This window comes from Herpailurus yagouaroundi, unplaced genomic scaffold (genome assembly GCF_014898765.1).
Source record: "Herpailurus yagouaroundi ecotype Mexico unplaced genomic scaffold, PumYag 77, whole genome shotgun sequence".
Classification (NCBI taxonomy): domain Eukaryota; kingdom Metazoa; phylum Chordata; class Mammalia; order Carnivora; family Felidae; genus Herpailurus; species Herpailurus yagouaroundi.
This window is the reverse complement of record NW_024412388.1, coordinates 55,787,886-55,851,935: the sequence shown is the minus strand read 5'-3', so window position 1 is coordinate 55,851,935 and position 64,050 is coordinate 55,787,886. Positions and strand designations below refer to the sequence as shown.

General features: G+C 39.4%; 1 protein-coding gene across 1 annotated transcript; it reads left to right on the top strand.

Annotated features, from left to right (window-relative positions):
• The first annotated feature begins 3,760 nt into the window (after positions 1-3,760).
• On the top strand, positions 3,761-55,115 carry SLC35D1 (solute carrier family 35 member D1). The gene is made up of 12 exons (XM_040470582.1): positions 3,761-4,388; positions 5,195-5,228; positions 5,326-5,412; positions 6,118-6,185; positions 7,792-7,863; positions 8,499-8,567; positions 10,738-10,840; positions 14,411-14,503; positions 31,083-31,150; positions 32,265-32,343; positions 35,815-35,897; positions 49,931-55,115. Exons 1-12 carry the CDS (start codon positions 4,186-4,188, stop codon positions 50,037-50,039), a joined length of 1,068 nt encoding a protein of 355 aa, XP_040326516.1. The 5' UTR covers positions 3,761-4,185; the 3' UTR covers positions 50,040-55,115.
• Positions 55,116-64,050: the final 8,935 nt, after the last annotated feature.

Genomic DNA, 64,050 nt, shown 5'->3' with positions numbered 1-64,050 from the left:
CCTCCCTCCCACCCCCCATCAACCCTCAGTTTGTTCTCAGTTTTTAAGAGTCTCTTATGCTTTGGCTCTCTCCCACTCTAACCTCTTTTTTTTTTTTTTCCTTCCCCTCCCCCATGGGTTTCTGTTAAGTTTCTCAGGATCCACCTAAGAGTGAACACATACGGTATCTGTCTTTCTCTGTATGGCTTATTTCACTTAACATAACACTCTCCACTTCCATCCACGTTGCTACAAAGGGCCATATTTCATTCTTTCTCATTGCCACGTAGTACTCCATTGTGTATATAAACCACAATTTTTTTTATCCATTCATCAGTTGATGGACATTTAGGCTCTTTCCATAATTTCGCTATTGTTGAAAGTGCTGCTATAAACATTGGGGTACAAGTGCCCCTATGCATCAGCACTCCTGTAGCCCTTGGGTCAATTCCTAGCAGTGCTGCTTCTGGGTCATAGGGTAGGCCTACTTTTAATTTTTTGAGGAACCTCCACACTGTTTTCCAGAGTGGCTGCACCAGTTTGCATTCCCACCAACAGTGCAAGAGGGTTCCCGTTTCTCCACATCCTCTCCAGCATCTATAGTCTCCTAATTTGTTCATTTTGGCCACTCTCATGAGGTGATATCTCAGTGTGGTTTTGATTTGTATTTCCCTGATGAGGAGCGACGTTGAGCATCTTTTCATGTGCCTGTTGGCCATCCAGACGTCTTCTTTAGAGAAGTGTCTATTCATGTTTTCTGCCCATTTCTTCACTGGATTATTTGTTTTTCGGGTGTGGAGTTTGGTGAGCTCTTTATAGATTTTGGATACTAGCCCTTTGTCTGATATGTCATTTGCAAATATCTTCCCATTCCGTTGGTTGCCTTTTAGTTTTGTTGGTTGTTTCCTTTGTTGTGCAGAAGCTTTTTATCTTCATGAGGTCCCAATAGTTCATTTTTGCTTTTAATTCCCTTGCCTTTGGGGATGTGTCAAGTAAGAAATTGCTACGGCTGAGGTCAGAGAGGTCTTTTCCTGCTTTCTCCTCTAGGGTTTTGATGGTTTTCTGTCTCACATTCAGGTCCTTTATCCATTTTGAGTTTATTTTTGTGAATGGTGTGAGAAAGTGGTCTAGTTTCAACCTTCTGCATGTTGTTGTCCAGTTCTCCCAGCACCATTTGTTAAAGAGACCGTCTTTTTTCCATTGGAGATTCTTTCCTGCTTTGTCAAAGATTAGTTGGCCATACTTTTGTGGGTCTAGTTCTGGGGTTTCTATTCTATTCCATTGGTCTATGGGTCTGTTTTTGTGCCAATACCATGCTGTCCTGATGATTATAGCTTTGTAGTAGAGGCTAAAGTCTGGGATTGGGATGCCTCCTGCTTTGGTCTTCTTCAAAATTGCTTTGGCTATTCGGGGTAGAATTTCTTTACTAACACAGAAAGATCCTTAAAAATACTAAGTGAAAACAGAGTTTGCATAATAATAGTATTAATGATAACAAGAGTAATTATTATTATAAACACTTGTGAAGTATGTACTATATTCTAAGTATTTTACCTTCGTTACACATTTCTCACCAAAACCCCATGAGGTGGGTGCTAAGTGAAATCCTCATTTTATGAATAAGGAAACTGAGCACAGTATTGTCAAGTAATTTGCCCAAGGTCACAAAATTAGTGTCAGAGACCGTGTCTGGCTTGAGGATCAGTGCTCTTACCTGGTTCTGTTCTATGTATGTTAAAAAATGTATTAAATATGCGTGTGTAAATATACACCTGTGTGTATGGATATGGATGTGTATACATACATCCGTGTACATGTATATATTCATATGTGAACAGAACATGGCACTTAATACAACCTCTAAACTGTTAGCAGTTGCTTTCTTTAAAGAGTGGGTAGGGGAGGAAGAGGGGAAGATACTTTTTATGTAATACAAGTCTATTTTGCTTGTTTGCTTTTGTTATGAGGAATATTATTTTTATAGCATTTCTTTCACAGAGGATAGTTCCCAAAATAAAACTTTCTAGTTATTTTTCTTCTGCTGCTAGCAATTAAGGAAGAAATCTGGCCATTTTTCCTTATTGTTAAAAAGTTATTAATTTAGCAAAAACATTTAAACGGTGCTAGGTATCCCACCTGTCCTTGTCCTTAGGGAGTTCACTGTGTACTGGAACAGACTGACATATAAACACGTAATTCCAGAGCCTGTATAATGGGGATGTACAAAGATGGGGTGCGAGGGGCACAAAAGGAGAGATATCAATTCTATGGAGGTAGTGGAGGGACAGTGTGAAGGAAGGTACCCAAAGAGGCAGTAATGCTTTGGCTAAATACTAAAGGAAAAGTAAGAGTTCTTCAGGAGACTGGGGAGAGGAGAGAGAGAGAAAGCAACCCAGATGGAAAGAATAATGGGAGCAAAGACACAGAAACAGGAACCCACATTTTTCTTCACGGAACTGGCCATAATTTAATTTAGTTGCAGCTTAGGGAGGGAAATGTGAGGAGTGCCTCTGGAGATGTGGGCAGAAACCACATCCCTTAAGTCCTTGTGGGCCATGTTAAGAACTTCATTCTGGGCACCAGTGTTTCAGAATATTCAAAAAACAAAGGAGTTCATAGAATAACTCAAAAGATATGGATCAAAAGATATACACAAAATGGAATATTATGCAGCATTTAAAAGGAAGGAAATTCTGACACATGCTACAAGTAGATAAACCTTGAAAGCATTATGCTAAGAGAAATATCAGACACAAAATGACAAATACTGTATAATTCCACTTACAGGAGGTACTTAGAAGAGTCAGATTCATAAAGACAGAAAGAATAGTGGTCACTAGAGGTTGAGGTGAGGAGGAATGGGAAAGACTGTTTAGTGGTTACATAATTTCAGTTAGCGATGATGAAGAAGTTCTGGAGATGGGTAGTGGTGAGAGTTGCACATTAATGTGAATGTACTTAGTGCCACTGAATTGTACACCCAGTGGTAAAATGATGAATTTTATACTAAGCATATTTTACCATAACAATAAAACAGGTTGAGATGGTAAATTTTATGTGTATTTCATCACAAGTTAAAAGTAAGGGCTAAAAGAAATAAAAAAGATAGATGAAATATATAGAAAAATAATTCAAAGTTCTTTTTCTGACATTAATATTAGATATGTCATTTCTTTGTTGAAGCTGATAGTAATGATTTGTTTCAGTTATGTAATAATTGACTGCCACTTACTGAAAACTAGCTCTGCACTAGCTTAACATCCATAGAGATAGGGAGATGCCAGACCAAAGAGGTCAATTAATTGGCACACAGCTAGTGACAGGGCATTTGTAGGAATCCCAGAATTGGAACGCACCTCCCAAACCCTTACTCTTGTCATCAACGCATAAGCTGCTTGATTATCTTACTACTTTTTTGGATATGTCTACATTTTTCTTAAACAAATTTTCCTTTGATCTGCAAAGAAAGTATTGTTTGGTGTTTCTGAGTTCAGAAAATGTAAGAAGCCCGAGGGAATGCAGAATGAAATGCTTGGTGTTTACTTTTATCCACGTGTGATACTTTTGAAGGGCTTTGACCTTCTGCAGGAGAGACCAAAAGAACAAGGTCTAGACGCGCACACCTTGAGAATAAGTCAGCCAGCCACCTGTTACCGAGGGGAGGATGGTCCGTACTTTTGTTGCGGCTGTTATCTGGAGAATACGGCTTCCAGTCCCCCTGCCTCCAGCCTCCCCAGCTGTAGGTACGCGGCCGCTGATAGACCCAGCGCAGGCTCGCGCGCAGGCGCCGGGCGGCCGCGGCGTTCGGTGAATTTGCTTTGCCGCCTGGCGCTCAGGTGTCCCCGAGTGGTTGCTCTTTGGCTTCCTTTCCTTCTTTGCCCGGGACTGAGGGTCGCCGCCGCCCCTTCTCCAGGCCCTCTCCAACCCCTACCCAGACCAATCCTGGCGCGGCCCCTACCCTCTGACCCCGCGTTGCACAATGCCCGAGCCCAGTCCCCAAGGGTGTGAAACCCAGCGTTCCTGCCCCTGGGCGGGGACGGGCGGCTACCGTGCGGGGAGCCGAGGCGGCGAGCGCGCAGCCGACACAGCCCGCAGACCAGGGCCCCGCGAGTCCCTCGGGAACTACAGCCACAGGCCCCCCGCGCCGCTCGGCCCTGCCGCCGGGCCCGCCCGCCGCTCCTCTCACAGGCCGCCGCCGCCGCAGCCATGGCGGAAGTTCATAGACGTCAGCATGCCCGGGTTAAAGGAGAAGCCCCCGCGAAATCCTCCACACACAGACATGAGGAGGAGTTGGGGATGGCGTCGGCCGAAACGCTGACGGTGTTCCTGAAGCTGCTGGCCGCCGGCTTTTACGGCGTGAGCTCCTTCCTGATCGTGGTGGTCAACAAAAGCGTGCTCACCAATTACAGGTAGGGCCGAGGCGGCGGCCGAGGCCGTGGGGAGGAGCGCGCGGCTGCGGCGGGGCGCCGGCTCCTTGGACTTAACGCTGCCAAAGTTGAAGCTGAACAAAGTTGGGCGGGCGCCGGAGAGGGCTGGCGGCGGACGCGCGGCCCGGGCGGCGGGTCCCGCTTGGCGCATGGGCCGGGGTGCGGGTCCCGCTCTGGGCGCGGGGCCCCGGACGGCCCGGCGCGCGTACCCGCCGCGGTGGGAAAGCGCCCGCCGTGCCTACTGTGCAGCGCCCAGGAGACCTTGCCCTGCGGAGTAACGGAGCGGAGTTGCTTCGTGACTTTTGGCTCCCGTTGCATGCCAGGCTGGGAGCCGAGTGAGGGATGCCTTCCCTTCCCGGCATCCTGGGCCGGGGTCCGGGGCTTCAGGGTTCCTCGAGTTTGCTGACAGCCTCTGGGGACGTGCGCATCCTCAAGCTCTTTTAAGACGATTCTGACGCTGTCACTGGGACTCTGAGGCAGAAGCAGCATTTTTGTTTTAAAGATGTGAAACCGTTGAAGACACCTATGCCTGTCTTCTTCACCGCTTGAAAAATCTGTTGGAGGCAGCTGACTGAAATTGTGGAATCGGACAAGATGAGACAAGTGGCCGCCCGAGGCTACAGAATCAGGGGTGTTGCCTGACAACCAGCAGGGATTTTTCTCAGATTTTCATTTGGATAAAAGGCAGATGTTGGTGTTTGTATCAAAATGCATTTAAATTGAATCGACAGAGCTACGTTTGGGTTTTCCTGACCCCGTATTTTTCTCTCTCTCTACCTTTTTTGTAGATTTCCCTCCTCACTATGTGTTGGACTTGGCCAGGTTAGTTGGAATCTTCAGCATTACGTGGTTTATGTCGTTCGAACTTCTGTGTGTGTCTTTATATGTAGAACAGTGAATCTGTGTTCTCTGTTTACAGATGGTGGCCACAGTGGCAGTTCTCTGGGTGGGAAAGGCGCTCAGAGTAGTCAAGTTTCCTGACCTTGACAGAAATGTACCTCGAAAGGTAAAATAGTAATAATAGCAATAATAATGATAATGATAATGATAATACTAGTGCTTTTTGCTGAAAAGAAGTCCCTATATATTTTTGTCAGTGCTCCGCCTATTTAAAAATTGCAGTCTTGAAATTGCCCAGAGTGGGTATAGTGAAGGTAAGAGTAAATTTAGTAATATGTGTTTTAAAAAGGCCTACACACTCTGTAAAATTAAGGGAAAAAAGCCCCCCGAGATCTTGTGTTGTTTTAATCGATGAGCACTTATTGGGAGGACAGCTGTTTTGCATTTTCTACATCCATCTAATCCAGCCAGTGTATCCTGCATTCGTTGTTCTTTGGGTTTGTTTTCTTATTTTTCTGTCTGCCTATGCTTAACTCCATGTGAAGATGAAATGCCTTTCCTTTTTCTGCCATGGGCTAATCCATTATATTTTAAAGCAGGTGATGTTACTGTCTCCTATGCTTTGATCATATTCATATTTCTGTTTTCTTTTTCCTTCTCCATTCTTCCCTCTCTCTGCCACAGTAGTGCTGTTTATCCAGGAATAATGTTTTTTGGGTGCTTCACGGGGGCCAAAAATGTGTGTGAGTTCTAATCTTATGTTTTAAGTGGAAAGATTTTGATCATATAAACAAAACTGTTTCTGTTTGAAAGGACCTTGTTTTAGCTATCTTTATTATTGAGTTTTGTTATCCCTTTTTAAATTTTCTAGACGTTTCCACTACCTCTACTATATTTTGGGAACCAAATCACGGGACTGTTCAGCACAAAGAAACTGAAGTATGGATAACTTTATTTTACTAGTGAGGTTAATATAATGTATTCTTAAAACTGTGCTTGAATGTCAAATATTTAACACATTGTTTTTGATTTTGGAAGAAAATGAAAGGACCGGAAAGCTTCTGTTAGTAAATAATGAAGATTACACCAAAAAGATTTTAGTTTAAATTCTTTAAGTTTGAATAGAAAGAGTTTTATTTGCTTTGGGGTTTTTTTCCCTCCTCACTTTGCTAATAGAAGTCTTAAAATGTTATAAAATGCTGTGATGGGAGGTTTTCATTATTTTTCCAGACCTATATAGTAGTGGAGAGTATATGTTAGGCTTCTGGGGTTTCAATTCTTTAATACAATTTATAAATATCATATTTTAAGCAAATTCTGCAGGCAAAATCAGAGGGTGGTATGAGAACTTTTGTAGTGTTTCTTTTAATATGAAGTAGTTAAAATAACATCAGATGGAACTCTGATACAAATATTGGACCCATCGCCATATCACTGTAGAAGCAGCGTATTCACTTCTAGAAAAAAGCAGTAGTTCGCTGCTCTACAACAAAACTGTTTAATTATCCTCTAACCTCCCAATTCTTGGCTTCTCCACTTGAGGAGTATAGTATGTATTGGGTGTATGTGATACTAAAATTATACACATAGGGAAGCCGTTTAACAGAAATCCGTGGTTTCACTACTTCCACTTAAGGTAAACCTTTGGCATAGTAGATGATTGTAAAACAATGGGGAGATCTCTGAGGATGAGAGACAAAGCGTTTTTCATTTCTTCTTTCTCCAGACCCAAGAAACCTGACAGAATAACCATGATGGTATCTCTGGGAGAGGGTTCATGGAAGTTAGATTTCTCATGGGTGGGGCATCCTTTTCCATCTTCATTATCCACTTGGAAAGAAATGCAGACATGCTACAAAGTGCTGCTTCTATAGAATTTGCTCTTCTTCATCCATTGTCATCCATCTATCCATCCTCAGCCTATTTTTTATTGCCAGCTAAGTATAAGGCACTTTGGAGTGAGATGAGATATATTCAGAAATAATTATATCACAAGAGGATATGTGTTTGACTAGTGCAAGCAAAATACCGTGGTAATTTAGAGGAAGACCAAAGTATTTCCACAAAAGGACAATCAAGGAATGTTTCATGTGGGTAGATGATCATAGATGCTTTTTGGAGGGTTGGACGTGTTAAGGGGAATGGAGTGGGTGGGAAGTAAGGTCAGTCTAGTAAAAAAGGAAGACTAACATGGTTACTTTTAAGGGTATTTGTATAAAAGTATATTGAGATAAAATGGCTATTATTAGTCTTTGATAATAGATACATGATCTCTACCATTGTTTATAGTTAGCTTGGTATTTCTCACTTCTAGTAGTTTTATAAAAGCAATTCTTTCAGCTTTCAAATAAGAATCCTAGAAAGAAATAAAGGTTTAATTACAGATTAATCAATGTGGAATGGAATTAACCAGCATAATGGAAGGAAGAGATTAACATTATTTTAAGATATTTGGGGAGTCTTAGTTAAAAAAGTAAATTGTTAAACTTTATTTTACCTAATCATATTTTTTTCCTTTTTTTTTTTTTTTTTTTTTTTTTTGCAGCTTGCCAATGTTTACAGTTCTGAGAAGGTTCTCCATCCTGTTTACAATGTTTGCTGAAGGAGTTTTACTCAAGTGAGCTAATTTCTAATATATGTAGTCTTTAACAAACTGTTAATTATCTTGAAAAGGGGCCCAGCATATGTGAAATAGTAAAATTATTTGTCTTGTTTCAACTTTATCTTTTGAGAAGTTTAAGCAACTTTCTTCCTTTGCTATAGGAATTGATAGTTTATGGGAGCAGTAGTTGGGAAGATTATGAATTGTAGTAGTTGGAATCTGTCTGAACATGAGATATACTTCTAAGAATTCCTATACTTACTGTTGCCACTGGGTGAAGCTGGGTCAGAAACATCAGTATAGGTTTTAAATAGTGTTCATGTCTTGGCTACTTTTACCACAAGTGCGTGTGACCTTTTTCTACTTAAAGAAATTCTGATTTACAAAAATGCAAACTCAATAATGGTAAATATAAGAATCAAAATATGAATACACTTTTTTGTATAACTTTTTGCTTCATGTAAAGGGGTTCTTTGAAATATCCAGTTTCTTGGAAGCATTTAAAATATGATTGTTTATAGCTTTTTTTAAAGAAAACACACACACACACATATATATATATATATTTTTTTTTTGCCTGTGTTGCAGATTGAGTCTTTGTGAATAACTAAAGGCACATGTATGTGTTTTTTAATTGTTTTATTTTGTAGGAAGTCTTTTTCTTGGGGTATTAAGATGACCGTATTTGCAATGATTATTGGAGCCTTTGTAGCTGCCAGGTAAGAATGTATTAAGAACATATTGGAAATTATCAATAATTATTAATAATAATCAATTACCAGTAAAGAGATTTTTTTATAGGCTAAATAAGAATCATGTCTTTGAAAACATCCAAAAGACTCTTCAGAGAGTTCAATCTTTTTGGCTGTATTAAGGTCAAGGCTGGCAAAATCTGATTCTTCTACTTATTGAGCACATACCATATGCCATGTTTGGCATTTTACACATATTATTTATGCATTCTTTACAGCAACTCTGAAAGCTATGGGTATAATTTTCCTATTTTTAGTTGAAGAAACTGAAACCTGAGTTCAGTAACTTGGTCAAGGTTACACAGCTAGTAAATGGCAGAGCCGGAATTTGAAATTGTGCCTGACTCCAGACCCTGTGTGCTTTTATAAATCATGTGGTATTCGTTTACTTTGCATAGTGCTAAAGAAAATAGTGTCTTAGAAAAGGCAGATGATAATGAATTATTTGCCTTGTGGAATAATAAAGAATAGAATTTCTTTATTTGTCCTCACTTAAGATATATCACAAATGCCGTAACTTAGACATTCTGTTAAATTACTGAAGCTTTTTCCATTGTTCTTAAGTTTAAGTTTTAAAATGCAGGAAGAGGAGCACCTAGGTCACTCAGTCATTTCAGGTCATGATCTCATAGTTCTCTGCTCCTACCCTGTGTGCACATATGCTCTCTCTCTTTCTCAAAAATAAATTAATTTATTAACTAATTAATATTTAAAATGTAGGGTGAAAATGTATGCCCAAAGACTCAGAAAATTAAAATTATAGCTAGAGGCCTTCTACATTTTACTTAGCCCAAGGCATACATACTTGGGGTTGCTAATGACACAAATTCTGCCCAGCATACATTTTCCATCTGGGAATTCAGTGCGCTTCTTGGATTAGCTCATTTACCTTCATCATCCCTGTGGTATAGGCAGGAGGAAATATTAAAGTCAGATTCTATTCTACCCTAAATTTCCAAGTGAAATTGCATTCCTTTTTTTTTTTCTTTTAAGATAGAATAGTTACTAGAATTTTATTATATAGCTAACTATTTTTCCCTTTAGGTGATATTGCCTCCTTGAAGAAAAATTGTATATGAGCCTTTAACCTTTCTTTTTAGAGATGCCCTGCTAGTCTTTGAAGCATTTCCTTGAAGCTGGTGGGGCCCCAAACAGAGTCAAACAACAGGAGTTCCTCAGGGCCAACCCTGGCCTGCAGATTTGGACCAGCCTTATCTAATCAGAACCTTTTACTTGGGAAACAGATTGGGTGGAAGGGAGTCTGAATTTAAAAGGCTGTCAGGCTGTTTGGAAAAGGGACTGTACATGGGCTAGTTCTGCCTAAAATAGCAGTGGCATAGAGCTCCTTAGAAGTCTCATTCCATGTACTAGTTAGCTATAAATATATACTAGTTTTGCACAATCACAGAATGTGGAATGTGGGGCCGCTATTTTAGCTAGGGTGCTAACATTTAATGAAGACATACTCTTCTTAGATTTTCATTATTCTGTTCAGTTTACTAAGTTCTTATCTTATGCCTGGTGGTCAACTAAATAATAGAAAATTTTAATTTCCCTAATCCTGCTAGTTATACCTGGTAGGCTTTTAAAGCAGTCATTTAAGTATTTGAGTTCCTACTATGTGCTTAGACACTGTTGTAGCTTGATCTCAGAACTAGCTATAATCTATACCTCAGATATTCCACCCAGTGACCCAACCACTTGTACAGCCTGCCTTTTGTGTGAATGAATCCTTGGAAAAGTGACATGTTAACAGCTTCATCTTTTTGGTTTCCTTGTCTTTGAAATTGAGTTCCAGTGCCTTCTTCCTGCTTCAGATGTATCATAATGGTGAATTTGGTTACTTGGTCTTCTCTGACTTTGATTTCAGAGCAGTGTGCTATTAACTGATATGATTGATTAATTACTAATGATTATGTTTAGGTGTTAGTATGTCTCATTTCTGAAGACTTCCCTATTGAGTATGAAATTGCAAACTATAACCAGGAATCAAGAAATACTAATAGCTGGTAAAATGCCTAATGTTCACTTACCTAGATAAGAATATGTTCTTCCATATATTGTACTTCAGACCTACTAAAAATTACATGCATGTTCTTTAAATGTAAGTTATTAAAGTGTTGCTTGTGTTTTACAGCTCTGACTTGGCATTTGACCTGGAAGGATATGTTTTCATTCTGATAAATGATGTCCTGACAGCAGCAAATGGTGCATATGTAAAACAGAAATTAGATTCAAAAGTAGGTAGCAATCTACATCTTTAAGAGATGTTTACTGTTGTTAGGAGTGGTAATGTCAATTTGTCAGGAAAAAAGCAGAAAATAAAGAAATACTTAGGAGAGAGGGGAAAGACCTAGGGATCTCTGAAGGTAAAATATCTGTGTGTTGCTGCTCACATAAAAAACTTTATTTTTCAGTTATTAATTAGCAATTAGATTTTATTCTTATTCCTTTTCTGGAAAGGATTGGGTGAATATTGACTTTGAGAGAGGGAAATAATTAAGGGTGTTCATTGGAGAAAAGTGTCATAAATGTTCATGGCTGTGAACTGGACAAGAAGGAAATATCTGGAAGACCTTAAGCAGATTTGAGGAGTGAGTGTTGAAAGGAGCTGCAGAACAAGAATGGACTTTGCATATTTGTCCCACAAATAATGGGAAAGCATTTGGGGAGCATTAGTATCATTCTCTCTCAAGAGCAATGCTGGATTCCTTGGCCTAGATCTCGTACACATGAATGTTACATACCCAGCTCTTTTAACTTGCAGCATGCTTTAAAGATATTTTTTGTTGGTCTGTTATACACTTTGAATATATATATACTAAATTTTATTTTTAGGTCAAGCCATAAAGCAGAGAATTTGAGTCACATTGCTTTTACTACATTATGGTATAAGTTCACATTATTGTAAGAAGAAGCTATGTGGAACTCAGCTGTATACATCATAGGGTTGTTATTGAAGGAATTGCCCTTTTTATCATGATGTATCCCCTCTAAGAACCCACATGAGATACTGTCACTATAGTTTTTTCTCAACAGTGGTACATTTTTTATCTCATATTTAAATCTTGTATTTCCCTACCCATGTTTTCTCTTCTAAGTCAGATGACCTTATCTGCTTAGTTTTTAGTCTGCCCTATTATATGTACAATATTTCTGAAACTCCTTCAGACCATTTTTTGGAGTTCAGATTGTAAGTAATCAGTAGTAGTATTAGTGTCAGTTTGTATTGTCTTGGCAGGGGGCTTTGCCTTCTTCAGAAAGAGCCATGGAATGAATGTCCTAGTAGTTTTCATTATTCTCAGAGATTGTTTATTTTGAAGGTCTTTGAAGAATAGGGACAATGTGAATTGTTTCCAACAATTTTTTCTTAAGTATACCTTTTATGTCTTATTCTTCATTTATTTGTCTTGATGACTTTGTATGATGATTGTATTTTAGTGGAAGCTACTACTATTAAATAATTTTTATCTTTTTGAAATAAAGAAAAGGGAACAGTTAGAGATTTAGTTTTACTCTTTTTTTCTCAGCCCATTTGCTGCTTTGGAAAATATGTACCAGTAATAACATTCCATTTGTCCATCAGCCTCAGCTGTCTAAAACCGTACTGACCAATAGAATTTTCTGTGTTGATAGAAATATTCTCTATCTCTACTGTCCATTAACTGTAGCTACCAGCCACATGTGGCTGTTGAGGTACAACTGAGAAACTGAATTAGTAGTTTAAATATAATTAAATTGAAATAGCTTCATATGGCTAGTAACTACTGTATTGGACAGCACAATCTAGAGTATATTCTAGAACCTGGACAAAAGCAAAGAGAGTTTCTGCTATTTCATTCCCATGAGAGTCCTTCATTTCCTCCCTTAAAAATGACTTAGGACTCATTTGTATTAGAACTTTTAAGCATATTGATCTGCTTTTCGTACCTCATGGATTGGGAGCAACATACTAGAAGATGGAATTCTAGTTAGAGGCAGAGAGGCAGTGGTATAAAAGGTCAGCTAACAACAAAAGAAAGAAACAGGAAAACTATAAAAGATAGAAGTACTCAAAAACAGGGTGATTAAACAGCATTAAGGAAATCACAACATCATATAAGGACCCAATACAGTAATGCATGTTTATGATGATGCCCTCAATTGAATTTTAGTCAATGTACTATGTTTAAGAAGGCAGGGAAGAAGATATTCAAGACAATTAAAAAGAATTTGGTATTTGTCCGTTATCTGGGTAGGGTGTGCGTGTGTGTGTGTGTGGCATCCTTACTTACCAGGTCACACTCATGTCTCTGGCTGACTGGGTATCTGTTGTTAAAGGTTGTTTGTTCTATGGCTTTTTTTTTTTTTTTTTCTGCCTTAGAAATGAGGCACATCTTTTCATTGATGCTTTTGGTGGCCATAGAAATCAGTTATATGGTTTATCTGAGAGGCAGTATGGCCACACTGAGATGCTGTTAATAAATCAGAAGTTTTATTACCTGTAATTTCAGGAATGCTTAAATCATGGTCCTTTGAGCATGAGTCACGTGACATTAAGATTTAGTGCTGCATTTCAGACCTGAATGCAACTATTGAGTTTAAAACATTTCTAACTTTAAAGAAATCACAAATAATACATATTAGAAATAGTAGAAAGTATAATAGAAGTGGTAGAAAATGTAGATAAGCAAGAGGAAGAAAAGATAAATCTCACCCCTAATTCTACCATCAAGTGAGAAGCGCAGTTTTGGAGGATAAGAGTAGTATTTGCATGTGTATGTACATGTTTAACTGTGTAAAATTTTAAATAAAAGAGCAATAATATATAATGTTTTCTAGTCTGTTTTTCACTTAGTGCAGTTTCATGAACATGTTTACTTATCAATCAGTATTATTTAACATTTTTAGTGGTCGCATAATATTTCATTGTTTGGTTGTATCTAATCAACTGGTTTTCTGTTGTTGAGTATTTGTTTCCAGTTTTCTAAAGCTCCTTTTGAGAAGGTAGTTTGACTTTTTACATTGTTCAGTGATCTTTCATCACAGAAGTTAGGCAGATATCATGCCTCCATCCTCACTACTTCATCTCCATCTTGCCTTTACCCTCCTCCCCCCGCCCCAAACTCTGGCCTGCTTCTTCAGGTGACTGCTTCCAGCTGAATGTCTTAGAAGTGTGTGAATGAAAAGTGGACCCAGAGTTCTCATAGGCTCCCTGTGCTTGAAGGTGTATTGGCCCAGTAGCTGAGGGCACAGCAAATCATACTTTTGGGAGTTGTAGATAGAATAATCTTAATCTTCATTGTATTTCACACATCCATTTTCAGAAATACTTCACTGTCAAGTTATGTCTGTCTGTGTTGGTCTAGGTGTGAGTATGTGTGTCGGTATCTGCCCCCCTGTCTCTTTTAAATGGCATTTTGCTGTGGTTCTAAAAGCTCAAGACTGACTTGATGACTTTTGATTCAGTTCTGGAAAGGGAAGGGCTTCAGGACTGTGTTTATATAGAGAGTGGTGTGTATATTCAAAATAAACTTTCCCCTGCTTGCTGTTTTGTGGTAGCCAGTTGAAGTTATTTTTATTTCCCTGGTTTTAAGCACTCAAAGGATTTATTTCAAATAAATTAAAAATCTTGTAGGTTTGATTTTTTTTTTTTTTCTTGCTTTTGAAAGCTTAGGTTATTAACGTTTGCAAAACTTAACGACTTGGCTGGTTTGCTGTCTATATGTTGGGGGAGGGTGTGTGTGTGTGATGGTAGTGGAATTCTATATAGAGTTTTGTATATCTGTCTTCTAGAACCAAATGAAACACCTAATTATTTACTATTCTAGGAGCTGGGAAAATATGGTCTGCTCTATTACAATGCACTGTTCATGATTCTGCCCACTCTGGCCATTGCATATTTTACAGGAGATGCGCAAAAGGTAGGAATTTCTAATTATGATTTAATGGCTTATGTTCTTGAATTTTATTATTATTTGTGGCCACAAGATACACTGTGGGGTTGTTAAAAAGTAATGTGCTTATTGAATGACCAAAAACAGAGTTTATTTTTTAGCTTGCTAATGTCATGCTAACCTTTTTTCTTGGCATGAGTATTGGATGGTACTAAAATGGCTCAAAATAGCTTTGACTGTTAACATAAAAATAGTGAATGCTAACTAGTGTCCTTCTTACGTGTCAGAAGGATAGCGGAAGGGAATTTTCACATTTCTACTAAACTACAAAATAAGAATAGAGGCAGACTATCCTTGAGAAACAAAAAATCCTAAACTAGTAGAATTCTTCAAATCTAAACAAAATATTTGGCATTTCTAAGAAGCTCTCTGTTTTGTTGTACAATTGTCATGCTGGTTTAAATCCCACGCTGGGTTTTTTCCTTAGGAGATATTTAGCATTATGTGGTAACAGCTACCCATAGTAGAGTAGCAAAATAAATCCACATAAGAATATTTCTTTAAAACAAACCCCTATTCATAGGAAAAAAATTGATACCATTTTGTTAGAATTTACAAAATTTTGCAGACTAAATGGAAACCTAGAATTTTGCCAAGATTTCTATAACAAGATTTCTTTTAATGATTCCCCTGGCTAGTAGTTTCCTCAGAATAAATGTATTGGTTATTTACTCTAATGACGGTGACAAGTCTCACAAATCAGTGGGAGCCAAAATAAAGAAAAGGTTTTGAAAGTAGTTAGACTATTAAAAAATTGTTCTTCAGTCAAAGGTAGAAGACCTTATAAAGCTTATAAAGGCCCTTTGTTTTATTCATCAAGAATGCTTTTAAAAAAACAGCATAGATCATCTTGAACATGTATAAATGTTTTAATGAACTGTGACCTGGCTGCTAGCAGGCCTAAAAATGACTCCAAAGTAGGAAATGGAGCTGGTGATCTGACTAATAAAGAGTGCTGAGGAAGTATTTTGTGGCTATGGAAAAAGTGGGAAGAGAAACTAACATTTATTGAGTCCCTATTATGTGTTAGTTACTTTACATATGTAATACAATGCAGTCCCCAGAACAGTTCTAGAAAGTTTGAATTATCTCTGTTGTACCAATGTGGAAATAAGGGCTCAGAGAGACTAAGTAACTTGCCCAATGTTACACTGTTGGTGGATAGAGTTAGGGTTTAAACCCAGGCCTGAACTCCAAAGGCCATGGTCTTTCCGCAGTATTCTCTCTCCCTCTAGGAGACTTTGACAGAAATACCTCTTACACTTTAGCTTGGGGGCAAGAATGTAAGGTAAAGTAACCAGGCATGACAGCACAGATGGATCCAAATCTTGAGGTCAGTCTGTACATGAGAAAGTTGGAAGAATTAATGTGGTTAGGTATTCTATAGACTTGGCAAAATGGAATTCTCATTAATTTGAGACTTTGACTAGTAGCTTGTAGTTACTTGAAAAAATTGACCAAAGGAGATATTTATTCATTCCAGAGTGATGATCATTTAAATAGAAGTTATTGGCCAGGTTGTAACATAATTCATGCATATTTGAAAGTTCAGTAACAGTCAACTTGCAATGTTTCTATATGATTGAGAATGTTTACTCATAGTGAAAAAAGTTGCTTTGCTAACTATATTAGAATGAAATTTAGAATTTCATCTTACTGTTTTTTTCTTTTTTATGCAAAGGAGTAGAATTTGAGTAATCTTTTTGTTATTTCCAACAAAAGTGCCAGGCAAAGGTCAAGAAAGGTTTATTTTGGAAGAAATGTTTTTTTAAGAATGACAGAGTTCACCTGAATACTTTCAAGTTAGGGTGATAAACTAATGGAAGCTGAATTTTATTGCTCTGTAATCACACCCTATCAGCGTTTTGTGTTTCACATAAATGTTTGTTCTCACTCTTACTATTAATTAATATTATTCTTTAAAAACATTTTTTTTTAATGTTTGTTTATTTTTGAGAGAGAGAGAAAGAGTGTGAGTGGGAGAGGGGCAGAAAGAGAGAGAGACACACACAGAATCCGAAGCAGGCTCCAGGCTCTGAGCTGTCAGCACAGAGCCCAACGCGGAGCTTGAACCCCAAGCCATGAGATCATGACCTGAGCCGAAGTCGGATGTTTAACCAAATGAACCACCAAGGCGCCCCAGTATTATTCTTATAATATGTTTACTGGGGTGTAGATGGACACACTGGCTGGCAGTCTTAGAATCTCCTGCTCTTTTTCTTAACATTCTCTCCTTCACATGTTCTCCATTTAACATTCTCAAATAGTTAAGTGTTACTGTGTGTCTCATGGTGTTAGGCTCAGGTGATAAGGAAAAAAGATGAATTAGGTGTTTTTCTTGCTTTTGAGGACCATACAGTTGTCTTGGGGAGTAGACCCGCCAACATCAGAGCAATAAACTGTTCTAGGTTCTGTGGGAGAAGTGTTTTGGGGGCATCTTGGGATGTAAAATGGAAGTGGGTCAATTCTGTCTCCTTGTTGGGGACAAAGTGCCTCATGGAGCTTTGCCTACAAACAAAGTAAAAATATAAGTGACATGAGTAGTGAGTGTTCTCTTAGTAGGTTATGAATTACATTTGAAACTTAGGAAGTAAGAATTCTGTTTGACTCTATGCCTAAATTACTTGTGTGCTTATGAGACAAGTCACTGCAATTTCATTTTAAGTTCAATTCAGATAAGTATGTCTGAGCATCTTCATTGGGAATATGTGAGAAATATGCCTTAGTCCTTGCTACACAAAGAAGACACTGGCATGCTACAGAGATGGAATAAGATCTGGCACCGAAGTGCGTGCTTGTCAGTCATACCATAAATATTTAGGTTAGGAAGAAATTGGTGTGGATTGAATATCAGGATTGGCTTTTTAGAAGAGATGGGGCTTGGTTTTCTTACCCACTAAATGCAACAAATAAGGCTAACCTGTTCTGGGAGTTGCTGTTAGAGATATAACTTGGAGAGGTGGTTGAGGGGTTTGGTTTTATTCACCAGCGCAGAAACAATGTCCAGAAGGCACCCACAGACAACCTGATGCATCCAGGAGGCCCATAGTGTTCTGTAAGAGGTTGCAGTTTTATTTGCTGCATTGGAAGATTCAGTTTTATAGTAGTCAGTAGGCTGTACATCTGAAGTCCTGGCAAAAAGGTTTCATATTTCAGAGGGCATATGTAGCATGATTTCAGATAAGAGTTTTCTAGTAAGTTGGGTTCATTTTCAGTATGTATCTTTAGACTTGTGCTTTTCCTTCACAGTATACATAGACATTCATTTATGTGCCTGTTTTTTTTTTAAGAGTGGACACTTTTTTGTGGACCAGCTTATTTTTTTTCTAAGTTTATTTATTTTGAGGGAAAGAGAGAGAGCAGGACAGAGAGAGAGAGAGAATATCCCAAAAAGGCTCCGTGCCATCAGCACAGAACCCGATGCAGGGCTTGAACTCACTAAGTGTGAGATCATGACCTGAGATGAATCAAAAGTCAGATGCTTAACCAGCTGAGCCACCCAGGTGCCTTGGAACAGTTTATCTTTAAATAAAGCTGTTCCCATATTAACAATTTGAGGCTACTTCTGGCCTTTAGGAAGATTTTGCCTATAATGTATGATGCCTTGTACCTGACAGGATGCTTCTATGTAAATAATTTTCCTCAATCCTCATTATATACTTGTGAGGTAGGTTATTACTTGATTTATAGAGGTTAAGAACATAATTAAGGTTCCATAGTGGCAGAGTTCAGAACTAGAATCTGTCTGACTCCAGAAAGATCTCTTACTGTTTGTCTGGCTACATCTCTCAGAGCCATTTCTGCCTCTCTGACTTATAGGTTTACCCCTGTTTGGGACTTCCATGCAGGGCTTTCTCACAGAACAAGCTATTGAATGTGAGAAATGCCTTCAGAGTAATATTGGAAGTGAAGTTTCTGAAGCTTGGCCTTATCATTACTTAATCTTTTACAAGTAATCATATTTCTTTCATTCAACAAATATTTACTGAGTGTTTACTCAGATGCTGTTCTAAATTTAAAAAAAGAAAAAAAAAGGACCTGTCCCTGCTTAAAGGAGCTTGCAACGCAATGGGTGAGATCAACTAAACATAAATTGTATAATAAGAACTACAAGGAGAAATAGAACAAGGAGGAGAGTGATTGGGGAAGTGCTGCTTGGGATAAGGTGGTTACAGAAAGCATCTTTCTCAGTTTCATTTGAGCAGGGATTGAACTGAATGGACTGAGGCCAGTTTGCGTGGCACTTTCGAAGGAGTCCTCTAGTTGGAGGTAAGAGCAGGTTCTACGTGCTGAGGTGGAAGTAGGAGGGCCTATAGCTTCTTTACAAGAAGCATTTTCTGAGTAAATGACTACCAGGATAATCAAGGTGGGTCTTGAAAGATGTGGAGGAAGAGAAACAAGGTACATTCCGGGTGGAACAAACATCATGAGCACAGGCATAGCTGCAGGGACCAGCCTCTTCAGTATGCTCAGGCTTTGGCAGTCAAAGACATTGGAGGCCTTCGAAGAGACCTTAGAGAGCATCCAGTTCAAGCCTCTTCTTTCACTGTTGAGGAAGCTGGGGCCCAAAGAGGGCCTAGGACTAGAATCCTGATTTCCTGACTATTACTAGTACTCTCGCTTTTCCCCACCACGTCACACCCTTCCAAGTTGGGACAAGTGCTACATACAAGAATTTGAAATTTACTCTGCAGATATGACAAGTCCCTAAAAGTTTATGACATAAGGGATAGAATGGAGAGAATTTAGGGCAGAATGCAGAAGCAACATCCAGTTCTGTCCTTGACCACTGTCTGATTTTGGACAGGGCCCTTCTGCTCCCCTACCCTGCTTTGTGAAGTGTAAACTGAGTAGGTTGTATCAACTGAGTTGGTTAGTTCTCTAGGTAGGGCCCTTTCCTGGGCTGAGACAGAATTTCTGAGGAGCAGAAGGTATGCCAGTGTGGAGACTAGGCTGCTGTTCTGATGGTTGGCATGAGCCCAGCTGCTCCCTGACTCCTGAATACCAATGCTTATAAACTTGCTCTTATCCGTTGGACGCCTGGCTTTCTTGACCCAGAGCCATTTTGCATGGCAGCTTTGTATGTATTCTATGAAAAGACCAACAAGATAAATTGTTAAAACACAGTATAAAACTGAATATGGTATGCTACATTTTGAATAAGAAAAAAGGAAAATAGTATATATACGTTGTATTCACTTATTTAAGTAATGAAACTCTGGAAGAATATGCATAAGACTAATAAAGTAACCACCAATTCGTGTGTGAGTGTGTGTGTGAGAACAGAATAAGTATAGAACAGGAATGGGAGGGAGACTTCTCACTATTTATCTTTTTATATTTTTTTGATTGTAGAGCCATGTGAATGTATCTTAAATTACATTTTGTAAAAGGAACAGTAAGAAAAGGATAAAGTTTTTCTATAAATAATGACTATCCTATGATGAATCCTAAAGTTTAAAATAACTGGGGGTGGTGGGACAAATTAATTTGTTCTCATTATTCAGGGTTGCAGACTGTTGACCCAGCATGCAAATTAAAGCAAGATCAGATCCAAATTATTTTTTTTTTTCAAAATCTCACTGTTAACTTTAGAAGGCAAAGGAAAGAAAAGTTCCCTGTGTTAGGACAGGAATCCAGTAAGAGGGCTCTGAAAGGTCAGCTCCCCAGGGAGGCAGGAGTTCTACAGAGCAGTTGATAGGGCTGACACAGTCGTTAAGCAAGAATTGAAGGCCAAGGAAGAAAAAATCTAAATTACCATAAAAATTGAAAGGCGGGATCCAATTGAACAACGTAACCTAGTGAGCACATAATGCAAATCCTTGGAAGCTTTCTGAGAAACAAAACGTGTGTGTGAATGTGTTTGTGTGTGTGTGTGTGTAATTTTTTAAAAAAGTTTATTCAGGTTCTCAAAGTCCTGGCTGTACCAGAAACCAAGGAACCAATATAGTCAACATTTGGTTTTTTAAAACATGGCTTCTAATTTTAAAACATTCTCTTTCTTAAAAAACGATGTTTACAAAAGCCAGCTCACTGTTAATAAAAGATATCTAGTTAACATAGATAAAGGTAGATAAAGTATCAGTTGACTAATTGCTTTCCAAAATGTCAGTTAGGATAGACTGTGTTTAAACTTGTTAGTTGTTGCCTCCAGAAGGGAATGTCTGCAGCACAAAGCCAGTGATTCACAGTCACAGGAGCTGGAGCCTGGCTTTCTGACAGCACACCCTGCTAGGTGTTCTCATGTAGGGAAGGAGGAACAGACCCCTTGCTGTAGATCTCACAAGGCTGGTACTGTAGGCACTGGTACATTGTATAATGTCTTCATTATACCACTGGTTAAAATTACATGGCTCAGGGGCGCCTGGGTGGCGCAGTCGGTTAAGCGTCCTACTTCAGCCAGGTCACGATCTCGCGGTCCGTGAGTTCGAGCCCCGCGTCGGGCTCTGGGCTGATGGCTCAGAGCCTGGAGCCTGTTTCCGATTCTGTGTCTCCCTCTCTCTCTGCCCCTCCCCCGTTCATGCTCTGTCTCTCTCTGTCCCAAAAATAAATAAACGTTGAAAAAAAAATGTTAAAAAAAAATAAAAAAAAAATTACATGGCTCAGATGAGTTTTACAGGAAAAGTGGAGGTGTCTCTTTTTGCTGACTAAATAATGAAGAATTTTAGGCTGTTGGTTTAGTCCAGAGTTATTAATCTTTTCTGGGTCACTCTAGACCATACAGGCTGATTTCTCAAACCCTGAGTTATTCTTTCCACATACACATGTCCTTTCTGCTTTCTGGGCATTGGCATCCTCATACCAAACAGGTGGGTTGATCAGTTATTCTTCAGTTATGAATGACTAGATCTTTCTCTTTGCCATATATGTTGTTTGACAAACAAAGTAATGTTATTAACCATTGTTACCTTCGAGGATATGCCTTTTTTCAAATAAGAGTAAATGACCCTGTTAATAAGCTGGAATGTGTGGTTTTGCAGTTATATGTAGATTTTATGTAGGTGGTAGAGCCTTGTGAGCAAAGGTAGTGAAGATATCTGGGTCCCAATTCCTTGTCTGAGCCAGGAGGAGGTGGAACAGAAGTGGTGGCAAGTAGTTACAGTAGTGCGGAGGATAGGGTGGGTAACCCAGGACCACTGGCTCCATGAACTTGTCTGGCTCTCCCAAGGTAGGGAGGGAACCTTGGAGATCATTTGCACTACTGATGTTATCTTCCGCCTTAGTCAGTTCCCTAACAGTTTACTCTCTAGGATCACATGTTTCAGTTGTTTTCTCAGTAGATTTTTGGGGAAAGAAGTTTCAAAATACAATGGTGTCATTCATCAACTTTTCCTTATTTACCATGAAGCCTAAAACTGAGCGATTTATTTTTAGACCTTATAGTAAACGAGTATCAAAGCTTATAAGGTTTCAAAACATGTAAGAAAATATGTCATTCATGCTTTGGATTTTATTTCAAATAAAGTTGGTGACTCTGCTTAGCAAATTTTCCTTGGAGTGAGAATGGTTATATCTAAGACTCAGGTGAACACTGAAATTATTACATGCTTCTTATTAGGTTAGGGGTGATGAATTGGTGCTTATGTTATCCTGTGTTCATTGTAGACATTGTCAAGTAGTCTTGACGATGCTTCCTTGCTAAAGCCCAGGAATAGCTCTGACTGTTCACCAAGGTAGTGGTTCAGACAGCCAGAATCAGTTGATTAGAGCTGGGAAAGAAGACAAAAAAATCTGATTGTATCCCTAGACTTGGTTTTACTGATTTTGTGATGTTAGTGCCTAATCTTACTCCTATACTCCCTTTCTTAATTTCCTTAACCTAAACAACTAGAGAACACATTTTTTTATTAAACTTTTTTTTCAAATATTTTTATTTAACCAAAAGTCTCATCCAAACCAAATGCCTAATTTTCAGAAATGGTAGGTCCGTATAACCCATTTGCCCATTGATTTATGCCACGTACTTTTTATGCCTGTGGTGTGTATTGGCTTGTGGTATTACATTGTACCACCAGCACCTGTAGAACCAGAGACTTCATTCAAAACAGAAGGAAAGCTAAGCATCTTTGTATGTGCAGTCTGTAATCACAGCCATTTGAAGATTGCAGGACTTGTGGAAGGGAGCCCATCGAGCTCTGTGTCACACAGTGACCAAGCAGGTCATTTTGTTCACAGTGGCTCTTTATTAGCTATCTTTGGAGGCAAACATTTTATTTGGTTTTAAATGTCCCTCCCCCCATCCTTGATTAACAAAATATATGTTCACTGTGCCTTCTGTATTTCCTGTCTTAGGGAGAAGAAAAATATGCATGCAAATCTATCACTGAGAGATAACAGTGGTGATGGAAGTATGTGAATTTTGTATAAAGTGTCTGCATTTCATTCTCTGAATTGATTTCTCACAAGAGGCAGATGGAGCAGACTGTTGTCTATATTTGTAATATAGGTAGAGGCTTAGAGAGGTTAAATGACTTTATGATGGACTCACAGAAAATTAATGGCAGATTTAGAATTTAAATGCCCACTTTTTGGCTCAGTGATCAATAACGATAACTATGTGAAGCTATCTAGAAGAAAAAACTCAGAACATGTTACCTTGCCTTTGGTTTTTCTTGGTACTTAACTAACAGAACAGGCACTTAGTAGCTGGATGGTTTGGGGAAAGTTACTTAACATTTCTGGACCCGGAAGTATAATAAGCTCTTAATAAGCAGTAGCTTCAATTGTTTTTTTATGCTATCTTTATGATAGGGAGTAGACTCCATTCTACTATGGTAGTGTTTGAGTCATATTTATCCTACAGCTATACTTTCAAATGGCTGCTGCTTGTTCTGTTGTAGCCAAAGATCCATTCCTGTGGCAAAGCAGAGGTATGCAATAGGCTGCTTCTGCTGTAGAGTGGCTTTCTCCAGAGACAGGCCTAGTATTTAGGGAGGGAAAACAATCCTGTGAGAATTGTTTTTCAATTTTTGAATTCTATGTAAATTGAATCATGTTCATGGGATTTATTTTAATATTCTATAGATACAGTTATTAAGTTCCCAGGGGACTGTACAGTATGTATTTGGGGCATTTTTCCAAATAAAATGTAATGCTCAGTGTAGAAAAATTTGGGCTTGAGTGTATAGACTCGAGCCTACCATGTATTAGCTATGTTACCTAAAGTAAGTTACTCCTCGTCTTCTGGGGATAAGAAGGCTTGGCCTTTCTACCTCACAGGGTTACTTGGGGATCAAATGACATGAGGTATGCAGAAGCATTTTGTAAACTATAAAGCACTCCACAAATATAAGGTAGTATTTGTTTATTGTCACAATTTGTTCCTTCATTTATTAGCAAACCTGAACTAAATTGTCTTCAGCACAGTACCCGCAGGCCAACTGTGGGACCTGGCACATGACGGGGACTTAGTAGATTTAAAAATACAAAATGAAACCAGAAGAAATGTTTAGAGCTAAAGGAGGGAAGGAGCTCAGGTATATAGAGAGTTTTATTTGAAGCCTTTGCCAAATAACTGATTTCTTTCCACTCCTAGGTCACTGACAAAAAAAATTAAGGTGCACCTGGGTGGCTCAGTCGGTTAAGCATCCGACTTAGGCTCAGGCCATGATCTCACAGGCTGTGAGTTCGAGCCCCGCATTGGGCTCAGAGCCTGGAGCCTGCTTCGGATTCATGTATCTCCCGCTCTCTCTGCCCCACCCCTGCTCATGTTCTGTCTCTCTCTCCTTCAAAAATAAGCATTAAATTTTTTTTTAATTAAAAAAAAATAGAAATGATGTTTACATATGAAAACTGACATCATTTATTGAATGAGATGGACCTCCTTCATATCATTGTATCCATAATTATCTTTAATTCTGATAACAACTCTACAAGATAGCCTTGTAGAGTTATTTCTCTTATTATATGTGCAGAAACTAAGGTTCAGAGAATCCTCATGGTCCATCACACCAGCTTATTCTCTTAGTGACTTTGGAGTAAAAGAGTAGCTTATCTAGGAAAGGAGGATAATTTAGAGTTGAGGAAAGTTCTTAGGCCTGAGATTTCTTTCTTCTTTTCTTTTCCTTTCTTTTCTTTTCTTTTTTTTTTTTTTCTTTTCTTTTCAGAGAGAGAGAGGATACGTACGAGTGGGCAAGAGGGGCAAAGGGAGAGAGAGAGAAAATGAGAGAGAGAGAACTTCTGTGCTGACTGTGGAGCCTGATGCAGGGCTCAGTTCCTCAACCCTGGGATCTTGACCTGAGCTGAAATCAAGTGTTGGACGCTCAACTGACTGAGCCAACCAGGTGCCCCAGACCTGATATTTCTTTTATGTGTTTCAGTTTGAAGTAAAGTCTCTCCTTATGAAGCTGATCTAACACTCATGTTAGAGTTGGAAGAAACCTTAATATGCACCCAGTTTAACTTCCCTCGCAGAAGCTAATGCTGGCATAATGAAACAGTGGTGAGGTGGTGCAAGATACTGGGCTTCGGAATCCTGGTGTGCTGCTTTTTTTAGGTACAATGGCTTCTGTACCAATAACCCTCCCAAAGATACTTCTTCCGTGCCCACCTGCTGGTTTTCTGGGTTATGCCTTTCTCTTCAAAAAAAGAGAAACTAAACTCGGTGCAAAAACTAACGAATTATAGGCCAGTAAAATGACTTTTTCCATTTTAAGAAAATTTAAAATTATATAGATTTAATCTGAAACTTTAAATCTAGTAGCATGTACAAGTAGTATGTGGGTGTATTAAATGTTTTTCTTTTCCCATGATTTTTTTTTTTTTTGAGAGAGAGCATGAGCAGGGGAGGGGCAGAGAGGGGGAGACAGAGAGAGAGAGAGAAAGAAAGAAAAAGAAAGAAAAGAAAGAGAAAGAAAATCTCAAGCAGGCTCCATGCTCAGTGCAGAGGCTGATGTGGGGCGATGTCATGACCAGACCATGAGAGCATGACCGAAGCCAAAATCAAGAGTCAGACACTTAACCGACTGAGCTACCCAGGTGCTTAGATGTGTGGGTGTATTAACAAGTAAAGTCTAACTCATCTGCCAGTAGAAAATGATACTAAGCCAGAGATCATGGATGTTTAATCCACCTCAGCTATTTGTACCTAACACTTCTAAATGCTTGGGGCTAGGGAGAAGTGACATATGACATAGTTTCTGCTCTCAAGGAATTTATAGTCTTGCTGGTAGAGGCTGGTCTCCTGAGTCCTCCCAGCCTGTACTTTATTGTGTTTTAGTGGTTTTTCATCAGAGAGGAGGGTGTGTTTACAGGTATGAAAGTGCATAGAATGAGACTATGTATGACTTCTTTCATTTATTCTTCATCATTTTACAGTTATGGAACATCTATTTGCTATCACTTTGTTACGCACTGTGGATACAGAGATAAACCATGAAGGCATTCAAAGTGTCTGGATAGATGATCATGAATATACAAATAGTCACATACATACATGTACTTAGTCACATACATGCAGTGTCAGTGATAAAAGTAGCACTTAGTGTTCTTGACAGTTTGGCAAGAAGGAGCCTGATATGAATGCAGGTTTTTGTGCAAAGCTTCCCAGTGGAGGCGTCATATGAGATAGGTTTATAATTCGAGTCAGTGATTGAATTTGGTCTTTTGCTTCTAGCCAGGATGGCATAACAGGGACAGGATTTACCTTTCTGCCTGAGCCTACTAGAATACCAAACATATATGAAAAATGTTTTTCAGACATTGGACAACAGGTGGTAAAGGATTGTGGAGAGAAAAAGGATGAGAAAAGAAGTACATAAAAAAAGACCCAAATGAAATTTTAAGGAAAAATATAATAACCTGAATTGAAAAATAAAGTAGAAGGTATTAAACAGCAGATTAGGCAGTACAGAAGAAAAGATCAGTGAATTAAAGAAATAGCAATAGAAACTATCCAAGATGAAACACATGGAGAAAAAAAGGACTGGAAAACAAATGAACAGATTACTAGTGACGTGCAGGGTAATATCAAGAGATCTATAATATGTGTAACTGTAGTCCTGAAGAAGAGGGTGGGTAGAAAAACTTTTTGAAGAATTAATGGCAGATGTCTTTCCCAATTTGATGAAAACTAAATCTACACATACAAGAAGCTCAACACAAACTATAGTATAGTAAACACAAAGTATAGTAAATAAAAAGGAAACTATACCATAAAGAGGGACATTTCATAATGCTGAAAGAGTTAATATATCAAGTAGACATAACTGTCCTGCATATGAATGTGCTTAATGAGAAAGCCTCAAAATATCTGAAGCAAAAACTGATAAAACAGAAAGGATAAGTACATTATTGACAATTATAGTTGGAGATTTTAACACTCCTCTTTCAGTAATTGATAAAACAACTAAACTGAAAGCCATTAAGGCTGTAGAACACTTGAACAACACCATCAACTAATTTGACCTGATTGACATTTACAGAACATTCGACTCAAAAACAACAGAATATACATTCTTTTCAAGTGCACATGGAACATATACCAAGCTAAACTATATTCTGAGCCATAAAATGATTATTAATAGCTTTAAATAATTGAAATCATAGAAAGTCTGTTCCCTGGTCAGAACAGAATTAAACTAGAAATTAATAACATTGGGGCGCCTGGGTGGCGCAGTCGGTTAAGCGTCCGACTTCAGCCAGGTCACGATCTCGCGGTCTGTGAGTTCGAGCCCCGCGTCGGGCTCTGGGCTGATGGCTCAGAGCCTGGAGCCTGTTTCCGATTCTGTGTCTCCCTCTCTCTCTGCCCCTCCCCCGTTCATGCTCTGTCTCTCTCTGTCCCAAAAACAAATAAACGTTGAAAAAAAAATTAAAAAAAAAAAAAAAAAGAAATTAATAACATAAAGATATATGGAAAAATCTTCAAATGTTTGGAAATAAACACTTCTAAATAACACATGGATCAAAGAAAAAAATCATGAAGAAAATAAAACATTTCAAACTGAATGAAAATTAAAACACAACATAGTAGGGGCACCTGGGTGGCTCAGTTGGTTAAGCATCTGACCTCGACTCAGGTCATGCATGATCTCATGGTTTGTGAGTTCGAGCCCTGCGCTGGGCTCTGTGCTGACAGCTTGGAGCCTGGAACCTGCTTCAGATTCTGTGTCTCCTCTCTCTGGTCTTCCGCCACTCACAGTCTGTCTCTCTCAAAAATGAATAAACATTAAAAATTTTTAAGACATAACATAGGAAAACTTATGGGATGCTGCTAAAGTGGTGCTTAGAGGTGAATCCATAGAATTAAATGCATATATTAGAAAAGAAGAAAGGTCTAAAATCAGTGGCCTAAGCCTTTCCCTTTAGAAACTAGAAAAAAATAAGAGCAAATTAAACCCAAAGTAAATATAAGGAAGGTAAGAGCAGAAATCAGTGAAATAGAAAACAGAAAAGCAATAGAGAAAAATCAGTGAACCTAAAACCTGGAGGCCAATGAAAGTTCAGTAAAATTGCTCAACCATAGCCAGTTGATCAGGGCAAAAAGTGAGAATGCACAAATTATCAATATAGGGAATGAAGGAGTGATATCATTACAGAGCTTGCATATACTAAAGGTATAATGGAATATTAGGAACAACATTATGCCATAAACTCAAAAACTAAGATGAAATGAACAAATTCTTTAAAAATACAAACTACCAAAGCTCACTCAAGAAGAAGTAGATAACATGAATAGCCCTATTCTACTAAATAATTAAAAAGCTCTACTTAATTAAAATAATTAGAAGCTATTTAGCTCTATTTCTCTTAAAGAAACTGAATTTTGGTTCACCTTCCCAAAAGGAAAACTCTAGGCCTTGAATTAATTAATTAAGGGGGCTTAATTAATTAATGGGGCTATTTAACTCTATTTCTATTAAGAAATTGAATTTTAGTTAAAAACTTTCCCAAAAGGAAAACTCTGGGCCTTGAATCTGGAACAGATTGTCTCTCACAGCCCTCAGAAGGAGCCATCCCTGCTGGCACCTTGATCTTGACTTCCAGCCTCCAGAGTGTGACACAAAAGTTTCTGTTGTTCAAGTCACTCAATTGGTGGAACTTTATTTATAGCAGCCCTAGTATAGACTTAAATGTAGAGTTAAAACTTAAAACTTGAAGAAAATATAGGAGAAAATCTCTGTGAAAATCTCAGCTTCATAGGAAAGTCATAAAAAGCAAGAATTGTAAAAGATAAAATAAGTTAGACTACATCAAAATTAAATTTTTTTGTTTTTTAAGGCATCATTAAAGAAATAAAAAGGGAAGCCACAGACTGGGAGGATATATTTGCACAACCATTTATATAATATATAATAATCATATATGTAATTTTTTAGAAAATACACAGTCTATATGATAATCATATATATGTGTGATTTTTATATATATAAAAAATTAAGAACTTGTATCCAGAATATATAAAAAATAACAACTCAGCAATAAGACAAATAGATAAATTTGGGAGATTTGGACAGACATTTCACCAGAGAAGCAATACTGATGGCAAATAAACACATTAAAATATGCTCAGTCAGGGCACCTGACTGGCTCAGTCAGTAGAGCATGTGACTCTTAATCTTGGGGTTATGAGTGTGAGCCCACCATTGGGTACAGAGATTACTTTAAAATCTTTTTTAAAAAACGTAAAAAAAAAATATGCTCAACCTCATTAATCATTAGAAAAAATATGCTCCACTTCGTTAATCATTAGAAAAATGCAAGTTAATATTATAGTGAGATACTATTTACTTATAGTACAGTGGTCTCATACAGTTCCAAGTGCTGATGAGAAGGTAAAGCAATAGGAACTCTCATCAGTTTCTTAGAAAGTTAAAGGTACATTTACTGAAAGAACCAGCCAACCCATTTTCTAGATATCTACCTGAGAAAAATAAAAATGTCCACAGAGATTTGTATTCAAAGGCCCATTATAGCTTTATTAATAACAAGTCATGAAAACAACCTAAATATTTATTAACTGGTGACTAAACAGATTGTGGTATAGTCATAAGATGGAATACTAATCAGTAATAAAAATAAATGTAACAAAAATGATGCAACAGCATAAGTGATTCTCAAAAGCATTATGCCAAGTGAAAAGCCAGACATAAGAGTACATGCTGTGCAATCCCATTTGTAGGAAATTGTTGAAGAACAAAACTCTAGTAACAGACAATAGATCAGACGTCGCCATAAGTTATAATCAGAGGTTGTAAATTTGGGAGGGGATCACCACTTAAAAGTGGTTGATTTTGGGGCGCCTGGGTGGCGCAGTCGGTTAAGCGTCCGACTTCAGCCAGGTCACGATCTCGCGGTCCATGAGTTCGAGCCCCGCGTCGGGCTCTGGGCTGATGGCTCAGAGCCTGGAGCCTGTTTCCGATTCTGTGTCTCCCTCTCTCTCTGCCCCTCCCCCGTTCATGCTCTGTCTCTCTCTGTCCCAAAAATAAATAAACGTTGAAAAAAAAAAATTAAAAAAAAAAAAAGTGGTTGATTTTATTTTTTGCATATTATGCCTCAACAAAGAAAGAACCTTGAACAAATTGAATGTCTACTGTTTGCTGTGTTAGGAATTTGCTTAGGTAGATGTGATGTGGGTCCTCCTGCAGGAAGCTATAGACACTGTGTAGAAAGACTTGCAGTTTGGAGAGAAAGAGAGTCCTAGAGGGAAGTACTGCTGGGGCAGAGGAGAGAGTTCTTATCAGGAAGGCTCCATATAGTGGCTGCTTGCATTTTAGTTTGATCTGTCAACAGGAGTCAGGAGAGTGTTGAGAAGGACATTCTAAGCAAAGGCACCTGAGTGTGAAAATGCATGTTACATTTTATAAACAATGAAGAGCCTCGTATTGCTGGAGCCTTGGAGCTATGAGATTTATGTTGAAGTGACAAGAATTGAAGCTGATTGGGTTGGCAGAAAGATGAAAGGTGGAATGTTTATCGTATTTGCTTAACAAACTGATATTGTAAGAGACGTTATGTACTTTAGAGGGAAACCTTCCCTCTTGGTTGAGAGATGAGGTGATCACTACACCGTTTCATTTCTCTTCACTCCTTTGCTTTTAGCTTAAAAACAAAACAGCAACAAAACCTTGCTTTTACCATCAGCTGTTTTAAAAATAGTAATTCACCCTGCATAGACCTCAGCCAAATTTGTGTAACTAACGCTGTATTTGAGTTTTCACATGTTGTAGGAAAGAAGTATGTTTCAGTGTTTGAGAAAGTCTTTCATACTAGCTATCTGGGAGAGCTGCTCAGATTAGCCAGATCTCAGATACGGCCTCTGCCTTCAAGCAAATGTCCATTTCTTTGAACCAACAGGGAGAAGTCCAAGACCTTCCTCACATTACATTTTAGAAAGGAGGAAACCTTCTGAAACTGCTTTTTTGGTTCAGCTCCATATATGTCAAATTCTTAAACATCACTCTCTATCCCTTGAGTGATGAAGGGAAATGTATATGTGTGTGTGGTGGGAACAACATAGGATTTTTTTCCATGGGATTTTGATTAAAGAATAGGACAGCTGATTTTGAGGGCTTGCTCTACAATCTGATACTTTTCTTGTGTATTACAGGCAATGGATTTTGAAGGTTGGGCCGACACCCTCTTTCTTCTGCAGTTCACTCTCTCTTGTGTGATGGGGTAAGCCTTTGTTCCTTGTTAGCAGATAGTTTTCCTAGAGAAGTTTGTTCTGGGATCCTTTTGCTTCACTCCTCAGTATACTGTTCTGTGTCTTGAATGTATCAGCATAGGATAATTAAACTTCCAGATTCAGGTGGTTTCACAGCCCTTGGGAACGTGCCCTTAGAGGCTACTAAACTGATCCCAGAGTCATACTCAGAAGGATGGAGACAAGAAACGAATACTTACCAAATAACCTAGTATGTGATAAGCACCATTATATTTCAAAAGGCATTGTTTTATTTCTATATTAACCACAGGACACATGTTTCCGTCCACCTACCTATGAGAAAGTAGGCTCAGAACTCAAGTAAATTGTCTAAATTTGCACAGTTAGCAGGTGGCAGTGGCAGCCTTTGAATTGGGGGCTGACTCTCTCCACCAGGTTATCTTCCTCTCAGAAGAGTGTATGTGGAAAATAAGAGGGTATCTGCTAATGTGCCTCTTCTCTGCACCTTTGTATTTCCCTAATGAATTTTTTCCTTAGCCAGTCAGTTTAGTTGGTGTTTATGACTAGATCTGGCACAGGCTAGGTACATGATGAGCAAGTGCTTCAAAATAAAATTGACATGGTGCATTGGTACTCCAGCTTGGAAGCCTTATAAATCTGGCCATTCCAACTGCTGGGCCACTTAGTTGTTAAGTGAACCTGTAGCCCCTCTTAAGGTAGTGCTGATTCGGGTTTCTTCCATCTTTAAGAATCTCTGTTGCCTCCTGGTCCAGGGGTCATATTGTCTCATGGGAGGTGCACACCTGACTCGTGGTCTGTGAGCTCAGCTTTCTATCTGGGTTAGGTGACTTAGTGGGAATATAATATAAAAAGAGTATTCAGGATTAGCAATGGTGGTTTCAAGGGTTTGGTGAGGGTAGCTGGGGAAAACACCTGGTCAACAAATGGACATGTGTTTCTTTTTAGTGAAATTTTTAAAATCTAAAGCTGCAGTACATGCAGGGGCGAGGTGGGGAAAGCTCGTAGTGACTACAATGTGCTAGCATGGCCAACACTGTTTCTGTTGGCTAGAGATTGCTATAAAGTAAGCAACTGGCTCTTACACCTCTTCCTTCTTCATTCCAGGTTTATCTTGATGTATGCTACAGTACTCTGCACGCAGTATAATTCTGCTCTTACAACTACAATAGTTGGCTGTATTAAGGTGAGTTGAAAAAAATACTGTTAGCTTTTGGGTACCTGCCTTATTTGAAAGTTGTTACTCTAAGTCTCTCTGTGGTCTTAAGCCCCTATAATCCTTTTTTTTCTGACAGAATGTCTTGGTTTGGCAGATTGTGGTGATGGTTTCTAAAATGATCTTTAAGAACTCAAGGGGGTATAATCTCCACTTTCAGGCAACTTGGGCTCTGAGGAGTATGGGAAAAGAAGAATGTGTTATCTTAGTGTAGAGGAAGCGGAATTAGGCTTGTTTCAGACAGGGTAGGTAACTAGCTTGGTAGTGATAGGCTTGTCCCTGTAACCCCCATGAAAACTGTTCTGTTCTCTGCCTTACTCAGTTCTGGCTGTTATAGGGAAAGGGTGCCTGCCAGAAATTAATCAAGGGATTTTTCCAGTGCATGAGCCAGACCTTAAATGGCCCACTTTTAAAAGCTGTGTCTGACATTTCCAGTGATGTCATTTCCTCCAGATCCCTTTTATTTGAGGGAGGCTCATTTGTCTTCAGCCAGGAGAGCCAAGTTGACTTGAATATTGAGCTGAAGTTAGTGGCTTGAAGCCCGAGGCCTGTTTCATCTGATTTTGTGCTTATAGTGCTTTAATCTCCAAGACCACAGCATGCCAGATTTCCAAATGAATTAGCGGGGTAGGCGTGCTTTCTAAAAAAGGTGTAAGACAGAGCTGGTGTGGGGGGGGGAATAAGACAGAGAGGTAGGCCCTTGATCATTTGGGGAAAAGAATACTTGCCCTTGGGACTTCCTTTCTGATTCCCCATTTGTCAATAGTGAGGGAAGGGATTGCACAATAAAGTGTTCATTGCTCTGCTATGTTTCCCTTTATATCTCCATGGAGTGGTGTCCCCTTGCCCTCACTTTGGAAACTAGATTTGGGTTAACATTTCAGAAGGTCTGTGACTTCAGATCATGGAATTGGGAGTGTTTGGTGTAATTAAAATTCTAAATTAAGCTATAACTAGTTAGTTGCGTGAATTCCCATGAAAGCCAGAAACCGTTCATCTGCATTCAAAGGCCTAGGCTGCTAAAATAGTTTTAGCCCCTCAAGTTAGCTCTCAGCTCTGTTTTGGTTTTGTAAAGTCAATGGTTCAAGAGCAAAGTGAATGCAGAATAAGAACAGCAAGAACCTGAGAGGCCAGTTGTTGTTACCAGTTTTTAGCCAAAAAGGACAGTGTAGGAAAGTCAGTGTTTCCTTTTTTTTTTTTTTTTTTTTTTTAAGATTTTTAATGTCTATTTATTTTTGAGAGAGACAGAGACAGAATGTGAGTGGGTTAGGAGCAGAGAGAGAGGGAGACACAGAATCTGAAGCAGGCTCCAGGCTCTGAGCTATCAGCACAGAGCCCAACGAGGGGCTCAAACTCACAAGCTGTGAGATCATGACCTGAGCCGAAGTTGGACGCTCAACTGACTGAGCCACCCAGGAGCCCCAGTCAGTGTTTCTTTTTAATAACGAACCTATTTGCTTAAGATTTCTTAGTGTATTTTCTTTTTATTTATCAGCATGGAGTACAAATATAATCACACTCTTACTAACATACAGTCCAGTACCTTTCTTTTGATATTTCCTCCTCCCCACACAACCCTATTAATTTACTCTGTCCCCAAGGGATCAGTTTTACTTCCAAAGTCTGGAGGGAGGGAAAAACTGGACTGTTGGATTAGTTTACAACCGCTGTTGGTCCTCGCTGCCTTGTATCACTGCTGAAGGATGTCTTCCATCTTCAGACGGGAGTGCGCTGCTGCCCTTGGTGGTTCAGAGCCTCATGGGCCACAGGGGAGTTTCTTTCATCAGCCTCCCAGTCACAGCCCTTTTAGCTCAGTCACTGCCCCAAGAGACTGTCAGTATTTCTTGTTTTTCTTAATCATGGTGGGAAGATTATGTAGGTTACTTAGTTAAAAGTGGAAATTCCTGGGCCCACCTCATATATACTAAATCAGAGGCTCTAAAGTACAACCTGGAAATCATCATTTTTAACAAGGTTTCCAGGTGATTCTCTGGTAGACTAAAGTTTGAAACTTGCCGTCTTAGTTTTCAGTTACTAGCATAGATTCTTCTGTGCTTGCTAGTAAGTTCTGCTTTGGGGGCATTGCTGTCTTTTCCTGGTTGATTTCGAGCAGCAAGGTTTGGATTCTGAGTCCTTTCCCTATCTGTAGCTCCCTGGGCAATTTATGCAAATTAACCTGCCTTCTCTCTAGGTCTCTGTTCCAAGTGAGATCCTGTTACACATTTTCTCAAGTTGCCTACTGACCTTATTTACTGTCACATGGTATTTATTTTTATTTTTTCCCCTCAAATAATAAGAAAAGCTGTTCTAAGGTAACTTGCTTAGACCTAGAAAAGGTTGACATAATTTTGAATGTTCTCTCAAAGGGCACTCCCATTATACAATTAATTTTGAGGTTTCTTTTTGGCCTTTTAAAAATGCTGTGGTAGTTCTGCTTCCATAGGCCCAATCTAGGAGAGCCCAGGTTCTAAAAATGTTTATGACATTTATCATTTATGACAGCTATAATAGTGGAGAGGGAGGCAGTGACTTGTGAATGTGAAAGAGAGAAGGTGAGGAAAGAATTGAATAATAGCTTGAACTTTGGGAAAGTTTATTTCACCTCTGTGGTTTGAAGATAATTGAAAGGAAGCCAGAGAAGCAGATGTTTACACCTAGGAGCTTAGGGAATCAGGAGAGGTAATTTTAGGTATGCTACTTTGAGACGACTTTTCATATGTGGTATTTTTTTGTAAGTTTATTTATTCATTTATTTTGAGAGAGAGAGAGAGAGAATATCCCAAGCAGGCTGCTTGCTGTCAGTGCAGAGCCCAGTGTGGGGCTTGATCCCATGAACCTCGAGGTTGTGATCTGAGCCAAAACCAAGAATTGGACACTTAACTGACTCAGCTGAGACACCCAGGCGCCCATCATGTGTTTTCTTAAGATACCAAAGAAGCTGCCTCTAAAAACAATGTTGATGTTGGTGAACTGCCTACCATCCCCTTTTTCCTTTTTAGAACAAGAGGGAGAGATGCTTACCTGTGAGGTGTTCCTGCTTTACTTTCCCCTCACAAGTCAATGGTTACCGCAATGGGAGGAAGAAGCATTCTTTTCTAAGATTACTAAATGTTCATTATTGTTTTCTACCCCTAGTGTTTCTCTGTTTAGATTTATAATGTCAGCCTATAACATGGGACAGGGAAAGTGGATAATCTTGTGATAATTATCAGTGAAAGCATTTAGCTTTTGGAGATTTAGATTGGGAAGAGGTTAATGTCATTGTTTCCTTATTAGTGGCCTTACTCATACTATGCTCATTTTAGGATTGGTGGGTTTTTCTGTTTATCTGATTTTATATTTTAAGGATAGGCGTTTGGGCCATTGTGTGGATGAGTTTACATGAATATTGAAAAGCTCATTTAAACCTGTGTAACAGCATATTGCTGTTTTTCTTTGTAGAATATATTAATAACTTATATTGGAATGGTCTTTGGTGGAGATTATATTTTCACATGGACGAACTTCATTGGCTTAAATATCAGGTAAGTCAAAAATATTTAAATGTAACCACTTTGACAGGAGGGATTTGGACACTCAAATAGTATCACAGTAAGGGGCTATTTAATTGCAAATTGGTTTCTTTATTAAACATTTATGGAGCACCTACAGTGTATTATATATATTTAATGTCTTCACATAATGCTTTTTAAGAAATGGGGATAAAATGGTTCCATATTTTATGCACACACTATTTAAGGAATCTTTTCTGGAAGCTAAACTCCTTCTAGCCTTCAAAGAACAATCCTTTACTTATACTAGACGGTAGTACAGTGTTTTCAAGAAAATTCAGGGCTAAAGAATAGCAGCTCTGTTAGAATTGCTTTATATGTGTCTGACCTTAGACATATCACTGGATTCCTTTAGACTTTATCAGTGGTGAGGGTGACTTGTATGAAAGACCTTTTTCAGTTCCAGAATTGATTCCATGGCTTTAAATACTGTCTATGTATTTATGCTTGAAAATTCTCAAATTTGTATTTGGGCCAGACCTCTGTCTTCAACTCCAACTTCTATGTCTAACAGGCCACTTGACATCTCTAGCTAACATGTCCAAACCTGAAGTCCCTATTATTTTCTCCAAAGTGTGCTCCACCCGTAGCCTCTGTATATCAGCTGATGCACACTCTGTCCTTCTAGCCTCTCAGTTCCAAAACCCTGGAGTCATTCTTGACCCGTCAATCTTCTACCCAGTATCCAGTGTGCTCACAAATTCTCTTGGCTCTACCTTCAGAATAGATCCAGAAAACAGTCACTTCTCATCTGCATTGCTCCCAGCATCATCTAAGCCACCAATCTAGCATCTCTTGCCTAGTTTACTGCCTAGTCTTCTCCACTTGCACGGTTAACTCCTTTATGCCTGTAAGTTTTTGCTCAATTGTTACCTTCTCATGGAAGTCTACCCTGACCACCTTGTTTAAAACTACAACCTGCTCTTCCCCTTCTGATGCTGTGTTTTAAACCCTCTTATTCTATTTTTCTATTTATCTTTTCCATAGCTCTTAATCTCCTTTAATATACTATAAAATTTGCTTATTTATTGCCCATTTTCTGTCTCTCCTGTTAGAATGTAAGTTCCATGGGGGCAGGGATCTCTGCCTATGTAGTTCTCTCATTTCTCAAACTCCTAGAATGAATCCTGCTATTGCTTAATAAGTGTTTGATGAATCCTATGTGGATTGGTGAAAAAGCACTTTGGAAACTATAAAGCTCTCTAATAGAATATGGGAGTGTCATCTCTTTAATTTACAGCAAATTATATAACCTGTCTGGGCTCTTATTTCTTCAATATAAACAACTTTTGATAATACCTATTCTACCCTGTTCTACCTTCTTTATGAATCAACATGAAAATTTAATACTAATACTGGTAATAGGTTAGTAACCCATTGTTACCCCTTCCCTGACATTTATTTGCCACTATAGTTATTTATCTTTTAAAGGAAAAGTCATTCATTATTTGTGGGGGTAGGAGTTGGGGGTCGTGGTGGGTGTAATGTGTACTTGAGGATTGTATATTATGGAAGGAAGATGAGTAGTTCAGTCTTAGACCTTATTTGGAGTTATACTTCTGATGCTTCCTATCTGTGTGACTTTGAGTTGTTTATCTTTTCTGAGCTTCAGTTTTCTTAGGTGCTAGGGATGAAAATACCCATATCTCTTGGGGCACCTGGGTGGCTCAGTTGGTTAAACAAACGACTCTTGATCTCAGCTCAAGTCTTGATCTCATGGTGGTGAGTTCAAGCCCCGCACTAGTCTCCATGCTGGGTGTGGAGCCTCCTTAGTTAAAAAAAAAAAAAAAGAAAAAGAAAAAGAAAATACCTCCTTAGACTTGTTAGAGTGAGATAATCTAATATAAAGTACCTAACTCACTGCTTGACATCTGTGTTTAGTAAATACCAGTTTCTTTCATTAATATTCATGAGAAGGGGCCAGGATGTAAGAAACAACTTGTTGGAACAGTTCTGACTTGGAATGTGATCTGCGTTTCATTCACTTCTAAAAATTTGGATTAAAGAATCTTTTTAGCACTGTATAGACCTGAGTCAGAGATGCCTTGATTTTTGTTTTGTTAGCTTCAAATTAATAATCTTAACAACCAAAATGAAGTGAAAGCTTCTGTTTGCATTTTCAGATCTCTGCAGTTCAAATTGCTTTTGAGATGATAAAAGTATCTTATAAGAAAACTTAGGTATCTTTTTTTTTTTTCACATTGTAGGCTATTAAAAGTGTCTGAGTATGTTGGAATGTTCTAACATTTGCCAATCTAAGGTAGATCAAAAGCAACATCTTGAAAATTCTTCCAGTAGAGTTTCTTTTTGTGTTGGGTAGTGCATTTTAGTTCTGGTTACACAACACCATTTTGCTAGCAAGGATCTTTGGTAATGATAATCATGATGACTGTCATTGGTACTCTGGCCCTAGGTAGTATTTTTAATAATTTTTAATTGCTTTCACATTTTATTACAAATTTTACATATCCTATCTCTTCAGTCTCTTTTATTACAAGGCTAGGGAGAATAATTGATGTACTTAGCCAGCCACATTAGTTGCAGAGTTGGAATTAAAACCCACGTGAATTTCTGTTCAAATGCTGTTTTTCATTATAGTGTGCTTTTTACCTTTTGTAGAGGAAAGCTCTACAAAACTACTAATTTTTTTCACTTTTTCTCTTTAAAATGAAAATTATAGTTTTATTATTTACTTTTTTTTTTAGTTCTTCTTGGAAAAGAACTGTGGACATGTCAAGCTGTGGACATTATTTTTTAAATGCAAAAACCAAACTTAAAGTGGCTGTCAGATTCACTTTGATCAAAATGGTGTCAGTCCATCTTTGGTGGACTGCACTTTGAAGGAAATCATTAATTGAACATATTCTTTTGTTTTCTTGTGTGTGTGTGTGTATATATGTGTGTGTGTGTGTGTGTGACTCATTTACTGTTTATTGAGTGCCATTAACCATTACATGATTTTTAATTTAAAAAAAGGTAGGGAATTCACACATTCTTGCAACCCATTTTCTTATTCCACATTTTAGCCAAAAATATTTCACAGAGAAGTTGAAAGAATTTTACAACATCATCATATATTTATTACCTGAATTATACAATGAAAATTCTACTATGCTTATGCTTTATTACATATCTATAATTGAACTGTATTCTTCAAAGATTCTGTGATTAGACCCAGATACATTTAGCTTTCCTCTACCCTGCCTAGTTTCTTTGTTGTTTTAAGAAGAGTTTAAATAGCCTTCTCTGGTGTGATTCAAATGCAAGAAGCAGGAGGTTTGCACTGGTAGCTACTTATTAGGCTTCATCCAAATTGATTCTGGAATTAGGCGGCACTTTTTAAAATAGGTCTCTGTTGAGAGCCTGCCTGTCTTCAACTCTCCTAAATGCTTTTTCTCCAGCAGCCACTTACTGAGTGCTCACCAAGCCCCAAAGGCAGTGGAGAACGGAGGGAATGATTAGTGAAGGGTGGTGACAAGAGCCTGCTTCTGTACTTACTTTCCATCTGTTGGCTGGAGTTGGCCTGTGGGTTTGGCCTAATGTAGCCTTTCCAGATAATGACATCATCATCTTCATAACTGCCCAGGCTAGAATTCCTAGAGTCTCTGGGACTCATCTTTGTGATTTTTTTTTTCTTCCATTTTAAAAAGTTGTTATATGATTTGAATACAGTGAAATTCACCCCTTTTAGTTTACAGTTCTGTGAGTTTTGATAAATGGATACAGCAGTCCTGTAACTACCACCACCACATTCAAGATATAAAACAATTGTATTGCCTCTAAAATCTCCCCATGTCCCTTTGCATTGAACCTCTCCCACTACCCTCAGTCTCTGACAAAGATCTGTTTTCATCTGTGTAGTATCCAGATTGTCATGGAAAGGTAGCTTTTGGTCTGACTTCTTTTCACATCAGATACTGCATTTGAGATTCTGTGTTGCACTCTGAGATTCTGTGTTGTTACATGTATCAGTAGTTTGTAACTTTTTATTGCTGAGTATATTCTGTTATGGATATATCACAGTTTTTTATCCATTGACCAACTGAAAGACATTTGGGTAGTTTCCAATTTTTAACCATTCTGTATTAGCTGTTAAAATACTTGCTTAAAAGTTTGTTTGTGAACGTAAGTTTTCATTTCACTTGGGTAAATACCTAGGAGTGGAATTCCTGGTTTGTCTGGTAAGTGTTATGTTTCATTTCCTAAGAAATTGTCAAACTATTTTCAAAAATGTCTGTAACATTTTGCATATCCCTCAGCCATGTATGATGCACTATGCTGGTTGCTCCACATCCCGGCCCTTGGTATTCTAGACATTCTAATAGATCTGTAGTGGTTTCTCATTGTGGTTTTACGTGCTGTAGTGTGTAGTGATTCATGATGTTGAACATCTTTTCATGTGTTTATTTTCCATCTGTATATATTCTTTGGTAAAGTGGCTGTTCAGATATTTTGCCCATTAAAAAAAATTTTTTTTTTAACGTTTTATTTTTGAGACAGGGAGAGACAGAGCATGAACAGGGGAGGGTCAGAGAGAGGGAGACACAGAATCTGAAAGAGACTCCAGGCTCTGAGCAAGCTGTCAGCACAGAGCCCGATGCGGGGCTCGAACTCACAGACCGGAAGATCATGACCTGTTCGGCCGCTTAACCGACTGAGCCACCCAGGCGCCCCTGTTTTACCCATTTTTTAAAAATTAGGTTTTTTTTTGTTTTTTGAAGATTTTATTTTTAAGTAATTTGTGCACCCAACATGGGACTTGAACCTGCAACCTCGAGATCAAGAGTCATGAGCTCTACTGACTGAGCCAGCCAGGCACCCTTTGTTTTCTTAAATTTTCAGAGTTCTTTATTTATTATGGATACAAGTCTTTTATCAGATATGTGATGTACAAGTATTACTTCCCAGTCTGTGGCCTGTCTTTTCATTTTTCTAATACACTCTTTTGAAGAAGAAAAATTTTAAGGCTATTTTATTAGTTTTTCTTCTATGAGTTATGCTTTCACTGTTAGGTATCTAAGAAATCTTTGCCTAATTCCAAGGTTACAAAGATTTTTCCTCTTATGTGTCCGAGAAGTTTTATACTGCTTTCGGTTTTACAATTAGGTATGTAGCTCACTTTTGGATTAACTTTTATATACTGTGTGAGGTCTAGATGAAAAGTTCTTTTTAGTGTGTGTGTGTGTGTGTGTGTGTGTTAATGTAGATATCCAGTTCTAGTACCTTTTATTGCAAATGTTGTACTTTCTCTGTTGAATTGCCTAATTCTTTGTAACACTCTTTTGAAATTCTTTTATTATCACTATTTTATAAATGAAGAGGCTGAGGCCTACAGAGGTTAAGTAAGTTGAATGTATTCTTTTTTTTAATTTTTTTTTTCAACGTTTATTTATTTTTGGGACAGAGTGAGACAGAGCATGAACGGGGGAGGGGCAGAGAGAGAGGGAGACACAGATACGGAAACAGGCTCCAGGCTCTGAGCCATCAGCCCAGAGCCTGACACGGGGCTCGAACTCCCGGACTGTGAGATCGTGACGCTTAACTGACTGCGCCACCCAGGCGCCCCAAGTTGAATGTATTCTGAAGTTATGCATTGAGTGTGTCTGTATGTGAGGCATTGTGTTCTAGAGAGACATGGTACATTCCCTTGTAGATCTGCCAAGGTCACATAATTAGTAAAACATGTCACAAGGATTTTAACCCAGATGGATTGGACTCCAGAGTCACCAACTTCTCATTCCTGAATGCATTTATCATTCAGAAAATGACTAAATAATTACAGTGTAGCCTAGTAAACCATATATGTGTCCGTCACCATTTTAGATTTTCGGCTATTTGAGGGCAGAAATCACTTGTCTTATTTCCAGTTATGCCAGTATTTATCAGTGTCTGGCCCATAATAAGCATTCAGCTAGTACTAATAACAAAATACTGGCCAGTATTTAAAAAAAATTTTTTTTAAGTTTACTCATTATTGAGAGACAGAGGGAGACAGAGTATGAGCATGGGAGGGACAGAGAGAAGGGGAGACACAGAATCTGAAGCAGGCTCCAAGCTCTGGGCTGTCAGCACAGAGCCCAACGCAGCCCTCGAACTCATGAGCTGTGAGATCATGACCTGAGCCAGTCAGATGCTTAACCAACTGAGCCACCCAGGTGCCCGCTGGCCAGTATTTTTTATGTGTACTAGAACTGAGCATTGTCCTAACTACGCATACTTAGTCTCTATAACAGCTCTATGAGATAGATGCTGTGAATATTCCATTTCACAGAGAGGCTAGAAACTTGCCCCATATTACCCACCTGGTAAGTTTTCAATCCATGATTTGCCTTCTAGGTCTTCATTCTTAACTATAGTCTATAAATAGTGGATACATGAATGGATTACTTTTATTTTCATATTCCTTCATGATATGCCATACGTACTGGTTAAGTCAGCCTCCTTTAGTGTAATAAAACTCATTTTGTAGCTTCTGAGGCCACCCTAGGGTCTGCATAGTCCCTGGGACGGGACATGGCGAAGCTCAGAGTCTAGCCCCACAGTTATTCCTGGGGATTTTAGTCCAGCTACCTCTGCCCAGCACCCGAATCTTCTATTCCCTCATTTTGAATTCCTTTGCTTGTTTCTTTAGAAGGATGAGTTGCCTCTCAATTTCAGACTGTTTCTCCTCCTGTATAATTTCATCTTAGTAGATTCTATTTTGGTTCCAGACTTCTCCTGAAGGACATGAGCTTTTCCTTTGCTTAGGGATTTTCTCACTTGGGGAGAGAGAAGGACATGTTTTGTGTCATCAGTTAGTTGCTGCTGATGTAATATCCACCAGGCTATTTGTAGAGTTATATAACTGGCATTTATGGCACTAGAATAATTTGGACTTTTGAATAGGATCTGGGGAGGTTGGCTAGCCCTTGGTTATATCATAATTCCTGACAGAAGAACACTGAAATGGAATATTGCAAAAAATCTGTGTTCTCTACCAGTACTGCCACTAGCTCTTTATAATTCACCTTTCACAGCTTTAGTTTTCTTGCTCTCGGTTTTTGAAATCAAGTTGTCTATCCTGATACTGTCACTAAACTTTTCCACAGTCCTTAGGAACTGTGCCACATGCTCTCGGTAGGCCTGAAGTTATTTTACAGGAGACTTATGACATTTGAAGGAACCTCCTCCAGGTGTGGAAAACACGTAAAATATGTTATCCTTTTAGTTCTGATGGGAGCCTCCACCTACATTTAAAATATTTTTAAGAGGCAGAAAAGAAAAAGGAGTATAGATGTAGGGTAGAAAATGATGGATATGCTTAAGAGCACCTGGGTGGCTACGTTGTTAAGCATCTGACTTCGGGTGAGGTCATGATCTCACGGTTTGTGAATTTGAGTCCAACATTGGGTGAACTCGAGGCCTGCTTCAGGTGAGCAGGAGTCCCCACTTTGGGTAAGCACGAGCCCCACTTCAGGTGAGCCCCGCTTCTCTCTTTCTCTCTCTCTCTTTCCACCTTCTTCTTCTCTCCCTCTTCCCCTCCTGGGATTCTCTCTCTCTTTCTTTGCCCCTCGCTCACTTGTGCCCTGTCTCTCTCTCAAAAAAAAAAAAAAAAAAAAAAAAGATGGATATGCTTAAGTAGTTTGGATTCAGCCCCAAGTTGAGGAATAGTATGAAAGGGAAAAAATTTTTTTGGAATGGGGGAGGGGCATTTCTCTTAAATATTTGGAAAGAGCTAACAGTAAACAGTGAGAATAGATAGAAAACAAGTTTTTAGGCTTATATTCCTTTTTACTTTTCCATAACCTTTTTTAGTTCAGAGTCTTAAAAAAAAAACTCTATGTGGGGCTTCCCTAGAATTCTAATGAAACAAATAATATCTATGTCAAGGCCCATGAGTTCCAAACAACATCACAACAGGATTTAAGAGCCTTTTTTCTAAATTTACTCCTGGGCAAATTCCTAAAACTCCTAGGCAGATGAATTGGTTCACATCCTGGCCAGACATTGGTGACTAAGGTACTTCTATTTTTAAAGTATGTGCACAGACCAATACTTATCCTCATGTAGAAAGGACATAAACATGCATCTGGAAAGGCAGCAGATAGGGGCTTAATGTTTGTTGAGTGCCTGGTATATGATGCCACCTTTACAGTGCCATCTCGTTTAATCATCTCCCAGTTCACATGATAATGCAATTGAGACTCAGGGAAAATAATTCGTCCAAGGGCACACAGCTGCCATAGTGAGAAGCAGAACTGAGATTCTCACCCTGATTTGACTATAAAAATCTTCCCTATGATTTAGCCATGTGAGGGACATGGGATAAGAGATTAAATGACCCCTCTTTGTTTTGAACATTCCTAAAGCTGCCTTGCTTACCTCCTGCCTTACCACTGATTTGTCTTTATTTTTCTGTCTTCTTTGGCAAGCACAGTAAGAATCAGAATTATTGAACCCAGTCTATAAATATGTTAAAGAAAGTGATGACTTAGTGTTTGCTAAGCATAGATTAATTTTTATCTTCATGAAATTTATAATCTAGCTGAGAAGATTTATTTCCTTATTAACAAATGTATGGTAGGTACCTACCAAACTTTGTTTTAGGCAATGGGGGTAGAGCTGTTATCAAAACTGTTTAACACTGTTGCCCTTCGTGGAGTTTTCCTTCTAGTAGAGGAGACAAAAAATGAATGATAATACAGTGAGTAAAATATTTGTTGGTGGTAAATGTTAATAACTGTGATGATAAATAGTAATGGAGAAAAGGCAAGGAAGGAGGATGAGGAGTACTGCAGAGAATAGGGTTACATTTTGTGTCAATACCTAAAAAAGGGAGGGGATGAGCCACATCAGTTTCTGGAGGGAAGAACAAGTAAAAAGACCCTGAAGTGGGAGTGTTGTGGTGTGTTCAGGGAACATGGGAGGCCAGTGTGATGGCAGTAGAGGGAATGAGATGAGATGAGCCATACAGGTAGTGGGGTGGATTGATAGATTGAGGACTACTTTTAAGAGAGAGGAAGACAGAGGGTTTTGATTAAACGAATGACATGATCTGATTTAGTTTTAACAGAATTACTTTGCCCACTATGTTGAGATTAGGTGGAATGAGGAGGGAAAGTATGAAATGATTAACACCAATGCCTTTCATTCATGTAGGAATCATAAGGCATTTATAATAACATTTGGTATTTATATGGTCTTAACAGCCATGAGGAGACACTTCTGCACATTCTCATGGGAGCTTTCAGCAGCTGTCATCACACAAGTGTCACAGAGTAGCTGTTTAGACTGGTACCTCTCACAAAGGCTATGGTTGTCTGCCTGGAAGACTTAATAGAAGAAAAGACAGTTAGGTAAGGCCTTGAACCATAGGTAGGATTTGGAGAGATGGAAAACAGAAGTGTAGGTATTCCAGCCATTGAGTGCTGCATGAGCAAAACAAAGGCATGGAGCTGGAAATACAGATGTTGGATGGGAGACTGGGAGGGTGGGCAGTAGGTACTCCATAAGAGGGATTTCACAAGGGTACTACTGGAAAAGTGGGCCCATCGCTTCTCGGCCTTTTGGCTAAGATCAAGTGTGGAAAAGTGGGCCAGCACTTGAGTGAGTGAGGAAGGAGGAATACCCAGCTTGGGAGATACTGTGAGAGTTACTACTGACCCACAGATAATAGGGGTTTGCTTACTCAATACAGTTAAGGCCTCTTTGGGATGAGCAAAGACAAAGAGGCCTTACTATATGTAGGACTCCTTGATTTTCTGGGTGAACGGGTATGCAGCCATGAAGATGAGGAAAAGCAGCAACTGGCAAAATCTGGTTCTTCTTTTTGGCAGTATTCACTCCTGGTGTTCCTTGACATTTTGACTTTCATCCCTATTGGGTGTCTATTGTGTCCCAATGAGTGTTTTGAAATGATCTATTGTCCTGTTACATAATTTAAGTATAGAATTTAAATTATATAATTAACATGTAATTTTAGATAGCTTATTGTTACATAAATTATATAATTAAATTCTCACTTCAATCCTGTAAGAGTGGTATTCTGATCACCATTTCACAGATGGGCTCATTTCACAGAGCTGATGCTCTGAGAGTTTAAGTAACTTGTCCCACATCACAGAGCTTTGTAACATTTATTCATTTTTGAGAGACAGAGCATGAGCAGTGAAGGGGCAGAGAGAGAGGGAGACACAGAATCTGATGCAGGCTCCAGGCTCTGAGCTGTCAGCACAGAGCCTGATGCAGGGCTTGAATTTACAACCTGCGAGATCATGACCTGAGCCGAAGTCAGATGCTTAACCGACTGAGCCACCCAGGCGCCCCATCACAGAGCTTTGTAAATGTCATAGTCAACAATTATGTAGTTTTTATTCAATCCTGTGTCACCTCTGTGCTTCTCTCTGTTCAGATTGGAAAGCTCTGGAAGGTGATATATATACAGAGGCAACACAGCTCTGCTTTACTTGGCTGGTGAGAAAGATGAAAAAGGGCTCCCAGGAGCTGCTATGTGGGGAGTTGACATGGGTGTAGGAAGAATATACCCAGAGGTCCAGTTTCAATTATTTGGCAGGAATTACTATATGTTAGGAAATGTCAGTAAAAATCAAACTGCCTTGGCTCATAGGCTTGGGTATAAATTGACCTATTTTACATGTGGAATACAGAAGGCAGCATCTAGTCTGGGAGGCAGAGCTACATGGCTAAACACATGAGCAGATATGTCAGCCACAAAGGGAGATGGACATAGTCTGGACCTTAGGACTCTTGTTCTCTGGCCATGGAGTTGCTATATGGAAGGCATTTTTAGCATATATTTGTAGAGTGGATATCTAATTGTCTCAGGCTAGTAAATATGTCTGGAGCTGTAAGTCTAGAAGAGATAGATTGTGTTTGGCTTTGGAAGATCAGAAGTGGCCGGAGCAGAGGTGGCACTGTTCAGCTCTTTTCCAGCCAGTCTTGCAGTATTCTAACTAGACCCTGTCTGTAGTGCATTGGAGCCTTGTCTTTTTCTTCTGTTTATCTCCTGGCTCTGTCACAGCATGTTGAGTGAATTAATGGTAGTGCTGTGATCTGAATATTAGGCAAGTGGAAGATTGCTTGAGATTTAAAAAAGTGAATCTTTAGGATGGTCAAATATATACATAACAAATCCAGAGTATCAGAGGTCGTCATATTTAATGTGAATATTTATGGAGCCAATAGATTGAGAAGTTTTTTGTGTAAAGTATTAGAAGATACTAATTCCAAACCATTTGGTAGTGATGTATCAAGATTCATATAGATTCACATCTGGCCTGTTTCCCTTTCTTTTTTCACCATCCTCTTCTTCCCCTCCTCCCAGCTTCCCCGCATTCCCAAAGTGCATCTCCCCTCTGAGTCTAGGAGTAGCAGAGCTGACAGGGAAAGAGCGAGTAGGGAATATATATTTTCTGATTGTTTACCATGTGCCAAGATTAGGGCCTGGTTCTTTATGCAGGTTATCTCACTTTATCTGCAAATAAGCCTAGAGAGATAGTATTACTCTTATTAATACAGAAATAGAATCTCAGATAAATTAATAAATTTGCCAAGGGGCACAAAGCTGGCAGTATATTCAAGATTGGAACCAAGACCTAACTCCACAAAGTCCGTGTCTTTTCATTACACTAACTATGCTAGGGATATAGGGTCCAGGCCTCATCCTTACCGTGATTCCATAGTATTCCAGGGTATTCTTTGTCTTCTTCAATCCTACACTGCTCCATTACTTCCATCCAGGTGAAATCAGCTTAATATAAAAATCAAATTGTGGGAGGGGGGATGGGCTAAATGAGTAAGGGGCATTAAGGAATCTACTGAAATCATTGCTTCACTATATACTGACTAATTTGGATGTAAATTTTAAAAAATAAAAAATGAAGTTAAATCAATGAATCAATCAATCAATAAACTTGTAGTATAAAAAGAAAAAAAAGGAAAAAAAGATTGTCTTGACAGGAAAAATAAAGAAAGCATTGTTATATTGAGGTTGTCCTGGGAGGGGGAACCCAGATGACAGGATGTTGTGAGTTCAGATGGGGCTGGAGGCCGAGGGAAATTGCCTGTCATGTAGATGTGCATGTGAACCTCAGAGAATTTTAGCTTCAGTCAGGAAGGCTATAGTAAGCCATCTCCATGGGTCCTAGCCCAGCTACCAAGGAAATCATCTACTTGATGCACTAGAAAACCTGAAACGTTTCTAGAAGAGTCTGAGAGATCAAACTCTTAAAAAAAAAAAAAAGAAAAAAGGAAAGAAAGAAAAGAAATGGAAAAACTACTAGATGAAGGAAAAGATGAAGCTCTACGAAACTGGCACAAAGATTGGGTTCGTGAGGGTCTGGAGTTTCTTTGGGCCATCACAGATACTCAGTTAAGCAGTTATTTACTGTATTGCTACAAAGTGTCAGGCCTGTGCAAGGGACTTTGTAGAGCTCAGAGTAAGGCTTTGGAAATATATAGGCTTATGGGAACAAAATAAGGACTGGTATCTCTTCTGTCAAGTGGAGCAGGGGCCATAAGGGAGGAAGCTGTTTCAGTGGAGAAAATCAGAGGGATACGGGTTTTATTCTGGTCCATTATTAGGATGCTTTGTGACCCTCAGCAAGTTATCTTATGACTCTGGAACTCAGTTTCTTCATCTGTAAAATGAACATCTTGCCAGGGATATTGTACTTTGTAGGAATATTGCCATGGCAGATGTATGTTAAATGCTTGACATGGAATAGACTTTAGTAAATGGTCACAATTTGATGATTAAGTGCTGTGACTGCCTGATCTTCCTTTCTTACTTGTAGGGAGCTAGCTAGGCATTTCTCACCCTGCTGCAACTGGTATGGTGCTGGAACCCCAGAGCCCAGAGGAGAATAGAACTAATTTCAAATTAGTGGCAAGTTCATGAGTCAAGGGGTCAGGCAAAAGGTGGGGGGCCCAACCCAGGACAGGCATGTCTGAAATCAGAGTCTAGGCCAGGCTGCCAGCTGGAGACCCAAAAGAGTCACAGGTGTCAGGCTTAGCAGAAGAACACATCAGAACAGTCTCTTGACATGCTCCTGAGCTCCTCTGGCTTACTTTCACTTAGTGACTGGGGCAGGAAGCTGTGTATCCCATGTGGGTTTGAAGTCCCTGCAGAGAATAGACAAGTATAATCAGTGTCCCTCATGTGCGAACCCTCGGTGGTCGGTGTGGTGGACAAGTGAGGGGTATGAGAAACCAACTCATGTCATGGGCTCAGATGATAGGTTCTCCACTGTGAACTTGATTCTAGTCAGAAAGCAGGTCTGTGAATCCCCCAGGATCTGCATGTTTACTTAATAATTGGGATGTTTTTCATTCTTACTAAAAATTACATTTCTTTGTTTTGAATAATTATTTTTGAAAATCCAGGAAATAGAAATAAAAAAGAAATCACCTCTGAGCTCACTCACCATCTTTCTAGACTTTTTTCTGATGCATATCGATGTACATATTCATGTTTATGTAAATAAAATGGGATTAGACAATATTTAATGTTTTGTGAGATTATTTTTTCATTTAAGATGTCATTGCCTGTTTTCATATGATTTTATGAGATACATAATATTCTATTGTGTGGGTTTATATAATCCCCCCTTGGGACATTTACCCTTTATCTAATTTTTTGCTGTTATGAATTTTGTGGTAAATACTTTCTTGATAAGTCTCTGAAGATGTACACGATTCTTCCATGGAGTAGGTTGCTAGGTCAAAAGGATAAGCAGAATTCTAAGGTTTATGATTTCAACAAATTGCATTCCAGAAAGGTGGTGTAAAATTGGCACTCCTGTTGGCAGGTGTGTGCAAGCATTCATTTCCCCAGTGGATAATGCCATGATGAGGGAGCATCTCTTACTTGGTAGATGAAGATTCCATATTATCTGTTGTAATTTTACGTGCTGTTGATATATGAAGGTAGCTTCCACCCCCGTACCAGTCTCCCTTCCATGTGTCGTTCCTTCATTCCTCCCTGATGGTGGTTTTCTTTTTTGCAGCATTGCTGGGAGCCTGGTGTATTCCTACATCACTTTCTCTGAGGAACAGCTGAGCAAGCAGTCAGAGGCCAGTAACAAGCTGGACATTAAGGGGAAAGGAGCAGTATGACCCAGAGGATCGCTTCCACTACTTAGGCCCAAGCTTTTGATCAACTGAGAACACTGGCATTTCTTACACAGACACTCAGGTGTCTTGATTACAGAGAAAATACCATTCCTTTGCACTTGTACAATCTGAGGATTGATTGCTGCCTTTTAAAATTTATGAGAGAAGCTTATAATTGACTCTATTTTAAATATGCCATTGGAATTAATTTATATCAAACTGGAAAACGTACTGGGCTTTTTAATTTATTTCTTTTATTTTGACAATGAACCATCAGTGTTTTGAAAATATTTTATTCCATAGTTTGATATCCAGGTATCCCTTAGAGCTGCATCTATAAAGTGCTCCAACTGGAGCCTCGCATTGAAATTGTTGCTGCATATTGAGGTAGCTCAGTCTTCCTTCTACTGGAAATGCAGCCAAGTATCTAAAGTTTCTCCTTTTAGAATTTTATTTCTTAAGGATTTTTCTTCATAAGGATATTATCCCTGCATTTGCTAAAGATGACAACTTTGGCACTAAAAAACTACACGTGCCTTGAGGTTGTATTGGTTTCCATGTTGGCTCCCCTGGGAATTCATGGAATGAGCAGAGTACATTCCTTGAAATTATGCTATTCCTTTTTTGTTGTGTAAGATGGGGATGATGAAGGGATAGAGGAAGGAGGCCATCTGTATGACTCATTCATTCAGCTCAAATGTACTGGGTATGCAATATGTACCTGGCATTATGCTAAGTGCTGGGGGTGCACAGATGTTTTTGGAGGTAGTTGAATGATCTCACTCTTGCTATCATGACTGAGGGTTAAGAGAGAAAACTTAACTTTATGATCCATCCAGAAGATGCTGCGACTTTGAACAAGTCACAGAAACTTTCTTCAGCTCTTAGAAACTGCAAATCCGTAAATGGGGTTAGAAGTACCTGCCCCTACCCACCCCACAATGGTTTGCTACCCATATGCTACAGTGTGAGATGACATGTATGTGAAGAGCGGCATATTGTTTATTTATTTTTAAAAAAATTTTATTATTTTTTTAAACTCTGTACCCAACGTGGGGCTTCAACTCGTGACCCCAAGATCACGAGTCATATATATGAAGAGCAGCTATATTTTGTTGCAAACCATGCAGCTCAGCCTTCCTTCTCTGAGTGAGAATGGCAGGCAGGCAAGGTGGACGCTGTCTTTTTCCTGTGCTTCCCTCCTCTGGGTTTGGTTGCTACTCTGTTTACTCCTCTTTGAATTAATACAAGTAGGTCTTATATTTCTGAATGTATTGGTTTGAGGGGAAAGCCTTTTTAGAGGTTTCTGCATTGTCAAGGCTTAGTCTTTGTTCAGCATGTTGCTGTTACAGCCATCACCATCCTTTCTCCTTAAATGGCATGAGCATACCTTTGTCTTTGCATACTGTCACCTACATCCTGTGTCCCTTGGCTTGCCTTATGAGCACGTCAGCTTCTCTTGAGACCTTTGCTGCATCCTGGGAGAGCAGCTGTGAATAGGCACTGCCTAAATTGCCTCTTTGGGCAGGCAGGGGATTCACTCACACAGCCCTGTGATTTGGTACAGAGGCATCCACCGACTTCATGTATGAGTGTCTGCACAGGCCAGTTGTGCAGTCAGTGTGCAAGAGGCTGGGTGCTTTTGCACTGGTGCACACTAACTTCTCTTTCATTAGGTTCGGAATCCATAGGGCTCTACTGATCTAAACAGTTGGTATTTGGGTGGCTTAACAGGAGGCCTGGAAGGTTTTTGATTTCTTTTTATTTTTTAAAAAACTACATTGAGGTCATTTTCATATTCATGTGTTTCTTTTATTTGGGTTTGTTTTTACTAAAGCCTCATCAGTGGTATTGGGTCCCTAGAATTAACCCCACGGCCAACTTCCAGGCCAAAAGCTCCCAGGGCTCACTTTTTTCCAGGATCATCTGATCTGAGAAAATTCCACTGGGAGCATAGGATATTATCTTGTGTAAGATGATTTTTATTGTCTTTGTTTTATCAATGAGAAGACTCAGAGAGGGTAAGTGACTTGTTAATAAGTAAAAATTCATGTTTCTTCCATTGAGCCATGCTGCCATTTTCCTCTGAGGAAGTGAGGAAATGGAGATGGCTAGCTGAGTCAGCCAAGGAGGCAAGTGTTTGTTTGAATTTGGAGCCTAAGAGGAATAGGCTTTGCAAATTAGGGGCAGTGATGTGTCACTCTACATACCAGAGGTTGTGTCTACCTTCCAGGCTGGGCTCGGTTGATAGATGTGGCCTGCCACTGCCTGGTTTTGGCTGGGCACAGTGGAAAGGCCTTGTGAGAGCTAATTTTATTCATTCTCTTTCTTCTTCTGTCAAGTCACATGTAGGGAACTTTGATATTAGAAATCATTTGTGTTGTAGAATTTCCCGTCATGAAAGGCCTTTGGCTGTGTCTGTAGCTGTTGTGCTAGAATTCCAGCAAGGGTTGAACTGCTTCTTGGGGGTCAGGTTCCTTGAAGATCTGTCATCACTCCAGGTTTGAGAATATCATGTGTAATTACAGCCTCACTACATGCACATGACCTTAGGGCCCTCCACCTGTGCCGAACCTTCTGGCCAGACGCAGTACAGCAAGTCGCAACTTCTGCCCTGTCAATGTTCTGATTCCCTCTTTGACTACCACCACCATGTCAAGATAAGAGAAAGCAGCCTGGTAAAGTTGGAGACTGAATAGACTGGCCAGCCGTTTTGGAGTTTTTCAGTTATGTGCAGACTTGGGTATAGTGCACTAGAGATTTACCTGGTATTCTCACATCACCCAGAGTGTCTTGATTTTGCCCCAACGTTGATATCTTACAAGGCAAAAATTCTATGACCTATTAACTACCTCCTGGGAGAAAGAGAGGCAGCTTTAGAGTTAAATCCTTGATTTTCCCTTTGAGACAGATGAGCTGTGATGAGTTTTGAAAACCCAATTCTGTATGACTAGGGGCTCCTCTTCTTGAGGTAATGACAGCAGGGTCCTTTGTGGTCCATCTGCTTTTAGTCGGTGTCAGATTGATTGTGGTCTGGTTGACCAGACTGCATGTGGCCAACGTGTCAGGTGACTTTCAATTGCTTCATCTGGCTCTTGACTTTATAAGTCATTTGTAGGATCCAGTGTGGACATAGGCTTAAAATACCATGCATCTGCAAGTTTTCTGTAGTCCTGTTGTATCAAGAATCCATGGAAAGTTCAGGTCAGTAAAGCTGATACAGATTCTTCACTGAAAGAATAGTAGAGTTTCATATTTGACTGGTTTGGAATAGTGCCTAGGATTTTGGGCCTGCTTTTGTTATTATGGTTTCATCAGTGAGCAGAGATTTTTTTGAGCATCTGTCTTATGCCAGGGCATTATGCCAAGCTCTGGGGAAACCACCCTGAACAGGACATAGTTCTTGCTCTCAAGGAATGTATAATTCTTTAGCCAGACCCATAGTGAAAGGAGATGAAAGCAGTCAGTGATTTGTAAGTTAAGAGCTGCCTGCAGTTACCACCACGGATTAGGGTGTCCCACCCACCCATGAGCTGAAGCATTTTTTTTAATCTAAAAGGACTTTGCAACTCAAACTACTAGCTCTGCGATAAGTGCCAGGCCATTAGAATTCGTGAATGGCCTGGGTTCCTCCTCCCTCTGCTTCGCATATTGTTTCTTGCCCCATAACTGTGTACTATAGGAGGTACCCCTTATCCGCGGTTTCCGTTTCTTCAGTTTCAGTCATCTGTGGCCAAGGAAGGTCTGGAAGCATGGGATCATCCTCCTGACAAATCTTCAGAAGGTCAGTAGTAGCCGAATGCTAGTCACGATGCCACGTCATTCCCCTCCACCTCCTCAGTAGGCATCGGATCACCTCACACTGTCACCAGGGCAAGCGCGGTACCATAAGATACTTTGAGAGAGGCCACTTTCACATAACTTTTATTACAGTATATTACCATTTTTCCATTTTATTATTAGTTGTTAATCTCCTACTGTGCCTAATTTATAAATTAAACTTTATCATAGGTATGTATGTGTAGGAAAAAACGTGTAGGGTTCGGTACTATCTGTGGTCTCAGGCATCCAGTAGGGGTCTTGGGACGTATCCCCTGTGAATAAGGGGGTACCTCTGTATTGGTTCCTCCTTATGAACAAGGCTATAATTGATTTTTCCCTCTTTGAGGGAAAAATGGTAATATTCACAGTAAGTGAGACAATGGATGCGAAACCACTGAGCACAATGCCCTAGTACGTGTTAGGCACTCAGCAAGTGTTACTACTGTCACTATTTCATGGTGAGGCTGGAAGCAGACTAGATTCTTAATCTGTGCTCCTTAAATGCTGGAGGCCTGGGCAATGTGTGTATTTCTTGAAAAATGTGACCCTTTATTTCATTGCCTCTAGAGCGCTTAAATAACAGTAGTCTTCCTTTTTTAAATACTTACTGGATATAATTGTGGCCATTATGTGATGCCACATGTGATGTGATTCCACCTGTTTTTAAAAAGGAACAAAATTACTTCTATTTTGATGGTGAATTTCAAAACAGAAAAAAATATTTTTATCTTCACCTCAGAATGGTGATTCAGTTAAAACTTTCCCAGTTGCTCCTCTGCAGGCCAGACCTGCCTTCTTCCTTGCTCCACGCTGCCTGTGCATCCACGTTTATCTCTGTTGTTGGTGCTTATAGATCTTTGGCATCATCACCTGTCTTCTAGCTCTTACTTTTAAAGGGGTGCCACTTCGTGACGGGATGAAAAGATATTCAATGGTGGGTTTTTTTAAGCTTTCTTTTTTGAGTTACCTTAAAAAAAAAGAAATCTACTGGTTAGATTTATTGTCTCACAAAAATGTTTTTAGAGATTATTTTGTTCATAAGTGTTTCTTTCTCATGCTGATGATCAACTGATTTTTTGTCTATAAATGTTGGCCTATCATAGTATTTTTTTCAGTACAGATCCTATTTACCAAATGACCATTTTAGTGGTTTTAAAAGGTACTAAGGATTGAGATGTGTAAATCAGGTGACATAAACATGAAAATTATGTGCCTAAATATTTTTGTAAAGGTGTCAAATAAATACTTTTTCCTGAACACATGTATTAAAATTCCTTTCTAAGTGCAAAGAGCCATTAAGTCTGCCCACATTCAAGAGGATGGCATCCAGTTAGTTGATTGAAACCTAGTAATAAAATAGTTTGCCATTGTGGTATATAATAGAAATCTATATTTGGTCTTTGTCCCTGTTCCTCCTGGCACATAGCTTCCAAGACTCTTGTACTTTATAAGCACTATAAGAGTATCTTTTTTTGTTATATTTAGTTTTGTTCCCAGTTGTTGAAATAGTTCTGTAGCCATAAAGATGAAATGAGTATCTTTTATTTTTCATAATGAGCCTCTTTTAACCAACTGCACCTGACTTTGTTAAGGACGGGTGGGGGCTGGTTCTGGGGGGAACCAACCATGGCAATTTGGGTTGTGAGCTTTCAGGCTCCTTGCCCCACCCACTTAGGTGAAGGGGAGAGGGACTGGAGGTTAAATCAATTGCCAATGTCCAGTGATTTAATCATGTCAACATAGTGAAGGCTCCATAAAAATCCCTGAACTACGAGGTTTAGACAGCTTCCAGGTTGCTGAATGCATGGAGGTGCTGGGAGGGTGGTGCGTCTGGAGGGGACAGGGGTGGCCCACACCCTTGCCACACACCTCGCCCTATGTATGCCTCTCTTCCATCTGGCTGTTCCTGAGTTACGTCCTTTTGTAGGAAACCAGTAGTTTAGTAAATAAACTTTTCCTGAGTTCTGTGAACAACTCTAACAAAGTATTCAAACCTGAGGGGGAGGTCCTGGGAACCTTGATTTATAGCTGATTGGTCAGACATACAGGTTAACAACATGGACTTGTGATTTGCTTTGGAAAGGGGTGGGGGAGGTGACCGATGTATGGGACCGAGCCTGGGAGTCTTGTGGGGCTGCCAGCTCCAGAGCGAGTCAGAACTGGGTGGTAGTTAACCCAACTAGTGTTGCAGATTTGTTTGGTAAATAGTGAGTAGAGTATTGAGAGAAAACACAGGAAAAATTTTTGCTTTATAGCCACCCAAGTATTTTGTATGACTCACACATATGATTAAATATCTGTCTCTGGCACAGTTGTGGTAATTTCAAAAGAAAGAAATGCTAATCTTTCTACTTTTAAAATATTTCATCTGCTTAATCAGGAGTCTAAGCCTCTGAATAGCTTTACCGGGACATAACCCCAAAATAAAATGTGCTCATCAAGAGAGGCATTTTGGTACAGGCAAGCTCAACTGAATTACGAGTACATGAAGACTTTAAAAAAGATTGTGACAAAATACCTATAGCATGAAATTTACCATCTTAACCATTTTTAAGTGTACAGTTCAGTAGTATTAAGTCTATTCACATTGTTGTGCAACCAGTCTCCTGAGTTTTTCATCTTGAAAAACTTAAATCCATGCCCATTAAACAGTTCCCCATTTCCCCCTTTGTTCCGGCCCTGGGAAACCACCATTCTACTTTCTGTCCATGAATTTGGCTAGTGTAGAAAACCTCATATAAGTGAAATCATACAGTATTTATTTGTCTTTTTGCTACTGGCTCATTTCACATAACATAATGTCCTTGAGGTCCATCCATATTGTAGCATGTTGTCATAGTTTCTTTCCTTTTTAAGGCTGAATAATATTCTATTGTGTGTATATAGCACATTTTATTTATCCATTCATCCATTGATGGACATTGGGTTGCTTCCACTCTTGGTATTGTAAATAATACTGCAAAAAGTGGGTGCCTTAATCAGTTTTGACTGCTCTAAAAAATGACTGTAGAATGAGTGGCTTAAACAACAAACATATATTCTCACCTTGGAGAAGAAGCTGGAAAGTTCAAGATCAAAGTGCTTGCAGATCTTGCGTCTGGTAAGAGCCTGCTTCCTGGTTTGTGGAATATCCATCTTCTCTTATCCTCACATGGTGGAGAGCAGAGAGGAAGCTTTGTCTTGCCTCTTCTTATAGGGCACTAATCCTATCGTGAGGGCTCCACCCTTACGACCTAATTACCTCCTGAAAGCCCCATCTCCAAATATCATCACTTTGGGGATTAGGGTTTTAACATAAGATTTTCGTTCAGATGCTGTGTCTCCCTCTCTCTCTCCCTCCCCTGTTCATACTCTGTCTCTCTCTGTCTCAAAAATAAATAAACGTTAAAAAAAATTTATTAAAAAAAAAAGGGGGCGCCTGGGTGGCTTGGTCGGTTAAGCATCCGACTTCGGCTCAGGTCATGATCTCACGGTCCATGAGTTCGAGCCCTGCGTCGGGCTTTGTGCTGACAGCTCAGAGCCTGGAGCCTGTTTCAGATTCTGTGTCTCCCTCTCTCTCTGCCCCTCCCCTGTTCATGCTCTGTCTCTCTCTGTCTCAAAAATAAACGTTAAAAAAAATTAATTTAAAAAAAGATTTTGGGGTAACACAGAATCTACAGTGATGTGTGCAAATATGTTTTCTTTTGAAATTACTGGGTCATACAGTAATTCTATTGTTTTTGAGGATTCCCTCCTCTATTTTTTTGAGGAACTCCCATACTGTTTTCTGTTGTGGTTGCACATTTTACATTCCAACCAGTGTGCACAAGGGTCCCAATTTCTTCACATCCTTGGTAACGTTTACTTTGTTTTACTGAAAGTAACCAGCCTAGTGTTTGTGAGGTGATCATATTGTGGTTTTGATTTGTATTTTCCTAATGATTAGTGGTGTTGAGTATCTTTTCATATGCGTGTTGGCCATTTATATGCAATTTTTTTTGGAGAAATGTCTACTCAAGTCCATTTTTTTAATTGGGCTTTTTGTTGATTTGTCATTCTTTGTATATTCTAATTTCAACCCTTTATAAAATATATTATTTGCAAATATTTTCTTCTCCGTAGGTTGCCTTTCATTCTTGTTGTATCCTTTGATGCAGTTTTAAATTTTGATGTAGTGCAGTTTATCTATTTTTACTTCTGTTGACTGTGCTTTGTCCGTTGTCATGAAGCTTTTCCCCTATGTTTTTTTCTTCAAGGAGTTTTGTAAAATTACATCGTGCATTTAAGTCTTATATCCATTTTTAGTTTTTGTATGTGGTAGAAAGTCAGGGTCTAACTCCATTCTTTTGCATGTTAGTATTTAGTTTTATTGATACCATTTGTTGAAGAGACTGCCCTTAAGGCAGGTTTTAAAAATCCTCTTAGAATTTGACTTTCTAATTTGTGAGTTATATGCTCTTTCATTCAGCCCCTTGCTGGTTTCTTGTCTCAATGTGGCTTCCCTGCACAGGGCTGTCATTATCGGAGACCGCCACAGAAGAGGCACTGCTGACAGGAGCAAAGCACAGGGCTGGTGCCTTCATGTATCCATAGCAGGTGAGCAGTTACTGGTTACTCCCAGGACTTCCCTACAGCTCTCATCACATCAACCGTTCATCCCTCCATCAAGCTAGACCGAGCTCACTGGGGCTGGCACCCAGGCCCCCAGCAGAGGCCTGACACAACCATATTTAACAGATGAAGCCGAGTGAAGTAAATCGTTCCGTGTGGTTGTGAAACCCACATTCAGACCCCGGTCAGCTGGACTCAGGAGACTTTTGCTCTTCACCACCATGTTAGGTTCTTGTCTCGCTTTGTCTGCTTGTGATAGACTTGGTGGTACCAAGCTCATCATCACTATATTCCTGTCAAATGCCATTCTTCTTCCAGAATTCATACACCATGGATGTGAAACTTAGGCATGAGCCGGTAGCTGGTTAAATCTGAGAAGCCAAAGCAGACAGGCCTTTCCAGTTGTGCTGATGGGGCCCTCTTGTGGCAGCGGCTGCCACTGGGGGAATAAATGATGGCGAGCAGTGTGCATGAGAAACAATTATTTACTGAGGGCCTACTGTGTTCCTTCATGGAGTCAGGCCTTTATCATGTCTTTTCATATTACAGTACTGTTGCACGAATAGTGGCTTAGGCAAAGCTCAGGGGTTTGTCCAGCTTCCCTTAGCTGATAAATTTAAATCTGGACTTTAATTCCTAAACCTTTTCTTCCCAACGAATTCCAGATAACATCCCTCTATTAGGAGAATGCAGGAGGAGGATTTCATCAAGAGTTGCCTCATCATGTGTGCTTATCCTTCAGGTAATTTTTTTTCAATGAATATTTTTGAGGACAGTATCTACAAATGACGGAATCATGAAACTGAGGTAATTGTAAGAATGTGGGGGAGGAATATCATCCTAAGAATGGTAGGAAAAATTTCCTTGGAGAAATGGTATTTGAGCTGATTCCTGAAGGACACCTAGTATTGAAGTGAGGAAATGTTGGAGGGGACAGCCCTCGAGCACTCCAGGGCCAGTGTATCTGCTTCTGTCTGAAATGCATCCCTGTTTAATGTCTTTCCAGCAAATGCCCTCCTCTCTGTGGGCCTTCCCTGACCAGCCTCTCTGAGATTGCACTCCACCATTGTCCGTATTTCCCTCCTGTGCTTTCTCTTGGCAGCATTTGTCTCTTTTGATGAGGTGTAAGCTTTATGAAGGCACAGATGTTGGTCTGTTTTGCTCACTGCAGTGTCCCTGGCACCTAGAAAGAATAGCGCTGGGCACACTGTGGGTACACATTCCCAAATGAATACCTCTAGACAAGAGTACCTGATGAATGGCTACATTTTTAAAGCATAGCAAGGCAGAAACATGGCCTCATCTTCCTTTTAGAAAGCTCACAGCAGCTGTAGTATTGGGATTGTAGGTCAGGAGTTGATAAGAGAGGGGCCAGGCAGATTCAAAGTGTGAATCTAAATGAATGCAGTCAATACATCGTTAGTGGTTGAGCTTGTGGTACCTACTTGCTTAAAGCTGTGCAAATTAGAACAAAACAAAAGGTTGCCAGGCAGATTTGGCCCACTGGCTACTGGTGTGCCTAAATCGAGGACCTGCTATAAACCAGATTTGCACTGTAACAGGATCACTAAGGATGCTGTGCAGATTACTGTTCGGGGGGTGGGGGGTGTCAGAGAAAGGCAGGACTGTACAGATAAATACATCAGCTGTAGAAGATTGTTGTGTCCTGGTGAGACATGATGGGGTGCTGTAGTGTAGCTGTGAAAGCACAGAATAGAAACAGTATTTGAGTTATTTTAGGAGGTACAATTAACAGGTGATAATGAAATCTGTTTCTAATTTTTATAAGTAAGGCTATAGTGAATTTCTTTTGCCTAAGTCTATTCTATTCAAGGAGACCATCTGAACTTCAGGAGATCAAAGATGAACATTTTTAAGGTATTTAAGGTTTCCAAATGTTTTCCAAAAAGGGAGTTTTTTAAGTATAGCAAACTTTGGAATACTTGCTACGCAACAGTAAAAATAAATTTACTTAGCATTTGCTACATGCTGGGTAGGCATTTTTTCTTAGCACCTTACATATTGATCCATTTTAGTCCCATAAGCAGTCCTTTAAAGTAAGTTTCACTGTTCTTATTTTAGAGGTGAGGAAAAAGAGGCAGAAAAAGGTTCCATTATTGAACAGTGGTAATTGTGAAAAAGTATTTGCTTTACAGAATGTAAATTTGCCTTTCTGTAAGGCCTACCTTTTGCTCTGTCTGCAGAGCCGGCTGGAACAAGCAGTACAGTGTAACGTTTGAGTGTGGAAGTGTCAAATTACTTCTTTTAAATCAAATCAGAGGAGTCCCCATTTTACCACCTAGCAGGAAATTCAATGCCAGTCCTTCTCTAAGGTTAAACCAGAGTCAAAGGAATTATATGGTGCCTTGAAAATAGAAGAAGGATCTTCAGCCCTTCATGGTCACCGCTAAACTCCTTGGTAACTGTCTCTGAGGTATTCTTTGAAGGCAGGTGGCATTGCAGATTCCAAACTTTGGCACGGTGTAAGTCTCAGTGCCTGAAGTCCAGCGTGACCTACACATGCAGCCTCCTCTGAGGTCTCGTAAAGAATGAACTCGCATTCCAACTATTCTCAGAGCCTACTGACCACCTTTTTTTCCCAGCTTGAGGGAATTTCTCCTTTCCAGAACTTAGACTTGAGGGAAAAAAAGGGTAGAACAAGTTGTTTGTAGATAATATCTGCTTTCTGCCCTGCAACACACATCTTCTCTAAACACAGAGATCTAACTTAGGAACATAGTTGAATAAATGCAGATCATTGGAAAATAGTAAGTCCGCTTCCCAAGACAGCTCAGTTTCCCCATTTGTAAAAATTTGTAATGCTGTGAGAATCGGTTTATAATGACTGTTTAGCACAGTGCATATAACAGTAATCACTCGTTAATGGCATCTGATAATACTTGCAATAGGCTTTAGATGCCAAATGAACCTTTTTCTTTGACCAACACGTGCTCCTTTTGAGGAATGCCTCTTCCCCATCTGCTCAAGCCAAATTAACCTAAAAAGTGCTGTTGCCTTATGAGAGCCATTTGCCTAGCCACGATGGGTTGGCTAAAGGGTCGCTAATAACTCACTTTCTGGGCTGTAGGGACTGACTGGTCAAGGGTTGAGCCCATTGCTCTAGCCATAAATACATAGACACTTAAACTATTAAGTACCATGAAGCAAAAGGACAGAGGAATCTGCCCTTGTCTAAGCAGCTCAGTCTGAGGTTGTCGGACATTTTTCCATTTGGGGCCTTAGGTTTTCCCCTTCCATAAACTGAGGACTGCAGGGAAGGCTCCAGAGGGGTCACGTCTGGACTTTGGTGGACTCTTCTCACCAGCTGCTTCATCTATAGGGTACTTGTTGGCTCTTCAGAAGGGCTCTGGTGAAGCTGCTGTGGATACCAGAATACACTGTTCGTGTATGTTTGGCTTCCTGTTCACGCGCCTCTTTGCCAGTTATGTAGCGAAGTAAATTGGGATCGACTGCCAAATGGGTGCTAGCAAAATTTGAAGGCTACTACAGGTTTCCGATTCTGAAATCCAAGTTTTTTCTTGAGTTTGTTGCCAAACTCATTTGGCAGCAATATCGGACCTGAAATGTGTGTGAAAATAAATACATTTTACGGTGGCCGTTAAGTGTTTAACCATAGGTTCGAGACCTGGTTGTGGATATTCTTTAAAACATAGCACCTCTCTAATATCTGAAGAATTCTGGTCACAAGAATTTTGGAAAAGGGACCGTACGCCTGTACTACTGCTGGATCTTCATCTAGTGCTCTCTAGAGAGGATTGATTTCCTTATGTATTTTTTTAATGTGTGATTTTTAAATCCCAAGAGCTCTGTGATACTGGCACAGTAAGTTTCACCTGTATTTTATAGTTGGGCAGTTGAAGTGTTTATGCTACTTTTAAATGCAAATGCCTGTCTACTAAACACCGGAGGGCAAATACAGACAGTGAGGTAGTAGAGAGGCCACGAGGCAAAGCAGTTCATGAAGCTCGTAATTCAGGCTATTTGGAAGCTCAGAACCACGTCCTCCGAATAAATTTCCATCAACCACAAACTATGTTCAAAGGGGACTACTGGTGTATTCATACTCAGAATGACTGGTACTACTCTTAGCTCACAGCCAGGTCTCTCATGTTCACTCAGCTGAAGCATAGCTAGCTGACAAGGGAGGAAAAAGTATTGAAAAGCCCCATTTTGGAGCAAGCTCTTTCACTAAATCTGGATTTTCTTTCTGGTCAGCAATTTACAGTGGCTCAGGTTAGTCTGATGCCACTCTTGCTGCTTGATCTCTTACAGTTCTGAGAGAAATCATTTCAGGGTCCCTATCTCCTCTTGTTCTCTTTATACAAAGTTTTAAGTGTATAGTCCTTAATCCAAAGTCCATCGTCTTTCAGAGAGAAAAGAGTAAAACCATGTATTTTACAACTACCTGAACTCTACAAGCAAGTTCTAGCTGGTGTGCAGAAAGACAGATTTAGCCAACTCTACAGTCAACCATTCATGTTAACGAGAATATTAGAAAGTGTATTTGTTTTATAACCAAGTCAAATGTGCATTAGGCCTCTCTCACTTTTCCCAAACTTTAGGAGGTCAGGAGACTCCCTACTCTTCTAGTAGTAGTACTCAGTGGACAGTGACAAAAGGGGGAAGTCCTGAATAATCCACAGCTGTTATGTTACAGTTAAAAATAAGTGGTCTTTCTTAGCGGAACTGTATGTAGATTTACTGTTGCTTCATTTCTAACAGAAACATTAAGCTCAAGGACAATCTTAGCTAGAATTCTCTGGCACAGAGTCTGGTAAACTGTTTCCCTGAGATCATGCCTGTTTCTTCCTTTTGCATGCTCTGTGCTCAGCATACACTTCTACCACTACTAATGAATGCCTTCTCTTTGAAAAAGAAAACATGCCACATGTTATCTGAAGCCACAAGCCAAGCCTTGTAGCTGGTACAAGTATAGGCCCAGATATTTGCCGGAGAAGATGATACAAGCAAACTTGTCACTGTTGACATTTAAATGTGAAGAAGCCTTTCCTATCAGTTGGCACAAAGGAGAACTGGGAGTTCAGCTCCATGGCAGTTTCCTCAGTGTCCTTCACAGACTAGGTTGCCTTTAAGATGGTGTTCAGAGGTCTTCGAGCAAGCAAAATGACATTTTGAATATATCATACATCCTAAATAAGTCATAGGAGCTAGTATAAACACAAGTGAAAATTAAAAAAAAAAAATGATCATGGTCAGAAAAGGAAAAACTCATGTACTTACAGATGTCAAAAGATGTCAGCTCGGTACCTAATAGTACATAATAAATGAGGTTATGAAAACTGCTATTATTAGAAAATGAGGCTAATCCATCAGCCCATGACTTGTAAGACTTTGCAAAGGATTAAACTTGATTATTGAAGAGTTGATTTTATGATTAAAAATTTTAAATAGTGGAATCATAGAATACAGAAAAAGTTATTTTTAAAAAGAACAAAAGGTTTACAATTTGGAAAATTCCTATTCTTCCCCATATGACTTTCCACACTGGCAATTTTCATGAATATGGATTACGTGTGGGAAACTTTTTATTTCTGTTTTGGCATTTAGTAGTGACACAGAG

Excerpts from the sequence above, each read along its gene's own strand:
- SLC35D1 (XM_040470582.1), top strand. The coding sequence starts at position 4,186 with ATGGCGGAAGTTCATAGACGTCAGCATGCCCGGGTTAAAGGAGAAGCC. Across the intron at positions 32,344-35,814 it reads CAATAGTTGGCTGTATTAAG|AATATATTAATAACTTATAT; the intron begins GTGAGTTGAAAA and ends TTTTCTTTGTAG. Across the intron at positions 35,898-49,930 it reads TTCATTGGCTTAAATATCAG|CATTGCTGGGAGCCTGGTGT; the intron begins GTAAGTCAAAAA and ends TCTTTTTTGCAG.